At 39.0% G+C, this 71,056-nt stretch overlaps 6 protein-coding genes and 1 long non-coding RNA gene across 13 annotated transcripts; 1 reads left to right on the top strand and 6 right to left on the bottom strand.

The window, feature by feature from the left end:
- Nucleotides 1-1,229: 1,229 nt before the first annotated feature.
- On the bottom strand, nucleotides 1,230-6,320 carry LOC137886015 (uncharacterized). The gene is made up of 11 exons (XM_068728395.1): nucleotides 6,235-6,320; nucleotides 5,784-5,819; nucleotides 5,416-5,707; nucleotides 5,170-5,315; nucleotides 4,716-5,010; nucleotides 4,317-4,468; nucleotides 3,945-4,239; nucleotides 3,616-3,758; nucleotides 2,970-3,222; nucleotides 2,303-2,481; nucleotides 1,230-2,219 (listed from the first exon to the last, which is right to left on the bottom strand). The coding sequence occupies exons 1-11, from the start codon at nucleotides 6,269-6,271 to the stop codon at nucleotides 2,158-2,160; spliced, it is 1,890 nt and encodes a 629-aa protein (XP_068584496.1). The 5' UTR covers nucleotides 6,272-6,320; the 3' UTR covers nucleotides 1,230-2,157.
- Nucleotides 6,321-8,078: 1,758 nt separating this feature from the next.
- LOC137886016 (putative ferric-chelate reductase 1) lies at nucleotides 8,079-11,584 on the bottom strand. Of its 2 annotated transcripts, XM_068728398.1 has the most exons (8): nucleotides 11,420-11,584; nucleotides 10,382-10,732; nucleotides 10,248-10,345; nucleotides 9,919-10,119; nucleotides 9,695-9,790; nucleotides 9,461-9,593; nucleotides 9,130-9,294; nucleotides 8,079-9,037 (listed from the first exon to the last, which is right to left on the bottom strand). In XM_068728398.1, the coding sequence occupies exons 1-8, from the start codon at nucleotides 11,436-11,438 to the stop codon at nucleotides 8,994-8,996; spliced, it is 1,107 nt and encodes a 368-aa protein (XP_068584499.1). In that variant the 5' UTR covers nucleotides 11,439-11,584; the 3' UTR covers nucleotides 8,079-8,993. The 2 variants fall into 2 exon arrangements, with proteins under 2 accessions (XP_068584499.1, XP_068584498.1); XM_068728397.1 differs by having other exon boundaries at nucleotides 10,248-10,732.
- A 4,683-nt stretch (nucleotides 11,585-16,267) lies between these two features.
- On the bottom strand, nucleotides 16,268-33,962 carry LOC137886017 (uncharacterized). Of its 6 annotated transcripts, none has more exons than XM_068728399.1 (8): nucleotides 33,363-33,962; nucleotides 32,328-32,478; nucleotides 24,971-25,060; nucleotides 23,529-23,636; nucleotides 19,530-19,655; nucleotides 19,052-19,177; nucleotides 18,709-18,973; nucleotides 16,268-18,364 (listed from the first exon to the last, which is right to left on the bottom strand). In XM_068728399.1, the coding sequence occupies exons 2-8, from the start codon at nucleotides 32,442-32,444 to the stop codon at nucleotides 18,297-18,299; spliced, it is 900 nt and encodes a 299-aa protein (XP_068584500.1). In that variant the 5' UTR covers nucleotides 32,445-32,478; nucleotides 33,363-33,962; the 3' UTR covers nucleotides 16,268-18,296. The 6 variants fall into 6 exon arrangements, with proteins under 6 accessions (XP_068584500.1, XP_068584502.1, XP_068584504.1 ...); XM_068728401.1 differs by having other exon boundaries at nucleotides 19,052-19,093; nucleotides 33,363-33,960; XM_068728400.1 differs by having other exon boundaries at nucleotides 18,282-18,398; nucleotides 33,363-33,959.
- A 726-nt stretch (nucleotides 33,963-34,688) lies between these two features.
- LOC137885846 (fucolectin-like) lies at nucleotides 34,689-36,606 on the bottom strand. The gene is made up of 5 exons (XM_068728151.1): nucleotides 36,593-36,606; nucleotides 36,342-36,535; nucleotides 35,888-36,182; nucleotides 35,489-35,640; nucleotides 34,689-34,729 (listed from the first exon to the last, which is right to left on the bottom strand). The coding sequence occupies exons 1-5, from the start codon at nucleotides 36,604-36,606 to the stop codon at nucleotides 34,689-34,691; spliced, it is 696 nt and encodes a 231-aa protein (XP_068584252.1).
- A 28-nt stretch (nucleotides 36,607-36,634) lies between these two features.
- On the bottom strand, nucleotides 36,635-37,492 carry LOC137886018 (uncharacterized). The gene is made up of 3 exons (XR_011104935.1): nucleotides 37,407-37,492; nucleotides 36,956-36,991; nucleotides 36,635-36,879 (listed from the first exon to the last, which is right to left on the bottom strand). It is a non-coding gene; the product is annotated as an uncharacterized lncRNA (long non-coding RNA).
- Nucleotides 37,493-39,459: 1,967 nt separating this feature from the next.
- LOC137886003 (putative ferric-chelate reductase 1) lies at nucleotides 39,460-41,803 on the bottom strand. Its single transcript, XM_068728377.1, has 7 exons — nucleotides 41,764-41,803; nucleotides 41,630-41,727; nucleotides 41,301-41,501; nucleotides 41,077-41,172; nucleotides 40,843-40,975; nucleotides 40,506-40,670; nucleotides 39,460-40,413 (listed from the first exon to the last, which is right to left on the bottom strand). Exons 1-7 carry the CDS (start codon nucleotides 41,783-41,785, stop codon nucleotides 40,370-40,372), a joined length of 759 nt encoding a protein of 252 aa, XP_068584478.1. The 5' UTR covers nucleotides 41,786-41,803; the 3' UTR covers nucleotides 39,460-40,369.
- A 4,306-nt stretch (nucleotides 41,804-46,109) lies between these two features.
- LOC137885845 (apolipoprotein L4-like) lies at nucleotides 46,110-52,801 on the top strand. Its single transcript, XM_068728150.1, has 3 exons — nucleotides 46,110-46,150; nucleotides 51,590-51,848; nucleotides 52,151-52,801. Exons 1-3 carry the CDS (start codon nucleotides 46,110-46,112, stop codon nucleotides 52,628-52,630), a joined length of 780 nt encoding a protein of 259 aa, XP_068584251.1. The 3' UTR covers nucleotides 52,631-52,801.
- The last annotated feature ends 18,255 nt before the right edge of the window (nucleotides 52,802-71,056 follow it).

Below are 71,056 nucleotides of genomic sequence, written 5' to 3'. Positions count from 1 at the left end.
TTTATCGGTGGTGGAAGAGGAGTTCAATTTTATAAACTGATTATATGCGTTTCATGTTACATCTTAATATGAATAGTTCAATAACTATAGCTCTTGAAATGTAAGTCCTCAACACTAAAGTACTACAAGTATTTAACAATATTACTTAATGGAGTTAATGTACTTAGCGAGCGTTTTACAAAGTAACTTTCTGTTAAAAAATGTCTCCCAGCCAAAACCCAGATTAACCCAATGACGTCACCAGTCCCCCCCCCCCCCCCCTTTCAGAGCCACATGAGAAATCAAACCTCTGTTTTCACTTGACAGGGACAAATAAACTGTCTATTCGCTAAATACATGTTTGCCAGGCGCGGTGGGTTCATAAATCTGAGGTCAATCCCCAATAGTCTGACTTTAAAACTGGAAACACAGAACATTTTTCACGGGATTAAGAGCGTCTGAGGATGTGATTTACATCAAGCAGCATCCAAAATGAAAAGTTTTCGTTCCGTGTGAATCCTTCAGTAACAAAACCCCTTGACACAGTTATTGGACCTTTTTTTAAAACAACGTAATCACTCACTTGGAGCTGCTGTAACAGCTGTCATCGTTTTGTCATTAAGAACTTCTGTCACCAGACAGATCAAAACATACTGTTTTCAAATTTACACTGTTACTATGCAAACCATGTGCTGTTTGCCACCCAGTAGACACGCAGGCAGGGAAACGATGGTAATTCAGACTTAAAGATAAAGTCACATAAAGTCCATTACTCACTATTTATTATAACTTTTAGTGCTGTTTTTGCCGCCTTTTCCTGAGACGCACTGATTGTTATACCATTGCATAAATTTGTCCTCTCTGGGTTGTTTGGACTGAGAATAGAACATCCTCTACAAGAGGTCAGCAGCGCCCCCCTGTGTTTATTGTGGGATATTGTAATAATGGAAAACAAACTTACCATAGGCCTTTCTATCAGCAGACATTTTGATGGCTCTGTTCTATTCAAGCATGCACGATGCCAAGAACCTGAGGTCTAATCAGCCACTGTTCATTTCCTTATTTTTTATATATATATATATATATATATATATATATATATATATATATATATATATATGTTTCTGGGTCAGTTACATAAATAACAGAGCAGGTTTTTCTTTAAAGTCCAACAGGAGTGTCAACATTTATGTGTCAGAATTACAAGATATTTATTTATATATATATATATATATATTCTTTCAGGCCTAATACAATACACACAATACAAACAAGCAGTCGTTGCGGTTTCCGTGCTGGTGATGACTGAGCACACGTTGCAAAGACAACTAGCAAGAAGAACAAGACGAACCAGGTCCTCTCCGTGTTTGTCCACCCTGCATCTCGAGTCTCAGTTTATATAAGACACTCCTTAATGTTGCGGTTATCAAAACTCCCTGACACACTACAGGACTGTGCCACGCCTAATGCAAGGCACTCTGTAATTACAGACGTGTGAGTCCTGGTTGAGGTTTCAATAATGTCTCTGTTTTAATTGTGGCTTCCACTCTTTCCATTGTCTGTTACTGTAACTGGGAGGTTTGAGCCATCCACTTCAATATTCCTGAACGCCATAACTGGTTGAAAAATGTTTATTTCCATATTTATTCTTTTTTTTTTCTTCCTCTGTTTGATTACTTTACTCAATCAATCAGCTTTATTTACACCGCCAACAAAGAGACCACCTGCATATTTTACGATTTTAATTCCGTCCTACCTCAAGGGCAATCAGACAAATTACAGAATAAATATGCTCTTTCTCTTTTGTTCCCAACGCAAATCCAACTACGTTTGATGTGGTGAACATCGCTATTGATAGCTCAGCTCTGCGTCTCACATCTCCAAGGTCTTTCACACAGTATAACACCAGATGAAGTGGAAGAATAACACACATACATGTACTCTACATCTTTCATCTGAGGGAAGAAACATGTCCTACTGAAAACTATTTTATATGTAGATAGAATAGGTAATATTGTTAACAGCAATGCAATAACTGGTTACATGAGATTACAGTGACTCTAACGCACACGTGAGCATGGCAATGAATGCAGGAATCACTGCTTTGACAAGGCGGTTGAGACTTGCAAGAAGTAAATATCTATAAAATAAAACAGGTTACGATATTGTTGACCCTGACTAAGGACTTGTGGCTTTGTCGGTGCTGTCGTAGTACACCCTTTGTGCTCCCACCTCGGCACCTAAGGGACAGAAGAAGGTGGTTAGGGTATCGTGGCCGAGTGTGCGATGCGTTCACACGTTCAGGGTGTGAGGTACCCACTACCTGATTGGCAGATGAAGTTGAGGAGCTCGTCACAAGGCTGGTCCTCCCACTGGAAGCGCTCTCCTCTGGCCATTCCTCCACAGGGGTCGGAGTAACGGTGAGGGGCGGTATCTCGCGGCCATTTGGTGAACTTCATGGCGCCGCCAGACATCCAGAACCACGTGTCCTGCATTAGGTACCTGCCCAACAGATTTGTTCACAAGCTTACACTCAGACAATGAGCTAAGCATTGGTTTCCAGCTGCTATTTGTAATCCCCCGTCCCCCAACTTTATCTTCATGATGTTGTGTCAGGCTACAAATATTTTTTTTTTCAAATTATTAATAATTCTTTTTGATTAATCGATCTGTGGTTTCGGTAGGTTTGTCATCGGGTGTCTTCGGTGAGAGCTGTTAGCAAAGCATCCATGCACATCTGTTTTGGAATAGCAGCAATGCAAATGAGCACAAATACAAGGACACACAATATTTGACTTAAAGACCTGTGTCTTTTGCATATGTATACATTTGCAAAATTCAAATCCTTAAGAATTCGGACTGCAGGAAAGACAACAACACAGGGCACCTGCCCCCTCAGTCTATTCCAGGAGCTTTGACCTTCATCACAAGTATATAACTATATATATAGTTATATATATATCACTAAAGTGTCAATGTCAGTGTACTACCTGCGCAACCCCAGCCAGACATGGTCTGTGAGGGGGAAAGGACTGCTGCTCAGCAGCTGCTCCACCTCGCTCTGCTCTTCCTGGCTGCGAAGGCTAAGCAGGTCCCAGTGGTGACGTCTGCAGAAGAACAGAGCATCGGACCAGCAAAGCCTCTTTCCCACCACCGTCACATTCCTGCCATTCAGCAGCACGCTCACAGCGGGAGGAGGAGGAGGAGGAGAAGGAGTGGCAGAGGGTGTGATAACTTCTGGCACTGGAGAGAAAACATTTTTGTTAGGTTTCAGTTGGCACAGTTAATCTTTGATAAGCTTCAGGACAAGCCGGTTTAAAAAGAAAAAAGTTGGTGGGGTAGTTTTGGTTCCAAATGAAAAGTAAACATTGAAAGTCAGAGAGTCAATATCCAAAGAGCTGGAATCAATCTTATCAAGATATTATATTACCATTTTGTCTGATGTAGTACACTTTAAGTGAAAGAAAGAAAAGAAAAATTGCATTTCTTGCACATCAGATGAAGTTCCAGCAACAACATTATCATGTGTATATACAACTCAATACGTAAACAGCTTCAGACATTAAACAGTATTTCATAGTTCTATGTTTTTCTTTTTTGTTTGATTTCCATGCATCTGCTGCTCAAGGACCACACCTGCCAGAGAAGCAAACACCTCTACTTCGCACAGGGACAAAACAGCAAATCTTGGAATGATCACTGTGACGTAGCGACCTTCCATGCCTGCACACTGGAAGGTGAACGTTGACTTGCCAAATGTTGATGACAAAGCACCACATCTGATGGGGAGAGAGAGAAACATAATGGATGACCAGGGGTGCCCGTTTTAGCTTTACTAAGCACTGTCCGAGCATTCAAATTCAGAATTCTGAGCTTTAATATAACAGCAACCGACTATTTGTCATTACACACTTTTGTAATAGTTTACTGCACAAATACAGTCAACTGTAGATACCATGCCTCACCTTGGGTTTTTGGTACCATAGCTCGATAGCGAGTCGCCAATCCGGATCTCTGCGCCACCAAGCCATTCAGTACAACAGTCGCGTCTGTTGACGATGCTGACGGCAGCGACCTTGTGCACAGCTAACAAGTCTAATCTCCACCAGGGATTGACCCAAAGGGCAGTCTCGCTACAGCATCCTCCCCAATACTTTCCACTTCTACACCCACTGACAGCGTTAGAGGGCGCCCCGAAGATAGACAAACTCCACGACTGTGCTGTCGGTTTCTTTAAGGCCACGTTCGGCAGAGGTTCCACTAAAGAACGAAAAGAAATGCATCAATGTCAGACTCTTGTGTTTCAAGAAATCAAAGCCAGTCAGTTATAGTTGTACCTGCTGGGGTACCGTACACCTCCACTTCGCACAGGGTGAGAGTCTTTCTCTGTCCGGGGATGATCACGTTCACGAAGCGACCGTCCATGCTTCCTCCGTCACAGCGGTACGTGTTGGTTTTACCTGCTCTGATGTGGGAGATGGAAGCACACCTGACGGGGGAGGGAGTTGGAGGAATAGTTATCTTGGTTATCTGGTTGTCCTCATTAAAAGAGAACAACACAAAGTCTTGAAATCTGGAAATGAGTTCACGTTTTTAAAGCCCTGTAATAGATTTAACGTGTTTTTCTTTTTTGTCAGTTGATCATGAGTTAGATTAGAAAATGACTTTTGAGGAACTCATATATATTTTGCATTGGCCTACAGCTATCATGTTTTTTCTGAAGTTCTTGTTAGCACCTGGGGTTGTTGTTTCCGTTGTTCTCCAGCGAGTTCCCGATTCGGATCTCGGCTCCATCCAGTCTCTCAGCGCAGCAGTCTCCTCTATTGGTGACTTTGACGGACGTGACAACATGCGTCCGTCGCAGGTCCACCCTCCACCAGGGGTTGGCCTCGTCCTCGGCAGTATGGCTACAGAACCCGCTGCTGTAGAACGAGTTCCGTCTCCCATCGGTGGCTCTGGTGGCGGCAGCGGACGAGAGCGTCGACGACTGCGTGGCGTCTCCTTTCAGTGCCACGTTGGAAAAAGGATACACTAGAAGACATTTGATCAATCAGTGCTTTCAGGGGAAAGGGGGATTGTCGTGTTCCTGTGCCGAAGCAAGAGAAATATGGCTGCATACAAGAATAGCAGCGACAGAGGAATGGGCATAACAAATGCACACTTCACTAATCTGCTTTAATGCATCATTACCGTATTCTACAGGGAACACCTCAACCTCGCAGAGACTTAGAGTCCTCTGGCTTCCTGGGAGAAGCACAGTGACGTAGCGTCCCTCTATCGCGCTGAATGAAAAGTGGACCGTGAGATCACCGGGGATGTTTGTGATGACTGCGCACCTTTTTATGCGGAGAAGAAAAAGAGGAGGTGAGAAGAACAAAAGGTTGCTCGTCTCACAACGGGAGATGTATGACGCAGGTATGTCTCAAGCTGGGTCACCTGGCTATTTCGGTGTCATTGGCATCTGTTGAGTTTCCGATCCAGATTTCGCCACCAATCAGCAAGCTCTCGCTCAAATCTCGTTGGGTTATCGTTACAGCAGTGATTTTGTACATGGTCTCCAAGTCCACCCTCCACCAGGGATCGGACTCTTCTTCGGTGAGGGTACAGGATCCCTTTTCAAATCTCCCCTCTTTGATCCCATCGACTGCCTCGCCAGCAGCACCCGAGTTGCCGCTTTGTGAAGACTGGACAGCTTTTTGATTCAGTGCCACATTTAGGAGAAGGGTACCTTATTGGCAAATAAAATAAGTATAAGATAAGAAAACCACAGAACGTGTTGATGGGGAAAGAAAAAAAAAGTTTACCTGCCAGCGCTCCAGATGTCAGCATGAGGGAAATGCCTGTTAAGGGATTAGACAACATAGTTAGCGATGTCCTCGATTTCCTCTCAATTATAAAATTAAATGGGTAGGATAATGAGACCAAAATATAGCACAAAAAAAACGTGAATATTGGACTTTTGAGTGACACAATACCCCATTTAAATGGTAATGTTGGGTGACTAGTAATTACAAGTTTAAGTACTGGGAATTTGGGGGTGGAATTTGGGTATTTGTCACCTTATTTTAATATTTTTCTGGTATAGTTTACAGCTTTAAGTCATCTGACAAACTATATTTCTAAAGTATTTAGATTGACTTGATTTGATTTAATTTAATCAATTTTTTTAATTAAAAAAACAGGTAAGATAATAATAATGGTAATATTAATAACAATAAATAAATAAACTTTATAGCTTAACTTATTGTGACTTACCATTGAGGATCCAGATGTGCTGACTCCTCACATTCATGGCTTTGGAGGTAATCCGAGGAAGAAGGTTATAAAAATCTTAATGAAAAAACAATTAAGACTGAATGTAGGCAGATCTACTTGCAGTCTTTGGAGTTTTCCTCTGTGTGTTACCAATCACGTACTGTACTGGGTGATTTGTTCTGGTACATGAGAACATGTAAATTTTCAGTCAGCGATGTTTGCATGAAGGACAACACACCCAGATAGACGTCAGCTTACTGCGATCTGTATTGATGATTAATGTTGATGATTAAATAGTTTCCCCCCATTTTAAAGCAATCATCATTTTGACATTTATTGTTTATAAAAAAAAAAATTCATGCATTTATATCATTGTCAACAAATTCTAATTATTAAAAAACTTTGTTTTTAGTGTTTAAAATAGGTACACTGGTTTGATTAATGCCACAGTATGTTTACATACATTTCAGAATCAGAATCAGCTTTGTTGGCCATGTATATATACATATACATGGAATTTGACTCCGGTTTACACATTGCTCTCAACGTACATACATGGAATATACAAATAAACAAGAAAAATATAAAAACAAGGACATTAAAGACAACAAAGTAGAACAGAGAAACTAGGCATACACATTTAACATTTAACTATTATCTACAGTATAAATGTATCATATAATATTTCACAACATCTTCAACTAATTTCTAGTATGAAAACTATAATGCATGAAAAAATAAAATCAGTAGAAAAAGGACTGATGATAACAACATTTCGATGCACCATGGAAGATGAGCGAGAAGACGTGTCGTCACGTCACTTCCGGCGACCATCTTTGTTTTTGTTGAAATAGTAGCAATTTCGGGGCGCTCTGTAATTGCGTCAGAGAGGACGTTCCCTCGCGGTTGGATAGTCATTGAGCCGCGTTAACGGATGACTGGCTTGGTTTGTAAGAAACACATTTGTGTAAACATGTGAAATCGCGCACATCTAAATAGAGATAAGGTACGTGGCTAACGTTACAACACAACACTTAGCTAACGTTACAACACGTGGCTAACGTTAGCTGCGATGTGTAACACTTAGTGTTCACTTAAACGTTGTAATTTTTCGACCAGATTTAGCCTGGTTGTTACACCTGAATGACCAACATTGTGCATAACATTACTTGGTTTTGATAACGTTACCTGTTAGCTAGCTGCTTGTGCAGCTGAGTTAGCTCCAAAGTAGCTTAACTAAGCTAGCTGGTTTCATTGTATGATCAGTTAAGTGTTTGCTAGGCTATGCTGTGGCTACCTTTAGCTATATCAGTGATACCAGCTAACTGCTATATCATTTATTCTACGTATTCTTCCACATTTAAAAAACAAATCCCCAGAATATTTGAGCACAACAATATCATCTTAAAAAGGTAGTTAGCTGTGATACTCTTGTCAACTAATTAACATTTCTACTTAACTGAAATTTAGACGAAACGTTGATTGAATTCACCCTCCCATATCTTGACATATTTTGTAATTTAATCTCTTAATTTCACTTTTGTATTCATGTGTCAATGGATTTTTAAATACACTATGTTCTATTTTAATCAAATGTCTCTTACACTGTAACAGGAATTGTATTTGTGTTACTACCACCATTGATGCTTTTGCTATACTACTGCATCTTGTATGATACTTGTATATGTGACTGTAATTATTGTAAATACATTACATACGATTATTACCTGTGCTGATGCTGAAAATAAATTTCATGGGAATTTAAATCAGCAAAGTTTCACTTTTTGATAGTAAAGGTTCCGATTTAGATCTTCGTCTCGGGTGCATTAAAGCCACAGAGGTAATCAGTTTACATAAAATATTTATTCAAAAAATACGCAATCAAAAATCAACTGTTACATAATGCAATGGGCAAAGTCAGTTTCACCAATATTTGGTATCATATATAGCATTCCTTAAAAGCAACTGCTCATTTACATGTGTACATACTCACATGTGTACTCATACATTAAAATATCAGCCAATGAAGGCTTCATTGGGAAAGTTTTGTTGAGTCAACAATATGTACATTCACACAAAAGAGAATAACCATTGTAATGATAACATAATGTAAACACACATTCCTGCCATTTTCTACTATCATTCTTAAAGGAGGGGAAATAAATGAGTTTCTTTGTCTTGTGTGTCAATAGAAACACAAACCATGAATGTTAATACGTTGTGACACACAAAGCAAAACAATGACATTCCTTAATAATGCCAGATAATAATAAACAGGATGATATAATGGGTTCATGGCATTCTTGCCATGACTGTGGCAGTGTAACCAGACCCCAAACACAATTCTTTTTTTAAAAAAGCATAATATCTACTGGTGAACGCCAGGCAGTGGTTAAACAGATTTTGTGTTTGATTACTCTGAGTAGCTGTAATTGTCACATTTGTATCCCATTCTAACCACACAATGATTGATTTTGACCGAAGGAAGGAAGTCAACATATTTGGCTGCAATCAAGTAACTTGTAGGACAGAAATCCAGCAGGCCTATGGTTACAAAACTAATCAAATGGATTACATCTTAAATTAAAAGCAGTCTCAAGGCTGTAGAGCGATCGCCCCCCATCACTGCTACTTTCAGTAAGTTGATACACAATTAATCATACTCCTAATAATGTGGGATGCATTGCATACGGTGAACGTCCTTTTGAGATGTTGGATAGGAATGTTATGGTTTTCTTCTCTCAGGGGTTTCAGTTTCCTCAAAGTGTGGCCAGACTGAGCACACCCACAGTCATCAGCACAGCTATAGGGGAGGACAGAAAAAAAAGAAGATTTATTAGGCATTCTTCTAACACACTTTTAGGACAACTTTTGAGGAAAACAACCTTGTCTTACCTTGCGTCAGAGATTGCCGGAGTGTAATGCCGTGATTAGTGGTGTTGGGGGACATTGTGGTGGTGTTGCCGGCGGCAAGGATATTGGTGGCGGTGGCGTTAGGATTTGTCAAGTCTACAACATTACTCCGAAATGTAGGGGTGGGGCTTCCCAGATCACCATTAGCTGAAAAAGCAAGCAAAATACAAAACCATTTTCTACCACATGAGAACGTATTAATATTTGATCTGTGATAGTCTCTGTGAAAGTGGGTCTTTGTTGGCTGTAAAGTGCATATGATGTGTGTGTGTGTGTGTGTGTGTGTGTGTGTGTCTCCACTATGTTGACTTACAGTTGTTGAAAGATCCACTACTGATTGCGAATGAGAAAAGTTCTGCTCTAGTGTTTGAGGATGGTGCAGTGGCAGCAAATGTACACTGGATTCTTCTTCCAGTGACACTGCCCCTCACAGAGTTCACGTTCAACTGCAGTGCAAAGACAAATGTGAAAGATGACAAATGAGTTTTGGGTGTATTAATATAAAAAACATAATGTTGCTGAATGGAACCACTGTAGACTCTCTCACCGTTCTCCTAGTCAGCTGGCCGTTGTTCAGGACAGCGCCAATGAATTCAATTGTACCGTTGTTATTTGCACAGACATAGGTTTCGTCATTTCCTCCCTGTTGTTGCAAACCAGAAATGATTAATAACCTGTTCACACAGATGACTTCAAACAAACTATATGATTGGCTTTGGGTTAGCCGTCATGCTACTTTTATCTGTGAGTGAGTGACAAAACTTGACATACCAGTGTGCTGTCAGGTGACAGGGTACAAGCGATGTAGCCATCTGACTCTCCTGAGATCGAGATATCTAAATCTCTTGGATTGTTCCTCTGCCTGAAACTAGCGAAGGAACACGAGTCGGAGTCGGAGGTGGAGGGGTCGCAGTCTTCGGGCGTAGAGCCACACAGCCTCTGGCTCCCACACCCTGTCCTAGAAACAGGTGTCTGCAAGGGAGATGAGAAACTTCTGATTGGGTCCGAAATGTGCACTTTGATGATGTTAAACACCATCAATGAACATAAATTCAGTTCTATTCTATTCCACTAGGCTACATTATTTTGACATCACTCACATCAAGAGGTTCCACTGTGCTGTTAGGCGTCAGTGCGGGAGCTGCGATTGGTGCTGCCGTTGTGTTGTTTTCTGTTGCTGTTGTCATGTTTGTTGCAGCGACGTTTTCCATTGGTGTTGTCATGTTTGTTGCAGTGACGTTTGCCGGTGTTGTCATGTTTGTTGCAACGACGTTTGCCGGTGTTGTCATGTTTGTTGCAGCGACGTTTGCCGGTGTTGTCATGTTTGTTGCAGCGACGTTTGCTGCCGGTGTTGTCATGTTTGTTGCAGCAATGTTTGCCACCGGTGTTGTCATGTTTGTTGCAGTGACGTTTTCCATCGGTGTTGTCATGTTTGTTGCAGTGACGTTTTCCATCGGTGTTGTCATGTTTGTTGCAGCGACGTTTTCCATCGGTGTTGTCATGTTTGTTGTTTGGGCGTAGGTTCCCGCAGACATCCAGGACAGCATCACAAATAGGACAGTGAGGACCAGTCTGTTGTCCATGCCTGGATTGGGTGGGGTAAGATTATTCACTTAAGTAATATAATACTTATTCTACGGCTAATAATAATAAAAGGAGAAATATTTAACTAAACATACGCTTTTACAGCACTGCATTTGAGAACATTTTACAAACATGGAATGTTAAGCTACGCTCTTTGGGGGATTGTAAAGGAAACATATAGCTGTTACTAAAGAAGAACCATTTTTAATGATAGTATCCTTAATAATGAAAATCAAAAAGATTTACTATAACAGAAATGTTGATCAATATGTTAACCAATGATTTATTCTATTCAACATGGATGTATTTCCATTAACACAGGTCCACGTCGAACATTAATTTAGCTTACCGTGTTTTTTTAATACATTTTATTAACTTAAGAACAATTTAAACTATAATTTAGGATATAAATGTATGAGATTAATAACAATATACTTTGCTATACATTGCTAAAATGCTCATAACACTTATCAATTACGTATAATATTCTTAGTAATTCTAAGCATTGATTGCCCTTTATAGTTACTCTTGATAATTCAAATAACCAAAATAGATAATTAACGTTATATATATGATGTTATTTTTGACTTTGCAAAAGAAACCCACATTAATTAACTGATTACAAGTATTTCATATGACATTACTTCAAAAGTTATAAATATCAATGTATTGCATTGTTCAAGCCTACCTGTAGATATTGTCTTCATCTCCAACGATGGGTGAAATTGGGTTAAGAAGCAAAACAAGTCCCTTGAAACGAAGATCTTGTGTAGTTTTAGTCTCCGGTGTGGCTTATAGATGGGCTGCTTGCTCCTCCGATGTTGTTAGCTGGATCCCAGGTAAAGATGTGACACTAATAAATCCCAGTGTCACTATTTAAACAATGTGGTGTGGGAAGAATCAGCCCAAACCCCCCCCTTCTCTGACATCGTGGATGATGTTTCTAGAGGGCGGGGCTTGGAATACAGGCTTAAAGGTGTGCTTTATGGAAGCCAGACGGGAATTTTGCCATGTCACTCCACATTTTAACCCTCTTTGTCCTTTCTAAATGTTTGACACGATGAGGACAAGGAAACAAACACTATGTACCGTGTCTTCCTCAATGTTTTATTAAACAACATCTTTTTATAATAAAATATATATGTACAATATGAAATCAGACTGTGGTCGGTGCTGGCTAATTTTACGCTATGAGTCTGCGTTTGTGGGTCGGAACTCAGCGAAGGGTTAATTGTAATTCAAATCTAGTCAATTCAAAATGATTAGAAATTAAGTCGCTGAGTGTCTCAGTATTAGACGTGCCTTCTAGTTATTTAAGTAATGTTACGTAGCTGACCACTACTACAGCAACCTTTTAATTAGCTTTCTCCACCAGTTTCAGACAGCACAAGATTGTTTGTGTGTGTGTGTGTGTGTGTGTGTGTGTGTGTGTGTGTAGAGGTGCATGATTATAGTGACACTTGTGAAACCAGTCATGAGGCTGGTGACACAATGTCCCAGAACCGGTTTGTCAGAAGAAGCGCAACCAATTGTGTTAACTTCAATATGGCCTTTGTGTTCTGTAGTTTCTTGTATGCATTTACCCTCCCTGCCTTTTGATCGGACATGCACAGAAAACTCTGAACTGCTATAATCTCCGAATGGGAGTAGACTTTTAAAATGCATTTCTCCCTTAATTAATCAGAAGTAGACTAGCTCAAGTAGCTGTTGGGTATGCATCGAACCGGCAGGGTTAATGAACCAAATATGTTTAAGTTTAGGACCTAAGACAATCCGGTAATGTTGAAAATAGAGCTCCTACTGTAATAAACAAATGTATAGTGAATAAATGAAATACTTCATTGATAAATTCTCGGCAATGTCCTCGATGTGTTAAACCTGTTTGCCTGGCTTGGTAGAAAAGTATTTCTGCTGTGAAAGTAGTCTTTGTGTTGTTCCCGTAAGTTCATTGTTGCACTCAAAACTTCCGTGTGTCACATCACAAAATCTACAACCGCGTGACATGAAGATGCTGTAAACGCCACAATGACGTCTTCAGAAAGCATTGATTGCTTCTGCCGCACAGTGTAAGAATAACAAAAATAAACATCTTTACACACTGATTTGACAGAGGTAGACATTTATGGTAATGATATGTTAATTGGTTTTCCCAAAGCCTTTAAAACTGTTTTTGTGTCCCACCAGACTTGAAAGAGCATTTCTATGAATTATTTCAAAACAGTGACATAGGAGAGGGTTTGCTATTTGAAGTTGTCAATTGAACTTTTAAAGCCATCCTATGTAGAGGTGAGGTGGGGTAAAGGTATGTGGACCAGAAGGTGTGCCAGGTGATAACCGTCTCTCACTATGAGTCACTCTTCTGTAGTTTCCCGGATAGACCAGGCCTGTCAAAATTGGTCAGTTATGGCAATGACACCGTGTCCAAACTGACGGGGAAACAGTTGATTGGTGAAGTTGAAATGAGGATTAATATTTACATGATACCTCCTCACTTCACCACAAACTTGCGGTTGGCTATTTCGTTTGTCATTTCCAGTAAATACATAAAACGAGTTTTAGCATTTCATCATGTGTGTCTATCGGAAGATAGCGAGTGCTACTCACTCATCTCGTAAGTGGTTATAAGTACAGCTGATAAGGAAGTGGTTTGTTTAAATGAAAACACGTAGCGCTTACTGTACAGGACACGGTGCGGAAGGGATGATGTGAATTATATGACTTCTCTAAAGCTTCTGAGGGAAGCTGACACTCGCGGTCTGTTTACAATGCGCTTATGTGCTTACAAAAGGCTATAGCCTTTACAAATATTGTATACCAAATATTTGTCTACGCCTTTCTTCAAGCAACACTGCTGCAGTGTGTGACGGATGGTAGTTGAATTAGGCACAGTCCTTTTTATATATATATATATATATATATATATATATATATATATATATATATATATATATATATATATATATATATATATAATGAGAGAGAGAGGGAGGCTCCATACTGCAACCACAATGTTCCCAATGTTTTAATTACTTTGCTGGGCGTGCGAGTTAATAATTCACGTGTTGGTATTAATGCGAGTGCATGATGATCCTTGGCATTGGTGTTTGTGCCAAAGCAGAGAGATCTCAGCCAAATTCTCAAACGTGTTTGAACAAAAGGGCGTGACCACAGCAAATAGTGGTGCTACCGGTGGAAAAGTTTTTTTTTTAAAATCTTTATATATTTAAAATAAAATATTCACACTCGTTTATAAATGTCTATTGCTGTAACTTTAACTGCATTGATTGCGAAAAAGAAGCTGAAAGGTTCTTTAGGGTCAAAGCTATTCGGACAGCCCAACCCTGTTCCTAAACACGCAGAAATGTGATGTTAGTGTTGTCTTGTTTGCTAATGGCTGGTTGAAAGTTAAGTCGCAAATCCAGCTCTGCTTGTTGTCTGCATCACTGCCACATTGTGTTCAGAGATTGTGATGATTAGAAGATGGCAGATTGATGGTGTCTCCTAACGTCTTGGCCACACGTCAACGTCTATCTAATCTAGCCGGTTAGGGTTAGACACATCGAAATGGAATTCATGCATCAACGCAAAAACAAATCTGTGTTTCTGTTTCCAGTAAACTGTTAAGAAGGAATTTGTCACTGCAGAAAAACAGCATGCGTGCCTAAATTCCAAAGCCCACGTCACACAGCACCTGTTTGACTTTTCAAGTTCCGCGTAAATAAATTACTTCACCGCATCCGTGTTGTCGGGGACAAGAGAGGTTGTTGCTTATGCACAGCGAGATATTTATGGTAGTCCTTTATTTTATCAAAGCGTGATACTCAAAGATCATTTGGTTGACGCCATTCATTCCAATGTTCACAAGGCCGGGGGGGGGGGCTTTAGGCTTGTAGTTTGTTATCTGTCTGAAACCTCTCCAGAGTCACTTGCTGAGAGCTGGTGTTGGGTACTGTCGTTTAGCGCCTCTCACTGTCTCACTAAACCTGTATTTTGCCACTTTAAACAAGTCCTTGTCCCCGCTCCTAAATGCCTGATCCTTGTGCAACCATAGAAGTCTAAGAAGTAGGAACACGAGTGAATTTAATGATCATTTTCTCTGAATAGCAAGTTGCTTTACCTTAGTAAAGATTTCAACATTGCTTTCAATTAGGGATGTTGGGATTGACCGGCTTTACTGTAGCCGTGGTTATATAAGTCATACTTATACCCACCCCTATGTTACACACAAAACAACAAATTGAAAACAATTTTTCCAGCCTGTGTATCAATAATTAAGTGTCTCTACTCTTTATTATTCTCTAGATCAGGGGTCGGCAACCTTTGTGACATGGAGTGCCAGTTTGAAATTTTCTTCTCATCTAGTGTGCCATTATCAACAATAACGCAAGGTTAAATTATGACACAAAATACAAAAACATTTCCAATATACCTGGAATTTTATTCTATCCATAGAGCACATCTCAAAACAATAACAGTAAATCTGTATTCTTAACAAAATAGCCACATCAACATTTCAAAGACATGAACAAACAGCTACACATTTAAACTAAAACTAAGTGTAGGCTGAGGCAACATCAAATGATCAGATGCCTAGCAGACAGTCAGTGTGATCCCTGGCCCTGCTTTGCTTGACTGAGCTCTGTGATCTGGGGCTTGTAGTTAGTTACTTTGAGATGCAAACATGCCTCAGAGTGCTCCGTTGTTAACCGACTGCGGGTGGGGCTGAGCACATGTTTCATGTGTGAGAACACCTGCTGACTTCTAGCTGACGTGGGAATGTCCTTTATTCGTGACTTGATCGTTTCTTTATTTGGCAAGCTTTCAAAAAGAGCATCTGACTAACTGAAAACGGAGTAATGTGGATGTACTCTCAGAGTACATCCACATTACTCCGTTTTCGTTTGGAAACGCATATGTTTTGCTACGGTTACACTGAGCGTCCACACTACGCCGGCGTTTTGGAGCACCGTAAACGGAGGAGTTTAGAAACGATCCCGAAGCCGGATAACTTTGAAAACTCCGGGTAGCGTATTCGTGTGGACGGACGGAAACACATAAGTTTAGAAACGATGACGTAGACACCCGCGATCGACTGCCAGGTTAATTTAACGTGGACAACTGATTACAGGCGTTGCTGACCTTGTTGTCTTTACTAGCAGCTGTTGTCCAGTTAAAGTCTGCATGTCTGCGGAGGAAACAGCTGTTATTGTAGCGATCAGTGAGCAGAGAGAGAGAGAGAGAGAGAGATCAGTGAGCGGAGAGAGGGAGAGAGAGATCAGTGAGCGGAGAGAGAGAGAGAGAGAGAGAGAGAGAGAGAGAGAGAGAGAGAGAGAGAGAGAGAGAGAGAGAGACCCGCAGAGCTGTACGAAGACAGCGGACAGAAGCGCTTGGTCACTCACTTTGATTTGAAATTTGCGCGCCTGCAACCTAACTGACCAATGGCCACACTCCAACATCAAATGCACGCAGTGGTGTCCTCCGGGTCCTAGTGCCGAACACTAAAAAAGCAGGACACAGTCACACATACAGGCAGTCAAACGCTCACAGACACAGAGGCAGATACTTTTATTTTGAAAACGGGACAGATAAAGTGAGGATCGTATTAACACTGAGGTGCCAGTGTTTATGCCGCGGCGTGCCACCCGTGGCACGTGTGCCAAAGGTTGCCGACCCCTGCTCTAGATGGACAGAGATACAACTCCAATGTGTGCCGTGGTTCTGCTGGATGTGGAAGTAGACAGTTGCTTATTTCATTTACGCAATATGGAAACTTCAAAGGAGCCGTGGTTGTCTCTCAATTGTGCTGTAGAAAGTAACCACAAGTATTCAATCATCAATTGAACAATTGGCCGTTAAGGCGTGGTCCTTAATTTCAACAAGGCGAGGCAAGTTTATTTGTATAGCACATTTCAACACCAAGGCAATTCAAAGTGCTTCACATAAAACCATTCAAAGCATCAAAACAATTAAGAACATTAAAATGCTAAAAATAGAACAAAAGTTGCAAAAATGCAGGAAATTGATTAATATCCTTGAATGTGGTTCAATCAAAGGCAGCAGCAAACAGAAAAGTCTTCAATCGTGATTTAAAAGAGCTGAGGGTCTCAGCAGACCTGCAGCTTTCTGGGACTTTGTTCCAGATATGTGGAGCAGAAGAACTGAACGCTGCTTCTCCATGTTTAGTAGACCGGTCCCAGACGACCTAAGGGGTCGGGATGGTTCATAAGGTAGGAGGAGATCAGAGATGTATTTTGGCCCTAAACCATTCAGTGCTTTATAAACCAACAGCAGGATTTTAAAGTCAATTCTTTGTTGGACAGGAAGCCAGTGCAAAGACCTCAGAACTGGAGTGATGTGATCCACTTTCTTGGTCTTAGTGAGGACTCGAGCTGCAGCGTTCTGAATCAGCTGCAGCTTTCTGGTTGACTTTTTACAGAGACCTGTGAACACACCGTTACAGTAGTCCAGTCTACTGAAGATAAATGCATGGACAAGTTTTTCCAAGTCCTGTTGAGACATAAGTCCTCTAATCCTTGAGATGTTCTTCAGGTGATAGTAGGCTGATTTTGTGATTGTCTTGATATGGCTGTTCAGGTTGAGGTCTGAATCCATAACTACACCTAGATTTCTGGCTTGGTTTGTGGTTTTTAACGTCAGTGATTGAAGCTGAGCGCTGACTTTCAATCGTTCTTCCTTGGAACCCAAACAATTACTTCTGTTTTATCTTTGTTTATACAGACAACAATAAAGCATGCATTTTGTTCTGTGTTGTATTCATTGTTCGTATTTGTGTAGGTTCGTATCAGATCATGTGTTTACATATTGGCTCTATAAGCTGCTCTCAGCAGGTGTCTGACTCAGACAAAATTCTCTAAGAGGATAAGGAAGTACTCTATACATTGTTCAAGTTCATCTTACAATACCCATGTGCACATTTAAAGGGTTATTGCTCAATTCAATTGTTCTTCCTGTTCATGAATACAAAGAGATTCCTTCTTAAATTAATCTTCCTAGTCGTGACTAGGAATATCAGCTGTTTACGCATATAGGTCTATAGGTTAATTTATGGTCTATATATTAATTTAACAAAAAAAAGTGTGTATTGCCAAACGTTTTAATTCAGAATCAATGAGTCATCTAATGGACCCTTTCTGATCAGCCTTTATAGAGTTCACCAATCAAACGGAGCACCTGTGACATAATCAAAATGCGGCAATAAACTTCAGCATAGAAAATAGAATTATGATATGACTTTTTTCGACATACTATACTATGACTTTTTTTGACATGCTATACAATGACTTTTTTCGACATACTATACTATGACTTTTTTCGACATGCTATTCTATGACTTTTTTCGACATACTATACTATGACTTTTTCGACATGCTATACTGTGACATTTTTCGACATGCTATACTAGCGTTGGCGGCGGGGTTGCCAGTGTCGCGGGGTCCATCACTACCATCACCGGCCTCATTTTGGCGCCCTTCACTGCGGGAGCGTCGCTCATCGTCACAACTGTAGGCATTGGTGTAGCAACTGCAGGCGGGGTGGCTTCCGCCTCAGCCAACATCACCGACATGGTCCATTCGAAGACGGACCGCAAGAAGGTGGAGAAGATCATCCAAGACTACGAGGAGGAGATGAAGGACATCAAGGAGTGCCTGGAGTTTTTGAAGGTGAGAAGTTACATGCTGCAAATATACTGTTAAAACATAACTTCTTGATCATTTTACCCATGTTCTTTTTGCTTTCAGTGTGAAAATCGTGCATAGATAACTATGATAGAGTTACAATAACATCGGGAAATAAAAGGTCTATTTTTTAATTTTAGTAATTTAATTGGGCGCCTACTTTTTCCACCCTGCCATTAAGTGGATTGGTTGGCAGTTGTCTGCAGTTTTTTATAAACAAACAAATAGGATTGGATTGAACACATGGTGTTTAAATTTTGATGGAAAATCTCTTATGTACCCGACAGGAAGGGATGGAGATGCTTGATGAGTGGAACTTTGAAGCGTACGTTGAGAACATCTCCAAGAAGCACCTCAACCAGAACGTCAAACATGTAATGAAGGAGGGCGGCCGGGCCGGCAAGGCTTTGGTGATCAACACGGAGAGCCTGATCAGCACCGTTCAGGTCCTCAGTGTTGCGGGGGACGCTGCTAGAGCCGTCCAGGTGATGAGCCTCACCACCGGAGTGATGTCCGGTCTCTTCCTGGCTCTCGATGTCTTCTTCCTGGCAAAAGATACCAAGGAGCTCAAAAAGGGAGCCAAGACAGAGTTTGCGGCCAAGATTCGAGAAGTTTGCAAAGACCTGCAGGACGGGCTGCTGGAACTGAACCGCATCAAGGAACAGCTGCAGAAAACCATAGACGGGATAGAGGTGGAGGTAGACGAGGGGGAAGAGGACGAAGAGCTGTTGAAGTCTGAGCTGAAAAAACTTGTTGAGTTTGAATAATAAAAGTACAGTGGTTAGAAAATAAACACTCAATTATTAATGTAACTTTCTTAAAAATAGTATATATTATACATATTTATATTAGTAGTAATTAAATTATGAGTATGTACATTGCGTTTGTGCCATGTTGAATTAATGTCACTTTCTTTGCAATAAAAATGGTTTCCTGCTTATTTGTCTAGCTCTTTTTTATCACCTTACTTGGCTCAGTTGTGACAGGTAAGAGCTCAACCCCTAATAGTAGTAGTAGAGGGAGGATTTTTTTTTTTTAAAAAAACAACAGGAGTCAGCTCTGGGTGAGACATGACCACTTTGTGCTCAGAGTGTGACTCACTGATGCATGAAGGTCAGAAAGAATGTAGACGATCCTGACTGGCCTGCTTTCAAAGCCACTTCCTATATCGATGAAATCTTGACCAACTTTCATGACGTAAATCATGATGTAAACCGTGGCAGTTAGCTGAAAAACAAACAAACATCAGCTGCCTTTATGAAAGGGTATTGGTAAAACAAAAAATCTATCGTTATGAGGAAATATCTCGTTCCACGTCAAGCATACGTGCTTTCAAAAGAAAATCCCATGATCTGTTTTCTGGCTGAGTCACAACTTGGGACACACTATACTATGACTTTTTAATGACTTTTTTCAACATGCTATACTATGACCGTTTTTCACTTTTTCCTACAGGTTATACTATGACTGTTTTTCATTTTTTTCGACAGGCTATACTATGACTGCTTTCGACAGGCTATACTATAAATGTTTTCGGCATGCTATACTATGACTGTTTTTTTACTTTTTTTCGACATGCTATACTATGACCGTTTTTCACTTTTTTCGACAGGCTATACAATGACTTTTTTCGACATGCCAGTGGTTTTCAAGTGGTGTCCGTGGCTAAGTGGAGAGCAGGGCTGCCTTTCAATCAGAGGGTCATCGGTTCAATCCCTGGCTCCTCCTCTGCAAGTCTAATGTCAATGTGTCCTTCAGCAAGACACTTAACCCCAAAATACTGTGACTATGACTGTTTTCGACATAATATACTATGACTGTTTTTTTACTTTTTCCGACAGGCTATACTATGACTGTTTTTAACTTTTTTTGACATGCTATACTATGACTTTTTTTTTACTTTTTTCGACAGGCTATACTATGACTGTTTTTGACGGGCTATACTATGACTGTTTTCGACATAATATACTATGACTGTTTTTAACTTTTTTTGACATGCTATACTATGACTTTTTTTTAAACTTTTTTCGACAGGCTATACTATGACTGTTTTCGACGGGCTATACTATGACTGTTTTCGACATAATATACTATGACTGTTTTTACATTTTTTCGACATGCTATACAATGACTGTTTTTCACTTTTTTCGACAGGCTATACTATGACTGTTTTCAAATTAATATACTAAGACTGTTTTTTGACTTTTTTCGACAGGCAATACTATGACTGTTTTCAACATAATATACTATGACTGTTTTCAACATAATATACTATGACTGTTTTTTGACTTTTTTCGACATGCTATACTATGACCGTTTTTCACTTTTTCCTACAGGTTATACTATGAATGTTTTAGACATAATATACTATGACCGTTTTTCGCTTTTTTCGACAGGCTATACTTTGACTGTTTTTGACAGGCTATACTATGACTGTTTTCGACATAATATACTATGACTGTTTTTTGACTTTTTTCGACATGCTATACTATGACCGTTTTTCAATTTTTTCGACAGGCTATACTATGACTGTTTTAGAGAGGCTATACTATGACTGTTTTTGACTTTTTTCGACATGCTTTATACTATGACCGTTTTTCACTTTTTTCGACATAATATACTATGACTGTTTTTTAACTTTTTTCGACAGGCAATACTATGACTATTTTCAACATAATATACTATGACTGTTTTTTTACTTTTTTTGACAGGCTACACTATGACTGTTTTCGACATAATATACTATGACTGTTTTTTGACTTTTTCGACATGCTATACTATGACTGTTTTAGACAGGCAATACTATGACTGTTTTCAACATGATATACTATGACCGTTTTTCACTTTTTCCTACAGGTTATACTATGAATGTTTTAGACATAATATACTATGACTGTTTTTAACTTTTTTTGACATGCTATACTATGACTTTTTTTTAAACTTTTTTCGACAGGCTATACTATGACTGTTTTCGACGGGCTATACTATGACTGTTTTCGACATAATATACTATGACTGTTTTTACATTTTTTCGACATGCTATACTATGACCGTTTTTCAATTTTTTCAACATGCTATACAATGACTGTTTTTCACTTTTTTTGACAGGCTATACTATGACTGTTTTTTTACTTTTTTGACATGCTATACTGTCACCGTTTTTCACTTTTTTCGACAGGCTATACTATGACTGTTTTCAAATTAATATACTAAGACTGTTTTTTGACTTTTTTCGACATGCTGTACTATGACTGTTTTAGACAGGCAATACTATGACTGTTTTCAACATAATATACTATGACTGTTTTCAACATAATACACTATGACTGTTTTTTGACTTTTTTCGACATGCTATACTATGACCGTTTTTCACTTTTTCCTACAGGTTATACTATGAATGTTTTAGACATAATATACTATGACCATTTTTCGCTTTTTTCGACAGGCTATACTTTGACTGTTTTTGACAGGCTATACTATGACTGTTTTCGACATAATATACTATGACTGTTTTTTGACTTTTTTCGACATGCTATACTATGACCGTTTTTCAATTTTTTCGACAGGCTATACTATGACTGTTTTAGAGAGGCTATACTATGACTGTTTTTGACTTTTTTCGACATGCTTTATACTATGACCGTTTTTCACTTTTTTCGACATAATATACTATGACTGTTTTTTAACTTTTTTCGACAGGCAATACTATGACTATTTTCAACATAATATACTATGACTGTTTTTTGACTTTTTCGACATGCTATACTATGACTGTTTTAGACAGGCAATACTATGACTGTTTTCAACATGATATACTATGACCGTTTTTCACTTTTTCCTACAGGTTATACTATGAATGTTTTAGACATAATATACTATGACCGTTTTTCGCTTTTTTCGACAGGCTATACTTTGACTGTTTTTGACAGGCTATACTATGACTGTTTTCTACATAATATACTATGACTGTTTTTTGACCTTTTTTGACATGGTATACTATGGCTGTTTTAGACAGGCTATACTATGACTGTTTTCGACATAATATACTATGACTGTTTTTTGACATTTTTCGACATGCTATACTATGACCGTTTTTCACTTTTTTCGACAGGCTATACTATGACCGTTTTTCACTTTTTTCGACAGGCTATACTATGACTGTTTTCGACAGGCTATATTGTGACTGTTTTCAACATAATATAATATGACTGTTTTTTTACTTTTTTCGACATGCTATACTATGACCATTTTTCACTTTTTTCGACAGGCTACACTATGACTGTTTTCAACAGGCTATACTATGACTGTTTTCGACATAATATACTATGACTGATCACTTTAGGGCACGAACACGAGGACACTGACACCGACACGGACTCGGCTGCTGTGAGTCCTAACTCACTTAAGACTTAACTCGACACTTGTGAGCAAAGTCATTCAAGTCAAGTTTTTACCTGCTGAATTCCCACCAGTGATCCCAATAGCAGAGACCCGTGACTTGCCTTGGATTTGCACTTAAAGAAACTAGTCTAGAAAAGACTAGTCTAGACTAGACTTGAGACTTGACCCCCAAAATGTTCTGAAAACTTGTGGCCTCACTTGGACTTTCACTGTTGAGACCTGGAACTGACCTGAAAGTCTTAAAAACAAGCTAAACCTTTTAAAGTTACCACAAGAAACTTTTATTTTTTTTAGAAAACCACTCATTTTACTGCAGCAGGGTCTGACAGGTCTGCTCCGCTCGGTCCTGGTTCTGGTTCTGTCTCCCTAACCCTCCAGAATCCGACCCGGTGGCACAGATAACATAGAAGAATAACTTTAGAAATATACAATCTTCTCACTGATGTTCTTGTGTACTTATGTAGTCCATTTCGAGGCGTCAGTATTGCATTGAGACTGTTTCATGAACGTTTCATGAACGTTAAGAACATGTGGGACTTTGATTTAGGGCTTTCAACTTGACTCGACTGCCAATACACACATCAAAAAGCTAACGGTTGACAGATTTCTCACACTATACTTTCATTGTGACAGCTGATTCTGCTTCTGATTATACTATGCGTGTGTTCTCATCTGCAGTGTTTGCAGTTTGGAACTCACGCAGGCGTGCTGCTGGAGTTTGTGGAGGAGGTGCTTGGCAGGAACGAAGTAGTCCAGGAGGTAGCGAAGACTGTCGTGTTGATAGGTCGACTCCAGGACTGAAAAGACCTGAATGAATGTAGGGGGGGGGGGGGGGGGAACACTCTAGTGAACGCAGGAGTATTCAGTGCATTTGGTAAATAGATCCACAAAACAAAATGCTGTAGACTTTATACGTCGTTCATGTCTGAGGAGAACCTTCTCATGAACTGAGAGTAGCCTTTTTGAGTGTATCAAAAGGGTTACATTTGCTCAAGAGCGGAGGAATTCCCTCAACCCAGACAGCATGTAATCAGAAAAGGCTGTTTCACTTTATCCATTTTTATTTCATCAAGTCATCAAGCAGCTTTTTCCATCGTAGCAAAGACGTTTTGATTTGAAGCTACAGGCCACCAATTATCAAAATTCCCATTAAATGCAAACAGAGAACGGCCCAAAAAGCATATAGCTCAAAGGCCCCTTTGGTCTTTGAGCTATACGCAGTACTTTAGCGCTCTGTAATGTTAAGTTGGAGACATTGGAGCGGGGTTAGCCAACACGGTGGCTACCCCAATGAGCCACCGCCAATGAGTCTCCCGCTCTGAGAGGTTTTTTTTTTTTTTTTAACAAGCACTAGCGTCTTCTTTAAATGGCTCCCAACAAGGAGAGTTTATTGGCGGCCTAGAGGAGCTGCTCAGCGTCACGGACACACGCGCCCTGTGATGACTTTCAAATAGCCCAATTGTTGGGATTAATAGCCGAAACCATTCAACTTGCACGGTTAATTATAAATATCTGTGTTTTCCTATGATGACTCGGTTGTTAATAATGATCGTGAGGAATCGTTAACAGTAATCAGTGAACATAAACATAATATGAAGCCTGTTAAATGCATAAAATTCATTATTCAAAGCAGATTTGTATTATTTGGAGCAGTTTTATCAATCAAGTAGCCCTCCATATTACTCTGTAGTCTACAGGCAGCTCTCAGTCTAAAAAAATAGAGTTCCCATAATGCACCTGCAAGAGAATGCCAGTTCTGCCCAGCTGAGACTGCTCTGTCAATGCTTTTGACTTAAAAAGTAGAAACAGTGCGCGGCTTTTGGTTGAAACGAGTCATGTGAAGCTCCTGTTTGGAGGAAGAGGGTTTCGGCAGTAATTGGCCAGCTGGCTGGATTTTTGTTTGTGTTGGCTTCTAGCAGCGGTTTATATCCAGAGAAAGCACCGTTATCTGCACATAACATCCCTTTGACCGCATACTCCGACACCGCCCTATCAGTTAATTAAATCTGCATTATTTTTCATCCCCTGTTTATTGCTCTAAAGATGTGAGACTGCAATAAAGGTGTGTGTGTGTGTGTGTGTGTGTGTGTGTGTGTGTGTGTGTGTGTGTGTGTGTGTGTGTGTGTGTGTGAGATGTATACCTGGGAGAGGAGGGGTGGTGCCGTGCTCTCAAAAGGAGGGTAAAGCGATGAGAGCGCCCCCTGCACACAGTCCTCCATCGCCTCCGAACCCTGAGAGAGAGACACACGGAGGTGGTGAGAAAGAGTTAATCCATAACCGGACGCTGAATCGACTGTAATGTCTGTGTTTGTGTTTAACAGCCGGGTTGTCTCGCTTTTTTTGCTGACACACACACACACACAGAGACAAATATACACCCACACTCTACTTTCAACTTCCTGTTGTATGGCCTGGGGAGTGTCAAACATTTCCTCCAAGGCCCAGTTAATGTAAGAACGGACCAGAACAAAAGAGTCAAATCACTGCAACATGTTAACTCCTACACACACACACACACACACACACACACACACACACACACACACACACATCATAACACTGGGCCGGCCTGTGAGGTGGAGGGTGACGGAGCAGAGCATGCAACACATACAGTGTTTATTTTTCTACATGGAACCGTTTGCATGGCAACCTGCAACTCTTTCCTCTCTTTTCCAACTTCTCTCTTTCACTCTCCCTCTGCGAAATCTCCCATCTGCTTCTCTTCCTCAATTTGCTGCCTGTTCTTTAAATATCTCCTCTTTGTTTCACCTCCATCTGACTGATCTGAATGTCGTCTGACAACAATTAATGTTGGGATTCTCCTCAACAGACGGCATATTGTCCCGGGTAACTACAACAACCGGGGGATGGAAAGCAGCAACTGAGAGACAACAACTCTGAGAGCAACCCAGAATGTGACGAGACAGAGTGTACGGAAAAAAAGAAAAGTGCGGAGAGAGAGAGAGAGAGAGAGAGAGAGAGAGAGAGAGAGAGAGAGAGAGAGAGAGAGAGAGAGAGAGCTGGTGCGGAAGGTTTATGGAAGAAGATCGAGCTTCAACCGTATTGAAAATGATTTTTTTCGGGCAGCTTTTTTTTTTGTGTACACGGAGGGTTTGCAGTTAGCCTCAGAAGAGGACAGAGTGAGCTTTACAAGAAAGTACTGTCTCCAATTTACGCAACAAAAATAAATTCAACATGTCAAAATGCGCAAAGTAAGGTTGAAACAAATGTCAAGACTTATTTGAAATTTGTGTTTTTGACCCAAATTCAGAAGGGAGGGGGGTCAAATGGACATTTGATCACAGAAGACAGCAAGCTGTTGTAGAGTGGAACACTGGGGGGGGGGACTGAAAACTAAGGACACTTATAACCAAAGCGAGACACTTTAAAAACAAGTCGCATCAGATCTACAAATGTAGTTTGAGACCCGCGCCGCTGAGGTCGCTCTGGGTCGCTCGCGTCAGATGTTCGCCTCTGTTTCCTATCCGCTCTCTTGGCTGCCAAGCAAAATTTTTCAACTGTGACTTCAGCCCTCATGGCACCAACAAACAAGAGTGGCACCGACGGGCTCGGATTCATCCGGCTTTATTTTTTCCTTAGTAACGGAGACATTTTTTTGTTGGTTTACATGGAGACAAATACAGACAAAACTTGCATTTATGTCGCTGAACGTTGCTCACTTTTCCAGAAGCGGAGCTGCAGCTCTTGGGTCATGTAAGTCCAGTGCCATTTTTTTTGGTAAACGGAACCCTTCTTTTGGAAGCGACCCATAAAATGTGTCCAAATCCTTCTTAATTATCTTAAAACAAGCGAAAAGTTTCTAAGTAATCAACCTTTTTTTTAATAGTCGCATTAAAACAAGGCAGAAAAACCTCACGGCACCATTCCACATTTGTTAAATTGTACCACTACACTGAAAGATGTTCTTTAATTTACTAAAAGAAAACAAATTTATAGAAATGTTAAGCATTGAAGTGTCGTGAAAAGACGCTCTATGCTCTCGAACTACTACAACACAAACGTTGCATTATTTTAAGGTCGCTCATATCACAGTAGATGTAAAGATGGTTGCGTCACAGGAGGAGGTGTCTCGGCGCGTACAGACTGTAGTAAACAACAGCCTGTCAGGGGAGCATGTTGTAAGAGGTGTAGCGGTCGTAAAAGAGGTTTAAACGGCCTCCTGGCTCACTGACGGAACATATTGGGTCCAGTAAAAGCACAGCAGGGGGTTCAGAGGATTGCAAAGCAAGGAACTTCCTCTTCAAGACTAAAGCGTCCCTCAAGACTTGAGCTAATTCAACACACTATATTAAAGCAAAGGAAGAAACAGTGGACACTCTCTTATGTCTTTGGAGAGCCATCCTCTAAACCCTTTTTAATATTCATTAGCCTCCTATCATTTAAAAGTTGTGCTCGTATCGAGACCGGCAGATAAGCTAAACTCAATGTAGTTCACTTAGCGACGAGCTAGCTCGCCGGCAACAATATTTGATTTGGACGTGACGTGCATTTGCCCCCCCCCTGTTTTATTTCCTCAGCGTTGACTCTGTGTTTGCATGCCAGTACAACAGGATATTCCACTGCTGAAATCCAGTCACTCAAACACACAAGAGATGATGTCAAACAGAGGGAGGAAAAGAGCAATGCTGCTTTTCCAACAAAAACCGCATAATCCTTGAACAAATGTGAAAATTCCTCATTATTCCACAAAAGAAATTGTGTAGAAAACATCTGTGCTCTGTCTAGTTGGAAAGGTCAAGTTCGTTCAACGTCTGTGTCAGTCCTGTCTAACCTGTAGCTTTCGGTTCAATGCATCTAGTCGCTCTTCTTTCCCATCACAGACCTGCGCATGAAACAAGGCAGCCCTGATGAAATTTGTAAATTAGATTTCCTGCTCCAAGACATAAGGAGCCTCTCGCGTTAAAAAACAAACAAACCGGTGCCTCTCCTTTTAAGGGACTATAGGTCTAATGAAATTACTCTTCAATCGGACACAAAATGCTAATGCACTCAGGTGTCTCGCTTTTTAAAAGTCTCTTTGGACAAATCTTTGAGTGTGTGGTATAACGTACTGTAGTGCGATGTATCCGGATATAGAGGCTTTGTTCCAGAGATTTTTCCAGCGCAGACAGCCAGCGTCCTTTGGAGAACAAGCTGTACGCACATTATCACCAAATGAAACCAAACTGAGATGATGAGGAACAGGTCTTGGGTTCGACCAGGAACACGGCAGGTCAATTTCGAAGGCATGCCATGAATAGATTTCACCAGAGAAGTGCGTCAGTATTCTGATTTCATTCTTCTGATTGGCTAAAAGAGTGAAAGTATTACATCTGACCCCAGATGCAGAGTAACATGGCACAGTTTTTATTAAGACATTTTATATAATACATAGTCCAGGATGCATCTTTAAATATTTGCAGACTATCAAATGAAAACCATGTATCTCCAAATTCTGTGATTTTCAGAAGATTTGAAGCATTAAGTGCTTCAAATTTGCTGAAAACAACTTTTTCCTCAGCTCATAACAAGTTGATGTTTTGGAGACGCGTGTTTTTTTTTTTTCACAGGATATGAGGCTGTATGATATTTATAGAAGTATTGAAATTCAGGGAGATTCCAAGAACTTATCACGTGACCAAAGTTCCATATCTAGGCTGCGTGAGGTGATATTCAGTTTTGTGATACTGTATCCATTTTTAAAAACATTGCGTCAATTTTGATGTGATGAATGCAAATTTCACTGTTTCAATTGCAAGAATGTACAAAAAAAATACTCTTCTTTATTAGTTCTTCATACTGTGACAGTTTTACTAAAATGAGATTTTACAAATCGCAATATATATCTCCTTACTTATGGTATTCCTATGTTCTCCGGGTCCTAAGTTGGGAACATCACAAAGGGTCCCACAGTCCCACAACCTGTTCCCATACCCAATTCTAAACATGTTAACACTTGGTCGGGACACGTTGTCGTCGTCGTCACTTAGGTTCAGGCAACAAAACTACTTGTTTAGGGTTAAAATAAGTACGTTTTTGACAACCTGGGAATGAGAACGGGCTGGTTCCCCAGCTCTATGTAGCACGTGATGGGAACCAAACAAAAAAAAGATGTTCCCAAGCTCTTTTTAATTATTATGAGATGGTCTATTGTGGGCACTCGTCTCAGGGAACGTTGAACATTAGGTCCTGGGAAAGTGAGTCCCTGACAACATAAACACTTTTGGAAACTTAACTTAATGTGAGTTCACAGAACGTTGAACTTGGGGAACATAGATAGGCTCCCTCGCGATATATTGAATCGTAACCCCTGTATCATGATACCCGGTCACAATCCGGCAGATGACATCTTACTGACCGGAAAACAAGTGTGTGTGTGTGTTTGTGTGTCATACGGCACGTGGAGTGTAGGCGAGGACAATCGGCACGGTGTGAATGTACTTGTATCCTCCGGTGTGTGTCAAATATGGACACACGGTACAGAATCGGGGTATTCCTGCGTCAGACTTACTGTCTTTCTCTATCGTGTACGCAGACTGAAACGGAAGAGGCAGAAGCAATCTTCCATACAGATGGCACGGGGGGGGGGGGGGGGTGCCAGAAAAAGAAAGAGGATGGACCAAATGGTTGCATAAATGAGAAGACAAGGTGGACTTACTGCCCTTCATGTCAGTTCAGCTCATTGAAGTGTGAGCGACTTAAGACAGGAGACAGAGTAACAGATGAGACACTGAGAGAACCAGACAGCTCAACAGAGATCAAGAAAAAGGGAAAAGAGAAGAGAAAAGAGGAGGAGGCTGACCGGTGGGAGCAATCGATGGGAAACAAGAGCAGCAGCGAGCGTGATAGAAACCAGATGTAGAGCCATACAGTACACGAAGGACAGAGCAAGAGAAGGGAAGGGAGCTAGAGCAGAAAGGGGGGGCCCGGGAGAAGATGACATGATTAGGAGCAAAAATGAGAAAGGTGCTGACAGTGAAAGAGGGAACAGAAAAGAAGAGGGGAGACAGGAAAAAGAAAGAGGCGGACAGACAAAGGGAGAGGAGGATGAAGAGGAAGCGAGAGGGAGAGGCCTTAGAGTGATTTCCTGTCCTAAATCTTCCCGCATAATCTAACCTGACCTACAGAGGGTCAAACAGCTTCTTTTACAGATTGTTTTAGACTACTTAAGTGCTACAGTCTGTTGGTGAACTGGGCAAAGGCAAGTTGCACAGCAGACGAGATTTCACACTTGGCCTCCGTTCGTTGTCTATTTGCGGTCTGTTACAAACGAGCCTGGTATTTTTGCCACATTTATTAGCGTTATTGGGCTTCCTCGTGTGACATTTCCCGGAGTCAAGCTGGCTTAAGCTTTGCTAGCCTGAGCAGAATGTTAGCCTGCTAGCATGACTGTCCCCATCACGTCAATATAGATGTAGCAACACTAAGACTTATTCATTTTGTAGCGTCGACAATCATTTCTAACCGTTGTAGCCAAAACAAGGTTGTAAACAAGCCAACAATAATGAAAAACACTTTATTAATCCCTCATTGCAGGCGCTTGGTCCGTAAACTGTGCTGCACGGCTAATGACTGTTCGAAAAATGCTGTTGACTAATGTTTTAAGTTTGTTTTGTGGTTTGTTTAGAACCTGTGTGATCGTGTTTCTTGCCCTGCCACGTTTTTGGAGATGTTGGCCGGCTAAAGCCGAACTTAAAAGAGCTAATAATACGAACATGCTAGCAAAGAGTTGCATATTTACACATCCAGCTGACACGTAGCAACATTAGCATTCATTTGGAGTCGTGTTTTCTGGCTACCTGCCGGTCACACTTTGTTTTCAAACAGCTAGTTGCTAACTTTGTCTCTCTGCTAGCATCTCGGTTAGCATACGGCGGGATTATCGGAGCGTTTCTTCTTCTGCTGCGGCCAAAAGCAAAGCCAATGAGAGCCGGGGGAGTGAAACCAATACAGGCAAAGTTTAAACTTCGATTAGCAGTGTTCACGTCTGTCACGCGGCTGCAAGTGTCGGGCGTCAGTTTGGAGCTCAGCGTCATCGGTATTGCGTCTTGCAGCCTGTTGGTGTAGCATAAAAGACGCTAAAGGACTCCGTAGAGCCTCAGAAGATAGTTCTTTGACGCCATTTGATTTTAATAATTTCATGATTTTAAGATTATGTTTACCCTACAGCTATTGTGGCCGTCCATCATTCTTCGGAGCTTGCTGTCATTTCCCTTATCCAAATTCATTTTTAGCTGAATGTCACAATTATCCGGAGTTGATTGGAGGGTTATTCGGATCAGGGTCAGCGTGGGTAATTGCTCCTGATTATGAATTGAGAAAAGCTTGGTGCGTTTCCGCTCTTGGCCAATCAGGGAGTGACGACGCCATTTCGTTAGGGCTTAAGAGAGGAGGGGAACCGCACAGCCACAGGGCAATGCAGACCACATTTCAGCCGGTATTGTCAGCCAGAAACTCTGCTCTGAAAGTCCATTCTGGGACTTCTTTGCTGTCTTAACTTTTGTGATTGAGGGTGATTTTATTCATTTTGAATCCTAGCTGGAGTGAATATTCAAGAACACCTGCATCAGGGCAGAACCTAAGTGCTATTCATGCCTAACACCCGCAGGCTTTATTTCATTTATTTTCATTGATACCCTCTTCATCCACATTTTCCTTATTATAGGAGAGGCTTTTTTTTTTTATTATTAAAGAGGCATTTTTATTCATTATTATTAAGAAAGCATTTTTTTCATCGTAAAGGCACTTGTGAGATTTGTTCCTCTGAGCAAACACTTCTGTGTTATTCGGTTGAGATCAGGTGAAATCTGAGGAATTGTTATTGCCACACTATATCCCGGATCACGGGGACAAAAAGTAAGGCATATTAAAAACAAACAAAACACGATAAAGATGCCAATGAAGCGTGAAAAGCGCCCCGTCCTCGGCCTGCATGCCCCGCGGTTTATCCTGACAATCGCAGGAAACTCGGTTAAAGAAAAGATTCCTGATGATTTACAACATCGCTCACCCTTTCTGGATTGTTCTGCTACACGCTTTGGTGCTCCCAAGCAGGTCAAAAACAAACACAGAGAATCGTTTGCAATAACTTTTAGATCCCATTAGAGTTTCAAAATCTGAGCTCACCAGACCAGGGAATGGAAATAACCTCTGCCACATATATTCTTGGCAAATGTTCCGCAGTGCGTGTGTCCCCGTGTGCCCGCTTGTATGTGATGCATTTTAACACCTATGTGCATGCGAGAGCTGCCATGTTTATGCCTTAGCGAGTAGCACACATTCCTCATGCGTTAAGCGTTTTAAACTTTATGGGACACATGTCCGTTTAGGTGTTACTCGCTCTTTTGAACCGGCTGTGTTCCATTTCTCTACTTTGCTGCATGTGACCATATATATATATATATATATATATATATATATATACTGTTGTGCGTACATCTGTGACTGTTTTCCACCCCTAACTTTCCCAACTGGTTCAACAGGAAGATGAAACCGTACTGCACATGTTCTTCCTTCCCTGAAGTCCATGCCATCCCTTGTTCCCCCCTTTTCTTCTTTTTTTTTTTCTTCTTCTCTCCCCTTCTTCTCCCAGGTCCAATGTGGAAAATGTGGCATCACCGAAACCACCGTTGCTGCCGTTCCAAGTCTCCTAAAATAAAAAATAAAAAAGTAACCCTACCCTCCTCTTTTATTCCGCTCTCTCTCTCTCTCTCTCTCTCGCTCTCTCCCCCCCTTTTCTTTTTTCTCTCTCGCTCTCTCTGCCAAGCATGCTCCACCCTGCACCAGCACACAGAAGCGGGGGAACAATCCCAAATCTTTCTTTGTTCATCTCTTTCTTTCTTTCTTAACATTCAGTTTAAATGTTCTCATGTGTGCGCATGTGTCTGCCTGAATCATCTCCCCTGTCTCTCTGCGTGTGTGTGTGTGTGTGTGTGTGTGTGTGTGTGTGTGTGTGTGTGTGTGTGTGTGTGTGTGTGTGTGTGTGTCACTGATCAGACCAGGAGCAGGCGGGGATGGTAAACAAAATCCCAGGAGACCCAACAGAGAGCCCTTGATTCAATCCACCAACGTCACACATGCTTAAATCATGTCATTACAATTTTCTGCCATTTGGGATTTGACAGCTTTGTAAACCGGGTGTTATAAGGGCTGACTTGAGCTTCTTCCCAAATCAAACGCATATGCCTTCATGAGAATGATTAAAGTAAAATATAGATATATTTAAAACAAGTGTTTTTAAAGCACATGCGGAAGTCTGGGTGCACAAGTCAGTATGCACATGTTTAAAAAAAAGTAGTCTAAAGTAGATGTAGGGTTGACAAAACTTTCAAAAGTCATGTTGCCATGGATCAAAAACAGAAAACAACAATGACAACAGATGTAATGGGACTGCAGAATACAGTTAAGAACACAAGAACTTTTAAGTCCCTGATTTTTTTTGGGGGGAAATGTTTACAAGAAAAGCTAGATTAACTTTAAGCATTTCCTAGAACACCTTGAGTTCTCCATATATAAAGAAAGAGGGGGACTTACCATGACTTCAGTCAGGAATTCCTACATAGTCCTCAGCTCCTTCCCTGCATTTGCTTCCTCTTCGCATTCTCCGCAACAACAAAAAAAAGAAAACGCTCTTATCAAACAGCCTCCATTACCTCCCTTTTCACCCTTCTTCAAGTAGGACTTCAGCGCGTGCAAACAGTCCTCCTCTCGCGCTCTCCGCTATGTTTCCCAGCCTGGGAATGTCCAAGCATGTTTTTTTTTTTTTTTTTTTTCTTTTTTTTCCTCTCTCCCCTCTCTCCGTCTGGCCGGCAGTCCCACGCACTCCCCTCCTTCCCTCCCCTCCTCCCCTCCTCTCACCTAACAAGAGCACTACAGTCCCCCTCTGCACTCAAACTTTCCATCTACCCCCCCAGAGTAACTTAAATGAATAGACAATGAAAAAAGCCGTTACTCCACCCAGGCGTAGTTGCAACAAAAAAAGAACTCAAATGTTTTATTGCTGAAGTCGCACGTTCTTTATTCTCATTGGGAGATAATTAATTCGTAATTTTAGTTTTAATGAAAAGACGTTGGTGCAAATACTGCAAATAATAGCTTGCTAAAAAAATTGGCCCGTCTCTGCACGTGTATTCGTGCGCGTGCTCCGCTCGTTTGCACGCGCCACATTGCATTTAGGAATAGCTTCTTTTTTGGATGGAATGGATTGTCCTCCAAGCAGGGAAGGTTGTAAAAAAGCCCACGATGAAGTGCATTCCTTTCATTAGGGTCGTGGCCCTTTTGCCACCCATCCGACGTCCCGGGAGGGGTTACAGGGCTGCCGCAGTGATATAGTGTTGCACTTCCTCAATGTTGGTGGACATGCAGGGGGACACATTTAGAAAAGAGTGGTCAAAATTCGGCCCAGACACAACGACTTTTAGTCTCCTGTTTGGGTCAAGCTTTAAAAAGCACCTACGATCCTACATTTCCCATGATGCAACTTATTACCATCTTTTATCGGTGGTGGAAGAGGAGTTCAATTTTATAAACTGATTATATGCGTTTCATGTTACATCTTAATATGAATAGTTCAATAACTATAGCTCTTGAAATGTAAGTCCTCAACACTAAAGTACTACAAGTATTTAACAATATTACTTAATGGAGTTAATGTACTTAGCGAGCGTTTTACAAAGTAACTTTCTGTTAAAAAATGTCTCCCAGCCAAAACCCAGATTAACCCAATGACGTCACCAGTCGTCGTCCCCCCCCCCCCCCCCCCTTTACAGAGCCACATGAGAAATCAAACCTCTGTTTTCACTTGACAGGGACAAATAAACTGTCTATTCGCTAAATACATGTTTGCCAGGCGCGGTGGGTTCATAAATCTGAGGTCAATCCCCAATAGTCTGACTTTAAAACTGGAAACACAGAACATTTTTCACGGGATTAAGAGCGTCTGAGGATGTGATTTACATCAAGCAGCATCCAAAATGAAAAGTTTTCGTTCCGTGTGAATCCTTCAGTAACAAAACCCCTTGACACAGTTATTGGACCTTTTTTTAAAACAACGTAATCACTCACTTGGAGCTGCTGTAACAGCTGTCATCGTTTTGTCATTAAGAACTTCTGTCACCAGACAGATCAAAACATACTGTTTTCAAATTTACACTGTTACTATGCAAACCATGTGCTGTTTGCCATCCAGTAGACACGCAGGCAGGGAAACGATGGTAATTCAGACTTAAACATAAAGTCACATAAAGTCCATTACTCACTATTTATTATAACTTTTAGTGCTGTTTTTGCCGCCTTTTCCTGTGACGCACTGATTGTTATACCATTGCATAAATTTGTCCTCTCTGGGTTGTTTGGACTGAGAATAGAACATCCTCTACAAGAGGTCAGCAGCGCCCCCCTGTGTTTATTGTGGGATATTGTAATAATGGAAAACAAACTTACCATAGGCCTTTCTATCAGCAGACATTTTGATGGCTCTGTTCTATTCAAGCATGCACGATGCCAAGAACCTGAGGTCTAATCAGCCACTGTTCATTTCCTTATTTTATATATATATATATATATATATATATATATATATATATAAAGAACGAAAAGAAATGCATCAATGTCAGACTCTTGTGTTTCAAGAAATCAAAGCCAGTCAGTTATAGTTGTACCTGCTGGGGTACCGTACACCTCCACTTCGCACAGGGTGAGAGTCTTTCTCTGTCCGGGGATGATCACGTTCACGAAGCGACCGTCCATGCTTCCTCCGTCACAGCGGTACGTGTTGGTTTTACCTGCTCTGATGTGGGAGATGGAAGCACACCTGACGGGGGAGGGAGTTGGAGGAATAGTTATCTTGGTTATCTGGTTGTCCTCATTAAAAGAGAACAACACAAAGTCTTGAAATCTGGAAATGAGTTCACGTTTTTAAAGCCCTGTAATAGATTTAACGTGTTTTTCTTTTTTGTCAGTTGATCATGAGTTAGATTAGAAAATGACTTTTGAGGAACTCATATATATTTTGCATTGGCCTACAGCTATCATGTTTTTTCTGAAGTTCTTGTTAGCACCTGGGGTTGTTGTTTCCGTTGTTCTCCAGCGAGTTCCCGATTCGGATCTCGGCTCCATCCAGTCTCTCAGCGCAGCAGTCTCCTCTATTGGTGACTTTGACGGACGTGACAACATGCGTCCGTCGCAGGTCCACCCTCCACCAGGGGTTGGCCTCGTCCTCGGCAGTATGGCTACAGAACCCGCTGCTGTAGAACGAGTTCCGTCTCCCATCGGTGGCTCTGGTGGCGGCAGCGGACGAGAGCGTCGACGACTGCGTGGCGTCTCCTTTCAGTGCCACGTTGGAAAAAGGATACACTAGAAGACATTTGATCAATCAGTGCTTTCAGGGGAAAGGGGGATTGTCGTGTTCCTGTGCCGAAGCAAGAGAAATATGGCTGCATACAAGAATAGCAGCGACAGAGGAATGGGCATAACAAATGCACACTTCACTAATCTGCTTTAATGCATCATTACCGTATTCTACAGGGAACACCTCAACCTCGCAGAGACTTAGAGTCCTCTGGCTTCCTGGGAGAAGCACAGTGACGTAGCGTCCCTCTATCGCGCTGAATGAAAAGTGGACCGTGAGATCACCGGGGATGTTTGTGATGACTGCGCACCTTTTTATGCGGAGAAGAAAAAGAGGAGGTGAGAAGAACAAAAGGTTGCTCGTATCACAACGGGAGATGTATGACGCAGGTATGTCTCAAGCTGGGTCACCTGGCTATTTCGGTGTCATTGGTATCTGTTGAGTTTCCGATCCAGATTTCGCCACCAATCAGCAAGCTCTCGCTCAAATCTCGTTGGGTTATCGTTACAGCAGTGATTTTGTACATGGTCTCCAAGTCCACCCTCCACCAGGGATCGGACTCTTCTTCGGTGAGGGTACAGGATCCCTTTTCAAATCTCCCCTCTTTGATCCCATCGACTGCCTCGCCAGCAGCACCCGAGTTGCCGCTTTGTGAAGACTGGACAGCTTTTTGATTCAGTGCCACATTTAGGAGAAGGGTACCTTATTGGCAAATAAAATAAGTATAAGATAAGAAAACCACAGAACGTGTTGATGGGGAAAGAAAAAAAAAGTTTACCTGCCAGCGCTCCAGATGTCAGCATGAGGGAAATGCCTGTTAAGGGATTAGACAACATAGTTAGCGATGTCCTCGATTTCCTCTCAATTATAAAATTAAATGGGTAGGATAATGAGACCAAAATATAGCACAAAAAAAACGTGAATATTGGACTTTTGAGTGACACAATACCCCATTTAAATGGTAATGTTGGGTGACTAGTAATTACAAGTTTAAGTACTGGGAATTTGGGGGTGGAATTTGGGTATTTGTCACCTTATTTTAATATTTTTCTGGTATAGTTTACAGCTTTAAGTCATCTGACAAACTATATTTCTAAAGTATTTAGATTGATTTGATTTAATTTAATTTAATCAATTTTTTTAATTAAAAAAACAGGTAAGATAATAATAATGGTAATATTAATAACAATAAATAAATAAACTTTATAGCTTAACTTATTGTGACTTACCATTGAGGATCCAGATGTGCTGACTCCTCACATTCATGGCTTTGGAGGTAATCCGAGGAAGAAGGTTATAAAAATCTTAATGAAAAAACAATTAAGACTGAATGTAGGCAGATCTACTTGCAGTCTTTGGCGTTTTCCTCTGTGTGTTACCAATCACGTACTGTACTGGGTGATTTGTTCTGGTACATGAGAACATGTAAATTTTCAGTCAGCGATGTTTGCATGAAGGACAACACACCCAGATAGACGTCAGCTTACTGCGATTTGCATTGATGATTAATGTTGATGATTAAATAGTTTCCCCCCATTTTAAAGCAATCATCATTTTGACATTTATTGTTTATAAATATTTTTTTTCATGCATTTATATCATTGTCAACAAATTCTAATTATCTTGGACAAATGTCTCCCAAAAGTTACTTTATTCGCCCAAAATGAAAAATGAGCTGCATGGAGGCAGTCACCTAAGTGTAGCATTTATCAGCTTAACAATATTAGTTTAAGATTTGGGTGTGAAGGGAAAGGCTGAACATGTCACTGTTCAAAAACTTATTTTGTGTAAGTCTGACGGACAGAAGTTAATACAATTATCAACTCTTGTAAAAAAAATATAATCTGTTTTTAGTGTTTAAAATAGGTACACTGGTTTGATTAATGCCACAGTATGTTTACATACATTTCAGAATCAGAATCAGCTTTGTTGGCCATGTATATATACATATACATGGAATTTGACTCCGGTTTACACATTGCTCTCAACGTACATACATGGAATATACAAATAAACAAGAAAAATATAAAAACAAGGACATTAAAGACAACCAAGTAGAACAGAGAAACTAGGCATACACATTTAACATTTAACTATTATCTACAGTATAAATGTATCATATAATATTTCACAACATCTTCAACTAATTTCTAGTATGAAAACTATAATGCATGAAAAAATAAAATAAGTAGAAAAAGGACTGATGATAACAACATTTCGATGCGCCATGGAAGATGAGCGAGAAGACGTGTCGTCACGTCACTTCGGGCGACCATCTTTGTTTTTGTTGAAATAGTAGCAATTTCGGGGCGCTCTGTAATTGCGTCAGAGAGGACGTTCCCTCGCGGTTGGATAGTCATTGAGCCGCGTTAACGGATGACTGGCTTGGTTTGTAAGAAACACATTTGTGTAAACATGTGAAATCGCGCACATCTAAATAGAGATAAGGCACGTGGCTAACGTTACAACACAACACTTAGCTAACGTTACAACACGTGGCTAACGTTAGCTGCGATGTGTAACACTTAGTGTTCACTTAAACGTTGTAATTTTTCGACCAGATTTAGCCTGGTTGTTACACCTGAATGACCAACATTGTGCATAACATTACTTGGTTTTGATAACGTTACCTGTTAGCTAGCTGCTTGTGCAGCTGAGTTAGCTCCAAAGTAGCTTAACTAAGCTAGCTGGTTTCATTGTATGATCAGTTAAGTGTTTGCTAGGCTATGCTGTGGCTACCTTTAGCTATATCAGTGATACCAGCTAACTGCTATATCATTTATTCTACGTATTCTTCCACATTTAAAAAACAAATCCCCAGAATATTTGAGCACAACAATATCATCTTAAAAAGGTAGTTAGCTGTGATACTCTGTCAACTAAATAACATTTCTACTTAACTGAAATTTAGACGAAACGTTGATTGAATTCACCCTCCCATATCTTGACATATCTTGTAATTTAATCTCTTAATTTCACTTTTGTATTCATGTGTCAATGGATTTTTAAATACACTATGTTCTATTTTAATCAAATGTCTCTTACACTGTAACAGGAATTGTATTTGTGTTACTACCACCATTGATGCTTTTGCTATACTACTGCATCTTGTATGATACTTGTATATCTGACTGTAATTATTGTAAATACATTACATACGATTATTACCTGTGCTGATGCTGAAAATAAATTTAATGGGAATTTAAATCAGCAAAGTTTCACTTTTTGATAGTAAAGGTTCCGATTTAGATCTTCGTCTCGGGTGCATTAAAACAGAGGTAATCAGTTTACATAAAATATTTATTAAAAAAATACGTAATCAACTGTTACATAATGCAATGTGCAAAGTCTGTTTCACCAATATTTGGTATCATATATAGCATTCCTTAAAAGCAACTGCTCATTTACATGTGTACATACTCACATGTGTACTCATACATTAAAATATCAGCCAATGAAGGCTTCATTGGGAAAGTTTTGTTGAGTCAACAATATGTACATTCACACAAAAGAGAATAAACATTGTAATGATAACATAATGTAAACACACATTCCTGCCATTTTCTACTATCATTCTTAAAGGAGGGGAAATAAATGAGTTTCTTTGTCTTGTGTGTCAATAGAAACACAAACCATGAATGTTAATACGTTGTGACACACAAAGCAAAACATAATGACATTCCTTAATAATGCCAGATAATAATAAACAGGATGATATAATGGGTTCATGGCATTCTTGCCATGACTGTGGCAGTGTAACCAGACCCCAAACACAATTCTTTTTTTAAAAAAGCATAATATCTACTGGTGAACGCCAGGCAGTGGTTAAACAGATTTTGTGTTTGATTACTCTGAGTAGCTGAAATTGTCACATTTGTATCCCATTCTAACCACACAATGATTGATTTTGACCGAAGGAAGGAAGTCAACATATTTGGCTGCAATCAAGTAACTTGTAGGACAGAAATCCAGCAGGCCTATGGTTACAAAACTAATCAAATGGATTACATCTTAAATTAAAAGCAGTCTCAAGGCTGTAGAGCGATCGCCCCCCATCACTGCTACTTTCAGTAAGTTGATACACAATTAATCATACTCCTAATAATGTGGGATGCATTGCATACGGTGAACGTCCTTTTGAGATGTTGGATAGGAATGTTATGGTTTTCTTCTCTCGGGGGTTTCAGTTTCCTCAAAGTGTGGCCAGACTGAGCACACCCACAGTCATCAGCACAGCTATAGGGGAGGACAGAAAAAAAAGAAGATTTATTAGGCATTCTTCTAACACACTTTTAGGACAACTTTTGAGGAAAACAACCTTGTCTTACCTTGCGTCAGAGATTGCCGGAGTGTAATGCCGTGATTAGTGGTGTTGGGGGACATTGTGGTGGTGTTGCCGGCGGCAAGGATATTGGTGGCGGTGGCGTTAGGATTTGTCAAGTCTACAACATTACTCCGAAATGTAGGGGTGGGGCTTCCCAGATCACCATTAGCTGAAAAAGCAAGCAAAATACAAAACCATTTTCTACCACATGAGAACGTATTAATATTTGATCTGTGATAGTCTCTGTGAAAGTGGGTCTTTGTTGGCTGTAAAGTGCATATGATGTGTGTGTGTGTGTGTGTGTGTGTGTGTGTGTGTGTGTCTCCACTATGTTGACTTACAGTTGTTGAAAGATCCACTACTGATTGCGAATGAGAAAAGTTCTGCTCTAGTGTTTGAGGATGGTGCAGTGGCAGCAAATGTACACTGGATTCTTCTTCCAGTGACACTGCCCCTCACAGAGTTCACGTTCAACTGCAGTGCAAAGACAAATGTGAAAGATGACAAATGAGTTTTGGGTGTATTAATATAAAAAACATAATGTTGCTGAATGGAACCACTGTAGACTCTCTCACCGTTCTCCTAGTCAGCTGGCCGTTGTTCAGGACAGCGCCAATGAATTCAATTGTACCGTTGTTATTTGCACAGACATAGGTTTCGTCATTTCCTCCCTGTTGTTGCAAACCAGAAATGATTAATAACCTGTTCACACAGATGACTTCAAACAAACTATATGATTGGCTTTGGGTTAGCCGTCATGCTACTTTTATCTGTGAGTGAGTGACAAAACTTGACATACCAGTGTGCTGTCAGGTGACAGGGTACAAGCGATGTAGCCATCTGACTCTCCTGAGATCGAGATATCTAAATCTCTTGGATTGTTCCTCTGCCTGAAACTAGCGAAGGAACACGAGTCGGAGTCGGAGGTGGAGGGGTCGCAGTCTTCGGGCGTAGAGCCACACAGCCTCTGGCTCCCACACCCTGTCCTAGAAACAGGTGTCTGCAAGGGAGATGAGAAACTTCTGATTGGGTCCGAAATGTGCACTTTGATGATGTTAAACACCATCAATGAACATAAATTCAGTTCTATTCTATTCCACTAGGCTACATTATTTTGACATCACTCACATCAAGAGGTTCCACTGTGCTGTTAGGCGTCAGTGCGGGAGCTGCGATTGGTGCTGCCGTTGTGTTGTTTTCTGTTGCTGTTGTCATGTTTGTTGCAGCGACGTTTTCCATTGGTGTTGTCATGTTTGTTGCAGTGACGTTTGCCGGTGTTGTCATGTTTGTTGCAACGACGTTTGCCGGTGTTGTCATGTTTGTTGCAGCGACGTTTGCCGGTGTTGTCATGTTTGTTGCAGCGACGTTTGCTGCCGGTGTTGTCATGTTTGTTGCAGCAATGTTTGCCACCGGTGTTGTCATGTTTGTTGCAGCGACGTTTGCCGGTGTTGTCATGTTTGTTGCAGCGACGTTTCCCATCGGTGTTGTCATGTTTGTTGCAGCGACGTTTCCCATCGGTGTTGTCATGTTTGTTGCAGCGACGTTTGCTGCCGGTGTTGTCATGTTTGTTGCAGCGACGTTTCCCATCGGTGTTGTCATGTTTGTTGCAGCGACGTTTGCTGCCGGTGTTGTCATGTTTGTTGCAGCAATGTTTGCCGCCGGTGTTGTCATGTTTGTTGCAGCGACGTTTCCCATCGGTGTTGTCATGTTTGTTGCAGCGACGTTTCCCATCGGTGTTGTCATGTTTGTTGCAGCGACGTTTGCTGCCGGTGTTGTCATGTTTGTTGCAGCAATGTTTGCCGCCGGTGTTGTCATATTTGTTGCAGCGACGTTTCCCATCGGTGTTGTCATGTTTGTTGCAGCGACGTTTCCCATCGGTGTTGTCATGTTTGTTGCAGCGACGTTTCCCATCGGTGTTGTCATGTTTGTTGCGGCGTCATTTGCCGGTGTTGTCATGTTTGTTGCAGCGACGTTTGCCGCCGGTGTTGTCATGTTTGTTGCAGCGACGTTTCCCATCGGTGTTGTCATGTTTGTTGCAGCGACGTTTCCCATCGGTGTTGTCATGTTTGTTGCAGCGACGTTTGCTGCCGGTGTTGTCATGTTTGTTGCAGCAACGTTTCCCATCGGTGTTGTCATGTTTGTTGCAGCGACGTTTCCCATCGGTGTTGTCATGTTTGTTGCAGCGACGTTTGCCGCCGGTGTTGTCATGTTTGTTGCAGCGACGTTTCCCATCGGTGTTGTCATGTTTGTTGCAGCGACGTTTCCCATCGGTGTTGTCATGTTTGTTGCAGCGACGTTTGCCGCCGGTGTTGTCATGTTTGTTGCAGCGACGTTTGCTGCCGGTGTTGTCATGTTTGTTGCAGCAATGTTTGCCACCGGTGTTGTCATGTTTGTTGCAGCGACGTTTGCCGGTGTTGTCATGTTTGTTGCAGCGACGTTTCCCATCGGTGTTGTCATGTTTGTTGCAGCGACGTTTCCCATCGGTGTTGTCATGTTTGTTGCAGCGACGTTTCCCATCGGTGTTGTCATGTTTGTTGCAGCGACGTTTGCTGCCGGTGTTGTCATGTTTGTTGCAGCGACGTTTCCCATCGGTGTTGTCATGTTTGTTGCAGCGACGTTTCCCATCGGTGTTGTCATGTTTGTTGCAGCGACGTTTGCTGCCGGTGTTGTCATGTTTGTTGCAGCAATGTTTGCCGCCGGTGTTGTCATATTTGTTGCAGCGACGTTTCCCATCGGTGTTGTCATGTTTGTTGCAGCGACGTTTCCCATCGGTGTTGTCATGTTTGTTGCAGCGACGTTTCCCATCGGTGTTGTCATGTTTGTTGCAGCGATGTTTCCCATCGGTGTTGTCATGTTTGTTGCAGCGACATTTGCCGGTGTTGTCATGTTTGTTGCAGCGACGTTTGCCGCCGGTGTTGTCATGTTTGTTGCAGCGACGTTTCCCATCGGTGTTGTCATGTTTGTTGCAGCGACGTTTCCCATCGGTGTTGTCATGTTTGTTGCAGCGACGTTTCCCATCGGTGTTGTCATGTTTGTTGCAGCGACGTTTGCTGCCGGTGTTGTCATGTTTGTTGCAGCGACGTTTCCCATCGGTGTTGTCATGTTTGTTGCAGCGATGTTTGCCGCCGGTGTTGTCATGTTTGTTGCAGCGACGTTTCCCATCGGTGTTGTCATGTTTGTTGCAGCCACGTTTCCCATCGGTGTTGTCATGTTTGTTGCAGCGACGTTTGCTGCCGGTGTTGTCATGTTTGTTGCAGCGACGTTTCCCATCGGTGTTGTCATGTTTGTTGCAGCGACGTTTCCCATCGGTGTTGTCATGTTTGTTGCAGCGACGTTTGCTGCCGGTGTTGTCATGTTTGTTGCAGCAATGTTTGCCGCCGGTGTTGTCATGTTTGTTGCAGCAATGTTTGCCGCCGGTGTTGTCATGTTTGTTGCAGCGACGTTTGCTGCCGGTGTTGTCATGTTTGTTGCAGCGATGTTTGCCGCCGGTGTTGTCATGTTTGTTGTTTGGGCGTAGGTTCCCGCAGACATCCAGGACAGCATCACAAATAGGACAATGAGGACCAGTCTGTTGTCCATGCCTGGATTGGGTGGGGTAAGATTATTCACTTAAGTAATATAATACTTATTCTACGGCTAATAATAATAAAAGGAGAAATATTTAACTAAACATACGCTTTTACAGCACTGCATTTGATAACATTTTACAAACATGGAATGTTAAGCTACGCTCTTTGGGGGATTGTAAAGGAAACATATAGCTGTTACTAAAGAAGAACCATTTTTAATGATAGTATCCTTAATAATGAAAATCAAAAAGATTTACTATAACAGAAATGTTGATCAATATGTTAACCAATGATTTACTGTATTCAACATGGATGTATTTCCATTAACACAGGTCCACGTCGAACATTAATTTAGCTTACCGTGTTTTTTTAATACATTTTATTAACTTAAGAACAATTTAAACTATAATTTAGGATATAAATGTATGAGATTAATAACAATATACTTTGCTATACATTGCTAAAATGCTCATAACACTTATCAATTACGTATAATATTCTTAGTAATTCTAAGCATTGATTGCCCTTTATAGTTACTCTTGATAATTCAAATAACCAAAATAGATAATTAACGTTATATATATGATGTTATTTTTGACTTTGCAAAAGAAACCCACATTAATTAACTGATTACAAGTATTTCATATGACATTACTTCAAAAGTTATAAATATCAATGTATTGCATTGTTCAAGCCTACCTGTAGATATTGTCTTCATCTCCAACAATGGGTGAAATTGGGTTAAGAAGCAAAACAAGTCCCTTGAAACGAAGATCTTGTGTAGTTTTAGTCTCCGGTGTGGCTTATAGATGGGCTGCTTGCTCCTCCGATGTTGTTAGCTGGATCCCAGGTAAAGATGTGACACTAATAAATCCCAGTGTCACTATTTAAACAATGTGGTGTGGGAAGAGTCAGCCCAAAAAAAAAAACCCCCTTCTCTGACATCGTGGATGATGTTTCTAGAGGGCGGGGCTTGGAATACAGGCTTAAAGGTGTGCTTTATGGAAGCCAGACGGGAATTTTGCCATGTCACTCCACATTTTAACCCTCTTTGTCCTTTCTAAATGTTTGACACGATGAGGACAAGGAAACAAACACTATGTACCGTGTCTTCCTCAATGTTTTATTAAACAACATCTTTTTATAATAAAATATATATATACAATATGAAATCAGACTGTGGTCGGTGCTGGCTAATTTTACGCTATGAGTCTGCGTTTGTGGGTCGGAACTCAGCGAAGGGTTAATTGTAATTCAAATCTAGTCAATTCAAAATGATTAGAAATTAAGTCACTGAGTGTCTCAGTATTAGACGTGCCTTCTAGTTATTTAAGTAATGTTACGTAGCTGACTACTACTACAGCAACCTTTTAATTAGCTTTCTCCACCAGTTTCAGACAGCACAAGATTGTTTGTGTGTGTGTGTGTGTGTGTGTGTGTGTGTGTGTGTAGAGGTGCATGATTATAGTGACACTTGTGAAACCAGTCATGAGGCTGGTGACACAATGTCCCAGAACCGGTTTGTCAGAAGAAGCGCAACCAATTGTGTTAACTTCAATATGGCCTTTGTGTTCTGTAGTTTCTTGTATGCATTTACCCTCCCTGCCTTTTGATCGGACATGCACAGAAAACTCTGAACTGCTATAATCTCCGAATGGGAGTAGACTTTTAAAATGCATTTCTCCCTTAATTAATCAGAAGTAGACTAGCTCAAGTAGCTGTTGGGTATGCATCGAACCGGCAGGGTTAATGAACCAAATATGTTTAAGTTTAGGACCTAAGACAATCCGGTAATGTTGAAAATAGAGCTCCTACTGTAATAAACAAATGTATAGTGAATAAATGAAATACTTCATTGATAAATTCTCGGCAATGTCCTCGATGTGTTAAACCTGTTTGCCTGGCTTGGTAGAAAAGTAGTTCTGCTGTGAAAGTAGTCTTTGTGTTGTTCCCGTAAGTTCATTGTTGCACTCAAAACTTCCGTGTGTCACATCACAAAATCTACAACCGCGTGACATGAAGATGCTGTAAACGCCACAATGACGTCTTCAGAAAGCATTGATCGCTTCTGCCGCACAGTGTAAGAATAACAAAAATAAACATCTTTACACACTGATTTGACAGAGGTAGACATTTATGGTAATGATATGTTAATTGGTTTTCCCAAAGCCTTTAAAACTGTTTTTGTGTCCCACCAGACTTGAAAGAGCATTTCTATGAATTATTTCAAAACAGTGACATAGGAGAGGGTTTGCTATTTGAAGTTGTCAATTGAACTTTTAAAGCCATCCTATGTAGAGGTGAGGTGGGGTAAAGGTATGTGGACCAGAAGGTGTGCCAGGTGATAACCGTCTCTCACTATGAGTCACTCTTCTGTAGTTTCCCGGATAGACCAGGCCTGTCAAAATTGGTCAGTTATGGCAATGACACCGTGTCCAAACTGACGGGGAAACAGTTGATTGGTGAAGTTGAAATGAGGATTAATATTTACATGATACCTCCTCACTTCACCACAAACTTGCGGTTGGCTATTTCGTTTGTCATTTCCAGTAAATACATAAAACGAGTTTTATCATTTCATCATGTGTGTCTATCGGAAGATAGTGAGTGCTACTCACTCATCTCATAAGTGGTTATAAGTACAGCTGATAAGGAAGTGGTTTGTTTAAATGAAAACACGTAGCGCTTACTGTACAGGACACGGTGCGGAAGGGATGATGTGAATTATATGACTTCTCTAAAGCTTCTGAGGGAAGCTGACACTCGCGGTCTGTTTACAATGCGCTTATGTGCTTACAAAAGGCTATAGCCTTTACAAATATTGTATACCAAATATTTGTCTACGCCTTTCTTCAAGCAACACTGCTGCAGTGTGTGACGGATGGTAGCTGAATTAGGCACAGTCCTTTTTATATATATATATATATATATATATATATATATATATATATATATATAATGAGAGAGAGAGGGAGGCTCCGTACTGCAACCACAATGTTCCCAATGTTTTAATTACTTTGCTAGGCGTGCGAGTTAATAATTCACATGTTGGTATTAATGCGAGTGCATGATGATCCTTGGCATTGGTGTTTGTGCCAAAGCAGAGAGATCTCAGCCAAATTCTCAAACGTGTTTGAACAAAAGGGCGTGACCACAGCAAATAGTGGTGCTACCGGTGGAAAAGTTGTTTTTTTAAAATCTTTATATATTTAAAATAAAATATTCACACTCGTTTATAAATGTCTATTGCTGTAACTTTAACTGCATTGATTGCGAAAAAGAAGCTGAAAGGTTCTTTAGGGTCAAAGCTATTCGGACAGCCCAACCCTGTTCCTAAACACGCAGAAATGTGATGTTAGTGTTGTCTCGTTTGCTAATGGCTGGTTGAAAGTTAAGTCGCAAATCCAGCTCTGCTTGTTGTCTGCATCACTGCCACATTGTGTTCAGAGATTGTGATGATTAGAAGATGGCAGATTGATGGTGTCTCCTAACGTCTTGGCCACACGTCAACGTCTATCTAATCTAGCCGGTTAGGGTTAGACACATCGAAATGGAATTCATGCATCAACACAAAAACAAATCTGTGTTTCTGTTTCCAGTATACTGTTAAGAAGGAATTTGTCACTGCAGAAAAACAGCATGCGTGCCTAAATTCCAAAGCCCACGTCACACAGCACCTGTTTGACTTTTCAAGTTCCGCGTAAATAAATTACTTCACCGCATCCGTGTTGTCGGGGACAAGAGAGGTTGTTACTTATGCACAGCGAGATATTTATGGTAGTCCTTTATTTTATCAAAGCGTGATACTCAAAGATCATTTGGTTGACGCCATTCATTCCAATGTTCACAAGGCCTATTGTTATCAATATTCTTGAGGATCAGAATCAGGACCGTTTATTTGCCAAAATATGTTGCACATACAAGGAATTGAACAATCAACACAGTGCAAAGAAATAGAAACATATACACATTTACAATTAAATATAGTGCACAAACAAACAGATAACAGTACTTTAAACAAGAATAATGTAAACGTGTCAAGTGTATTCTTCTTCAGCTGCCTCGGGAAGTACATCCTCTGCTGAGCTCTCTTGGTGATGGAGCTGATGTTTTTGCCACTTTAAACAAGTCCTTGTCCCCGCTCCTAAATGCCTGATCCTTGTGCAACCATAGGAGTCTAAGAAGTAGGAACACGAGTGAATTTAATGATTATTTTCTCTGAATAGCAAGTTGCTTTACCTTAGTAAAGATTTCAACATTGCTTTCAATTAGGGATGTTGGGATTGACCGGCTTTACTGTAGCCGTGGTTATATAAGTCATACTTATACCCACCCCTATGTTACACACAAAACAACAAATTGAAAACAATTTTTCCAGCCTGTGTATCAATAATTAAGTGTCTCTACTCTTTATTATTCTCTAGATCAGGGGTCGGCAACCTTTGTGACATGGAGTGCCAGTTTGAAATTTTCTTCTCATCTAGTGTGCCATTATCAACAATAACGCAAGGTTAAATTATGACACAAAATACAAAAACATTTCCAATATACCTGGAATTTTATTCTATCCATAGAGCACATCTCAAAACAATAACAGTAAATCTGTATTCTTAACAAAATAGCCACATCAACATTTCAAAGACATGAACAAACAGCTACACATTTAAACTAAAACTAAGTGTAGGCTGAGGCAACATCAAATGATCAGATGCCTAGCAGACAGTCAGTGTGATCCCTGGCCCTGCTTTGCTTGACTGAGCTCTGTGATCTGGGGCTTGTAGTTAGTTACTTTGAGATGCAAACATGCCTCAGAGTGCTCCGTTGTTAACCGACTGCGGGTGGGGCTGAGCACATGTTTCATGTGTGAGAACACCTGCTGACTTCTAGCTGACGTGGGAATGTCCTTTATTCGTGACTTGATCGTTTCTTTATTTGGCAAGCTTTCAAAAAGAGCATCTGACTAACTGAAAACGGAGTAATGTGGATGTACTCTCAGAGTACATCCACATTACTCCGTTTTCGTTTGGAAACGCATATGTTTTGCTACGGTTACACTGAGCGTCCACACTACGCCGGCGTTTTGGAGCACCGTAAACGGAGGAGTTTAGAAACGATCCCGAAGCCGGATAACTTTGAAAACTCCGGGTAGCGTATTCGTGTGGACGGACGGAAACACATAAGTTTAGAAACGATGACGTAGACACCCGCGATCGACTGCCAGGTTAATTTAACGTGGACAACTGATTACAGGCATTGCTGACCTTGTTGTCTTTACTAGCAGCTGTTGTCCAGTTAAAGTCTGCATGTCTGCGGAGGAAACAGCTGTTATTGTAGCAATCAGTGAGCGGAGAGAGAGAGAGAGAGAGAGATCAGTGAGCGGAGAGAGGGAGAGAGAGATCAGTGAGCGGAGAGAGAGAGAGAGAGAGAGAGAGAGAGAGACCCGCAGCGCTGTACGAAGACAGCGGACAGCGCGCTTGGTCACTCACTTTGATTTGAAATTTGCGCGCCTGCAACCTAACTGACCAATGGCCACACTCCAACATCAAATGCACGCAGTGGTGTCCTCCGGGTCCTAGTGCCGAACACTAAAAAAGCAGGACACAGTCACACATACAGGCAGTCAAACGCTCACAGACACAGAGGCAGATACTTTTATTTTGAAAACGGGACAGATAAAGTGAGGATCGTATTAACACTGAGGTGCCAGTGTTTATGCCGCGGCGTGCCACCCGTGGCACGTGTGCCAAAGGTTGCCGACCCCTGCTCTAGATGGACAGAGATACAACTCCAATGTGTGCCGTGGTTCTGCTGGATGTGGAAGTAGACAGTTGCTTATTTCATTTACGCAATATGGAAACTTCAAAGGAGCCGTGGTTGTCTCTCAATTGTGCTGTAGAAAGTAACCACAAGTATTCAATCATCAATTGAACAATTGGCCGTTAAGGCGTGGCCCTTAATTTCAACAAGGCGAGGCAAGTTTATTTGTATAGCACATTTCAACACCAAGGCAATTCAAAGTGCTTCACATAAAACCATTCAAAGCATCAAAACAATTAAGAACATTAAAATGCTAAAAATAGAACAAAAGTTGCAGAAATGCAAAAATGCAGGAAATTGATTAATATCCTTTAATGTGGTTCAATCAAAGGCAGCAGCAAACAGAAAAGTCTTCAATCGTGATTTAAAAGAGCTGAGGGTCTCAGCAGACCTGCAGCTTTCTGGGACTTTGTTCCAGATATGTGGAGCAGAAGAACTGAACGCTGCTTCTCCATGTTTAGTAGACCGGTCCCAGACGACCTAAGGGGTCGGGATGGTTCATAAGGTAGGAGGAGATCAGAGATGTATTTTGGCCCTAAACCATTCAGTGCTTTATAAACCAACAGCAGGATTTTAAAGTCAATTCTTTGTTGGACAGGAAGCCAGTGCAAAGACCTCAGAACTGGAGTGATGTGATCCACTTTCTTGGTCTTAGTGAGGACTCGAGCTGCAGCGTTCTGAATCAGCTGCAGCTTTCTGGTTGACTTTTTACAGAGACCTGTGAACACACCGTTACAGTAGTCCAGTCTACTGAAGATAAATGCATGGACAAGTTTTTCCAAGTCCTGTTGAGACATAAGTCCTCTAATCCTTGAGATGTTCTTCAGGTGATAGTAGGCTGATTTTGTGATTGTCTTGATATGGCTGTTCAGGTTGAGGTCTGAATCCATAACTACACCTAGATTTCTGGCTTGGTTTGTGGTTTTTAACGTCAGTGATTGAAGCTGAGCGCTGACTTTCAATCGTTCTTCCTTGGAACCCAAACAATTACTTCTGTTTTATCTTTGTTTATACAGACAACAATAAAGCATGCATTTTGTTCTGTGTTGTATTCATTGTTCGTATTTGTGTAGGTTCGTATCAGATCATGTGTTTACATATTGGCTCTATAAGCTGCTCTCAGCAGGTGTCTGACTCAGACAAAATTCTCTAAGAGGATAAGGAAGTACTCTATACATTGTTCAAGTTCATCTTACAATACCCATGTGCACATTTAAAGGGTTATTGCTCAATTCAATTGTTCTTCCTGTTCATGAATACAAAGAGATTCCTTCTTAAATTAATCTTCCTAGTCGTGACTAGGAATATCAGCTGTTTACGCATATAGGTCTATAGGTTAATTTATGGTCTATATATTAATTTAACAAAAAAAAGTGTGTATTGCCAAACGTTTTAATTCAGAATCAATGAGTCATCTAATGGACCCTTTCTGATTAGCCTTTATAGAGTTCACCAATCAAACGGAGCACCTGTGACATAATCAAAATGCGGCAATAAACTTCAGCATAGAAAATAGAATTATGATATGACTTTTTTCGACATACTATACTATGACTTTTTTTGACATGCTATACAATGACTTTTTTCGACATACTATACTATGACTTTTTTCGACATGCTATTCTATGACTTTTTTCGACATACTATACTATGACTTTTTTCGACATGCTATACTGTGACATTTTTCGACATGCTATACTAGCGTTGGCGGCGGGGTTGCCAGTGTCGCGGGGTCCATCACTACCATCACCGGCCTCATTTTGGCGCCCTTCACTGCGGGAGCGTCGCTCATCGTCACAACTGTAGGCATTGGTGTAGCAACTGCAGGCGGGGTGGCTTCCGCCTCAGCCAACATCACCGACATGGTCCATTCGAAGACGGACCGCAAGAAGGTGGAGAAGATCATCCAAGACTACGAGGAGGAGATGAAGGACATCAAGGAGTGCCTGGAGTTTTTGAAGGTGAGAAGTTACATGTTGCAAATATACTGTTAAAACATAACTTCTTGATCATTTTACCCATGTTCTTTTTGCTTTCAGTGTGAAAATCGTGCATAGATAACTATGATAGAGTTACAATAACATCGGGAAATAAAAGGTCTATTTTTTAATTTTAGTAATTTAATTGGGCGCCTACTTTTTCCACCCTGCCATTAAGTGGATTGGTTGGCAGTTGTCTGCAGTTTTTTATAAACAAACAAATAGGATTGGATTGAACACATGGTGTTTAAATTTTGATGGAAAATCTCTTATGTACCCGACAGGAAGGGATGGAGATGCTTGATGAGTGGAACTTTGAAGCGTACGTTGAGAACATCTCCAAGAAGCACCTCAACCAGAACGTCAAACATGTAATGAAGGAGGGCGGCCTGGCCGGCAAGGCTTTGGTGATCAACACGGAGAGCCTGATCAACACCGTTCAGGTCCTCAGTGTTGCGGGGGACGCTGCTAGAGCCGTCCAGGTGATGAGCCTCACCACCGGAGTGATGTCCGGTCTCTTCCTGGCTCTCGATGTCTTCTTCCTGGCAAAAGATGCCAAGGAGCTCAAAAAGGGAGCCAAGACGGAGTTTGCGGCCAAGATTCGAGAAGTTTGCAAAGACCTGCAGGACGGGCTGCTGGAACTGAACCGCATCAAGGAACAGCTGCAGAAAACCATAGACGGGATAGAGGTGGAGGTAGACGAGGGGGAAGAGGACGAAGAGCTGTTGAAGTCTGAGCTGAAAAAACTTGTTGAGTTTGAATAATAAAAGTACAGTGGTTAGAAAATAAACACTCAATTATTAATGTAACTTTCTTAAAAATAGTATATATTATACATATTTATATTAGTAGTAATTAAATTATGAGTATGTACATTGCGTTTGTGCCATGTTGAATTAATGTCACTTTCTTTGCAATAAAAATGGTTTCCTGCTTATTTGTCTAGCTCTTTTGTATCACCTTACTTGGCTCAGTTGTGACAGGTAAGAGCTCAACCCCTAGTAGTAGTAGTAGAGGGAGGATTTTTTTTTTTTAAAAACAACAGGAGTCAGGTCTGGGTGAGGCATGACCACTTTGTGCTCAGAGTGTGACTCACTAATGCATGAAGGTCAGAAAGAATGTAGACGATCCTGCCTGGCCTGCTTTCAAAACCACTTCCTATATCGATGAAATCTTGACCAACTTTCATGACGTAAATCATGACGTAAACCATGGGAGTTAGATGAAAAACAAACAAACATCAGCTGCCTTTATGAAAGGGTTTGTAAAACAAAAAATCTATCGTTATGAGGAAATATCTCGTTCCACGTCAAGCATACGTGCTTTCAAAAGAAAATCCCATGATCTGTTTTCTGGCTGAGTCACAATTTGGGACACATTATACTATGACTTTTTAATGACTTTTTTCAACATGCTATACTATGACTTTTTTCGACATGCTATACTATAACTGTTTTTGATAGGCTATACTATGACTGTTTTAGACATAATATACTATTGACTGTTTTTTATTTTTTTCGACAGGCTATACTATGACTGCTTTCGACAGGCTATACTATAAATGTTTTCGGCATGCTATACTATGACTGTTTTTTCACTTTTTTCGACATGCTATACTATGACTGTTTTTTCCTTTTTCCGACATGCTATACTATGACCGTTTTTCACTTTTTTCGACAGGCTATACTGTGACTGTTTTTGACATGCTATACTATAACTGTTTTTTGACTTTTTTTGGAATGCTATACTATGACTTTTTTCACTTTTTTCAGCAGGCTATACTATGACTGTTTTCGACATGCCATACTATGACTGTTTTTTGACTTTTTTTGACATGCTTTATACTATGACCGTTTTTCACTTTTTTCGACATGCTGTACTATGACTGTTTTTGACAGGTTATACTATGACTGTTTTCGACATAATATACTATTACTGTTTTTTGACTTTTTCCGACATGCTATACTATGACCGTTTTTAAATTTTTTCGACATGCTATACTATGACCGTTTTCTACATAATATACTATTACTGTTTTTTGACCTTTTTCGACATGCTATACTATGACCGTTTTTCAATTTTTTCAACATGCTATACCATGACCGTTTTTCACTTTTTTCGACAGGCTATACTATGACTGTTTTCAACATAATATACTAAGACTTTTTTTTTTCTTTTATCGACAGGCTATACTATGACTGTTTTCGACGGGCTATACTATGACTGTTTTCGACATAATATACTATGACTGTTTTTACATTTTTTCGACATGCTATACTATGACCATTTTTACATTTTTTCAACATGCTATACAATGACCGTTTTTCACTTTTTTTGGCAGGCTATACTATGACTGTTTTCAACAGGCTATAATATGACTGTTTTCGACATAATATACTATGACTGTTTTTACATTTTTTCGACATGCTATACTATGACCATTTTTACATTTTTTCAACATGCTATACAATGACCGTTTTTCACTTTTTTCGACAGGCTATACTATGACTGTTTTCGACATAATATACTATGACTGTTTTTTGACTTTTTTCAACATGCTATACTATGACCGTTTTTCACTTTTTTCGACAGGCTACACTATGACTGTTTTCGACAGACTATACTATGACTGTTTTTGACATAATATCCTATGACTGTTTTTTGACTTTTTTCGACATGCTATACTATGACCGTTTTTCACTTTTTTCGACAGGCTATACTATGACTGTTTTCAACATAATATACTATGACCGTTGTTCACTTTTTTTGACAGGCTATACTATGACTGTTTTCAACATAATATACTATGACTGTTTTTTTAATCTTTTTTCGACATGCTATACTATGACCGTTTTTCAATTTTTTCGACATGCAATACTGTGACCGTTTTTCATTTTTTTCGACTTGCTATACTATGACCGTTTTTCACTTTTTTCGACAGGCTACACTATGACTGTTTTTGACAGACTATCCTCTGACTGTTTTTTGACTTATTTTGACATGCCATACTATGACCGTTTTTCACTTTTTTCGACAGGCTATACTATGACTGTTTTTGACATAATATCCTCTGACTGTTTTTTGACTTATTTTGACATGCTATACTATGACCGTTTTTCACTTTTTTCGAAAGGCTACACTATGACTGTTTTCGACAGACTATACTATGACTGTTTTTGACATAATATCCTATGACTGTTTTTTGACTTTTTTCGACATACTATACTATGACCGTTTTTCACTTTTTTCGACAGGCTATACTATGACCGTTTTTCACTTTTTTCGAAAGGCTATACTGTGACTGTTTTCAACATAATATACAATGACTGTTTTTTGACTTTTTTTGACATGCTATACTATGACCGTTTTTCACTTTTTTCGACAGGCTATACTAAGACCGTTTTTAAATTTTTTTGTATAGAGAGACTGGGGGGTTCAATCCTTATAAGGGCTGAAAAGTTTAAAGGATGGACGCGCAATCACACAGTCAAGTACGACAAACAACAACTGAAGTGTCTGTTATGGAATAGCTCAGGTGGATGGCAGAAGGTCTGCAACCGGAGAGACTCGGAGTTCAAATCCTTATAAGGGCTGAAATGTTTTAAGGATCGACACGCAATCGCAGAGTCAAGTACGATAAACAACAACAAAAGCGTGGAGGGTTGAATAGCTCAGTATATCCTATGACTGTTTTTTGACTTTTTTCGACATGCTATACTATGACCATTTTTCACTTTTTTCGACAGGCTATACTATGACTGTTTTCGACAGGCTATACTATGACTGTTTTCAACATAACATACTATGACTGTTTTTTGACCTTTTTCGACAAGGTATACTATGACCGTTTTTCAATTTTTTCGACTTGCTATACAATGACCGTTTTTCCCTTTTTTCGACAGACTATACTATGACTGTTTTCGACAGGCTATACTATGACTGTTTTCGACATAATATACTTTGACTGTTTTTTGACTTATTTTGACATGCTATACTATGACCATTTTTCCCTTTTTTCGACAGGCTACACTATGACTGTTTTCGACAGACTATACTATGACTGTTTTTGACATAATATCCTATGACTGTTTTTTGACTTTTTTCGACATGCTATACTATGACCGTTTTTCACTTTTTTTGACAGGCTACACTATGACCGTTTTTTACTTTTTTCGACAGGCTACACTATGACCGTTTTTCACTTTTTTCGACAGGTTATACTATGACTGTTTTCGACATAATATACTATGACTGTTTTTTGACTTTTTTCGACATGCTATACTGTGACCGTTTTTCACTTTTTTCGACAGGCTATACTAAGACCGTTTTTAAATTTTTTTGAAGAGAGAGACTGGGGGGTTCGATCCGTATAAGGGGCGAAGGGTTTTAAGGATGTACGCTCAATCGCAGAGTCAAATACGACAAACAACAATAAGAATGCGTGGTGAGGAATAGCTCAGGGGGATGGCAGAAGGTCTGCAACCTGAGAATTGGGGATCAATCCTTATAAGGGCCGAAAAGTTTTAAGGATGGACGCGCAATCGCACAGTCAAGTACGACAAACAACAACTGAAGTGTCTGGTGTGGAATAGCTCAGGTGGATGGCAGAAGGTCTGCAACCGGAGAGACTCGGAGTTCAAATCCTTATAAGGGCTTAAATGTTTTAAGGATCGACACGCAATCGCAGAGTCAAGTACGACAAACAACAACAAAAGCGTGGAGAGTTGAATAGCTCAGGAGTATGGCGGAGTTACTGTAACCCGAGAGATAGCAATTTCCATCCCTATAAGGGGCGACCTGTTATACTGTGAATTTTTTCAACAGGCTATACTATGACTGTTTTCGACATGCTATACTATGACCATTTTTCACTTTTTTCGACAGGCTATACTATGACTGTTTTCGACAGGCTATACTATGACTGTTTTCAACATAACATACTATGACTGTTTTTTGACCTTTTTCGACATGGTATACTATGACCGTTTTTCAATTTTTTCGACTTGCTATACAATGACCGTTTTTCACTTTTTTTGACAGGCTATACTATGACTGTTTTCGACATAATATACTATGACTGTTTTTTGACTTTTTTCGACAGGCTATACTATGACTGTTTTCAACAGGCTATACTATGACAGTTTTCGACATAATATACTATGACTGTTTTTTGACTTTTTTCAACACGCTATACTATGACCGTTTTTCACTTTTTTTGACATGCTATACTATGACCGTTTTTCACTTTTTTCGAAAGGCTATACTATGACTGTTTTCGACATAATATACTATGACTGTTTTTTGACTTTTTTTGACATGCTATACTATGACCGTTTTTCACTTTTTTCGACTTGCTATACAATGACCGTTTTTCACTTTTTTCGACAGGCTATACTATGACTGTTTTCGACAGGCTATACTATGACTGTTTTCGACAGGCTATACTATGACTGTTTTCGACATAATATACTATGACTGTTTTTTGACTTATTTTGACATGCTATACTATGACCGTTTTTCACTTTTTTCGACAAGCTATACTATGACTGTTTTCGACAGGCTATACTATGACAGTTTTTGACATAATATACTATGACTGTTTTTTTACTTTTTTCAACATGCTATACTATGACCGTTTTTCACTTTTTTTGACAGGCTACACGATGACTATTTTCGACAGACTATACTATGACTGTTTTTCAACATGCTATACTATGACCGTTTTTCAAGTTTTTCGACAGGCTATACTATGACCGTTTTTCACTTTTTTCGAAAGGCTACACTATGACTGTTTTCGACATGCTATACTATGACCATTTTTCACTTTTTTTGACAGGCTATACTGTGACTGTTTTCGACAGGCTAAACTGTGACTGTTTTCGACATAATATAATATGACTGTTTTTTTACTTTTTTTGTCATTCTATACTATGACCGTTTTTCACTTTTTTCGACAGGCTACACTATGACTGTTTTCGACGGACTATACTATGACTGTTTTTGACATAATATCTTATGAATGTTTTTTGACTTTTTTCGACATGTAATACTATGACCGTTTTTCACTATTTTCGACAGGCTATACTATGACTTTTTTCGACAGGCTACATTATGACTGTTTTTCACTTTTTTTGACAGGCTATACTATGACCGTTTTTCACTTTTTTGAACAGGCTATACTATGACTGTTTTTGACAGGCTATACTATGATTGTTTTCAACATAATATACTATGACCGTTTTTTTACTTTTTTTGACATGCTATACTATGACCGTTTTTCACTTTTTTCGACAAGCTACACTATGACTGTTTTCGACGGACTATACTATGACTGTTTTTGACATAATATCCTATGACTGTTTTTTGACTTTTTTCGACATGCTATACTATGACCGTTTTTCACTATTTTCGACAGGCTATACTATGACTTTTTTCGACAGGCTACATTATGACTGTTTTTCACTTTTTTTGACAGGCTATACTATGACCGTTTTTCACTTTTTTGAACAGGCTATACTATGACTGTTTTTGACAGGCTATACTATGATAGTTTTCAACATAATATACTATGACCGTTTTTTTACTTTTTTTGACATGCTATACTATGACCGTTTTTCACTTTTTTCGACAGGCTATACTATGACCGTTTTTCACTTTTTTCTACAGGCTATACTATGACCGTTTTTCACTTTTTTCGACAGGCGATACTATGACTGTTTTCGACAGGCTATACTGTGACTGTTTTCAACATAATATAATATTACTTTTTTTTTACTTTTTTCAACATGCTATACTACGATCGTTTTTCAATTTTTTCAACATGCTATACTATGACCGTTTTTCACTTTTTTCCACTGGCTACACTATGACTGTTTTCGACAGGCTATACTTTGACTGTTTTTGACATAATATAATATGACTGTTTTTTGACTTTTTTCGACATGCTATACTATGACCGTTTTACATTTTTTTTGACAGGCTATACTATGACCGTTTTTGACAAGCTATACTATGACTGTTTTTGACATAATATACTGTGACTGTTTTTTGACTTTTTCCGACAGGCTACACTATGACTGTTTTCGACATGCTATACTATTACCATTTTTCACTTTTTTCGACAGGCTACACTATGACTGTTTTCGACATAATATACTATGACTGTTTTTTGACTCTTTTCGACATGCTATACTATGACCGTTTCACATTTTTTTCGACATGCTATACTATGATCGTTTTTCAATTCTTTCGACATGCTATACTATGACCGTTTTTCACTTTTTTCGACAGGCTACACTATGACTGTTTTCGACAGGCTATACTATGACTGTTTTCGACATAATATACTATGACTGTTTTTTGACATTTTTCGACATGCTATACTATGACCGTTTTTCACTTTTTTCGACAGGCTATACTATGACTGTTTTTGACAGGCTATACTATGACCGTTTTTGACAGGCTATACTATGACTGTTTTTGACATAATATACTTTGACTGTTTTTTGACTTTTTCCGACAGGCTACACTATGACTGTTTTCGACATGCTATACTATTACCATTTTTCACTTTTTTCGACAGTCTACACTATGACTGTTTTCGACATGCTATACTATGACTGTTTTCGACATAATATATTATGACTGTTTTTTGACTCTTTTCGACATGCTATACTATGACCGTTTCACATTTTTTTCGACATGCTATACTATGATTGTTTTTCAATTCTTTCGACATGCTATACTATGACCCTTTTTCACTTTTTTCGACAGGCTACACTATGACTGTTTTCGACAGGCTATACTATGACTGTTTTCGACATAATATCTTATGAATGTTTTTTGACTTTTTTCGACATGTAATACTATGACCGTTTTTCACTATTTTCGACAGGCTATACTATGACTTTTTTCGACAGGCTACATTATGACTGTTTTTCACTTTTTTTGACAGGCTATACTATGACCGTTTTTCACTTTTTTGAACAGGCTATACTATGACTGTTTTTGACAGGCTATACTATGATTGTTTTCAACATAATATACTATGACCGTTTTTTTACTTTTTTTGACATGCTATACTATGACCGTTTTTCACTTTTTTCGACAAGCTACACTATGACTGTTTTCGACGGACTATACTATGACTGTTTTTGACATAATATCCTATGACTGTTTTTTGACTTTTTTCGACATGCTATACTATGACCGTTTTTCACTATTTTCGACAGGCTATACTATGACTTTTTTCGACAGGCTACATTATGACTGTTTTTCACTTTTTTTGACAGGCTATACTATGACCGTTTTTCACTTTTTTGAACAGGCTATACTATGACTGTTTTTGACAGGCTATACTATGATAGTTTTCAACATAATATACTATGACCGTTTTTTTACTTTTTTTGACATGCTATACTATGACCGTTTTTCACTTTTTTCGACAGGCTATACTATGACCGTTTTTCACTTTTTTCTACAGGCTATACTATGACCGTTTTTCACTTTTTTCGACAGGCGATACTATGACTGTTTTCGACAGGCTATACTGTGACTGTTTTCAACATAATATAATATTACTTTTTTTTTACTTTTTTCAACATGCTATACTACGATCGTTTTTCAATTTTTTCAACATGCTATACTATGACCGTTTTTCACTTTTTTCCACTGGCTACACTATGACTGTTTTCGACAGGCTATACTTTGACTGTTTTTGACATAATATAATATGACTGTTTTTTGACTTTTTTCGACATGCTATACTATGACCGTTTTACATTTTTTTTGACAGGCTATACTATGACCGTTTTTGACAAGCTATACTATGACTGTTTTTGACATAATATACTGTGACTGTTTTTTGACTTTTTCCGACAGGCTACACTATGACTGTTTTCGACATGCTATACTATTACCATTTTTCACTTTTTTCGACAGGCTACACTATGACTGTTTTCGACATAATATACTATGACTGTTTTTTGACTCTTTTCGACATGCTATACTATGACCGTTTCACATTTTTTTCGACATGCTATACTATGATCGTTTTTCAATTCTTTCGACATGCTATACTATGACCGTTTTTCACTTTTTTCGACAGGCTACACTATGACTGTTTTCGACAGGCTATACTATGACTGTTTTCGACATAATATACTATGACTGTTTTTTGACATTTTTCGACATGCTATACTATGACCGTTTTTCACTTTTTTCGACAGGCTATACTATGACTGTTTTTGACAGGCTATACTATGACCGTTTTTGACAGGCTATACTATGACTGTTTTTGACATAATATACTTTGACTGTTTTTTGACTTTTTCCGACAGGCTACACTATGACTGTTTTCGACATGCTATACTATTACCATTTTTCACTTTTTTCGACAGGCTACACTATGACTGTTTTCGACATGCTATACTATGACTGTTTTCGACATAATATATTATGACTGTTTTTTGACTCTTTTCGACATGCTATACTATGACCGTTTCACATTTTTTTCGACATGCTATACTATGATTGTTTTTCAATTCTTTCGACATGCTATACTATGACCCTTTTTCACTTTTTTCGACAGGCTACACTATGACTGTTTTCGACAGGCTATACTATGACTGTTTTCGACATAATATACTATGACTGTTTTTTGACATTTTTCGACATGCTATACTATGACCGTTTTTCACTTTTTTCGACAGGCTATACTATGACTGTTTTTGACAGGCTATACTATGACTGTTTTTGACATAATATACTATGACTGTTTTTTTTTCGACAAAAAAGTGAAAAACGGTCATTGTATACTATGACCTTTTTTCACTTTTTTTGACATGCTATACTATGACCGTTTTTCACTTTTTTCGACAGGCAATACTATGACTGTTTTCAACAGGCTATACTGTGAGTGTTTTCAACATAATATAATATGACTTTTTTTTTACTTTTTTCGACAAGCTATACTACGACCTTTTTTCAATTTTTTCAACATGCTATACTATGGCCGTTTTTCACTTTTTTCCACTGGCTACACTATGACTGTTTTCGACAAGCTATACTTTGACTGTTTTTGACAAAATATAATATGACTGTTTTTTGACTTTTTTCGACATGCTCTACTATGACCGTTTTTCACCTTTTTCGACAGGCTACACTATGACTGTTTTCGACAGGCTATACTGTGACTGTTTTTGACATAATATACTATGACTGTTTTTTTACTTTTTTCGACATGCTATACTATGACTGTTTTTCACTTTTTTCGACAGGCTATACTATGACCGTTTTTGACTTTTTTCGACAGGCTAAACTATGACTTTTTTCGACAAGCTATACTATGACTGTTTTCAACATAATATACTATGACTGTTTTTTTGACTTTTTTCGACATGCTATACTATGACCGTTTTTCACTTTTTTCGACAGGCGATACTATGACTGTTTTCAACAGGCTATACTGTGACTGTTTTCAACATAATATAATATGACTTTTTTTTTACTTTTTTGGACAAGCTATACTACGACCTTTTTTCAATTTTTTCAACATGCTATACTATGACCGTTTTTCACTTTTTTCCACTGGCTACACTATGACTGTTTTCGACAGGCTATACTTTGACTGTTTTTGACATAATATAATATGACTTTTTTTTTACTTTTTTCGACATGCTCTACTATGACCTTTTTTCTCTTTTTTCGACAGGCTACACTATGACTGTTTTCGACAGGCTATACTATGACCGTTTTTCAATTTTTCCGACAGGCTACACTATGACTGTTTTCGACATGCTATACTATTACCATTTTTCATTTTTTTCGACATGCTATACTATTACCGTTTTTCACTTTTTTCGAAAGGCTATACTATGACTGTTTTCGACAGGCTATACTATGACATTTTTTGACATAATATACTATGACTGTTTTTTGACTTTTTTCGACATGCTATACTATGACCGTTTTTCACTTTTTTCGACATGCTATACTATTACCGTTTTTCAATTTTTTCGACAGGCTATACTATTACCGTTTTTCAATTTTTTCGACAGGCTACACTATGACTGTTTTCGACAGGCTATACTATGACTGTTTTCGACATAATATACGATGACTGTTTTTTCACTTTTTTCGACAGGCTATACTATGACTGTTTTCGACAGGCTATACTATGACTGTTTTTGACATAATATACTATGACTGTTTTTGACTTTTTTCGACATGCTACACTATGACCGTTTTTCACTTTTTTTGACATGCTATACTATGACCGTTTTTCACTTTTTTTGACAGGCTATACTATGACCTTTTTTCACTTTTTTCTACAGGCTATACTATGACCGTTTTTCACTTTTTTCGACAGGCGATACTATGACTGTTTTTGACAGGCTATACTGTGACTGTTTTCAACATAATATAATATTACTTTTTTTTTACTTTTTTCGACATGCTATACTACGATCGTTTTTCAATTTTTTCAACATGCTATACTATGACCGTTTTTCACTTTTTTCCACTGGCTACAGTATGACCGTTTTTGACAGGCTTTACTATGACTGTTTTTGACATAATATACTGTGACCGTTTTTCACTTTTTTCGACAGGCGATACTATGACTGTTTTCAACAGGCTATACTGTGACTGTTTTCAACATAATATAATATGACTTTTTTTTTACTTTTTTGGACAAGCTATACTACGACCTTTTTTCAATTTTTTCAACATGCTATACTATGACCGTTTTTCACTTTTTTCCACTGGCTACACTATGACTGTTTTCGACAGGCTATACTTTGACTGTTTTTGACATAATATAATATGACTTTTTTTTTACTTTTTTCGACATGCTCTACTATGACCTTTTTTCTCTTTTTTCGACAGGCTACACTATGACTGTTTTCGACAGGCTATACTATGACCGTTTTTCAATTTTTCCGACAGGCTACACTATGACTGTTTTCGACATGCTATACTATTACCATTTTTCATTTTTTTCGACATGCTATACTATTACCGTTTTTCACTTTTTTCGAAAGGCTATACTATGACTGTTTTCGACAGGCTATACTATGACATTTTTTGACATAATATACTATGACTGTTTTTTGACTTTTTTCGACATGCTATACTATGACCGTTTTTCACTTTTTTCGACATGCTATACTATTACCGTTTTTCAATTTTTTCGACAGGCTATACTATTACCGTTTTTCAATTTTTTCGACAGGCTACACTATGACTGTTTTCGACAGGCTATACTATGACTGTTTTCGACATAATATACGATGACTGTTTTTTCACTTTTTTCGACAGGCTATACTATGACTGTTTTCGACAGGCTATACTATGACTGTTTTTGACATAATATACTATGACTGTTTTTGACTTTTTTCGACATGCTACACTATGACCGTTTTTCACTTTTTTTGACATGCTATACTATGACCGTTTTTCACTTTTTTTGACAGGCTATACTATGACCTTTTTTCACTTTTTTCTACAGGCTATACTATGACCGTTTTTCACTTTTTTCGACAGGCGATACTATGACTGTTTTTGACAGGCTATACTGTGACTGTTTTCAACATAATATAATATTACTTTTTTTTTACTTTTTTCGACATGCTATACTACGATCGTTTTTCAATTTTTTCAACATGCTATACTATGACCGTTTTTCACTTTTTTCCACTGGCTACAGTATGACCGTTTTTGACAGGCTTTACTATGACTGTTTTTGACATAATATACTGTGACTGTTTTTTGACTTTTTCCGACAGGCTACACTATGACTGTTTTCGACATGCTATACTATTACCATTTTTCACTTTTTTCGACAGGCTACACTATGACTGTTTTCGACATGCTATACTATGACTGTTTTCGACATAATATACTATGACTGTTTTTTGACTCTTTTCGACATGCTATACTGTGACCGTTTCTCATTTTTTTCGACATGCTATACTATGACCGTTTTTCAATTCTTTCGACATGCTATACTACGACCTTTTTTCAATTTTTTCAACATGCTATACTATGACCGTTTTTCACTTTTTTCCACTGGCTACACTATGACTGTTTTCGACAGGCTATACTTTGACTGTTTTTGACATAATATAATATGACTTTTTTTTGACTTTTTTCGACATGCTCTACTATGACCTTTTTTCACTTTTTTCGACAGGCTACACTATGACTGTTTTCGACAGGCTATACTATGACTGTTTTTGACATAATATACTATGACTGTTTTTTGACTTTTTTCGACATGCAATACTATGACCGTTTTTCACTTTTTTCGACAGGCTATACTATGACTGTTTTTGACTTTTTTCGACATGCTACACTATGACCGTTTTTCACTTTTTTTGACATGCTATACTATGACCGTTTTTCACTTTTTTTGACAGGCTATACTATGATTTTTTTTCACTTTTTTCTACAGGCTATACTATGACCGTTTTTCACTTTTTTCGACAGGCGATACTATGACTGTTTTCAACAGGCTATACTGTGACTGTTTTCAACATAATATAATATGACTTTTTTTTTACTTTTTTGGACAAGCTATACTACGACCTTTTTTCAATTTTTTCAACATGCTATACTATGACCGTTTTTCACTTTTTTCCACTGGCTACACTATGACTGTTTTCGACAGGCTATACTTTGACTGTTTTTGACATAATATAATATGACTTTTTTTTTACTTTTTTCGACATGCTCTACTATGACCTTTTTTCTCTTTTTTCGACAGGCTACACTATGACTGTTTTCGACAGGCTATACTATGACCGTTTTTCAATTTTTCCGACAGGCTACACTATGACTGTTTTCGACATGCTATACTATTACCATTTTTCATTTTTTTCGACATGCTATACTATTACCGTTTTTCACTTTTTTCGAAAGGCTATACTATGACTGTTTTCGACAGGCTATACTATGACATTTTTTGACATAATATACTATGACTGTTTTTTGACTTTTTTCGACATGCTATACTATGACCGTTTTTCACTTTTTTCGACATGCTATACTATTACCGTTTTTCAATTTTTTCGACAGGCTATACTATTACCGTTTTTCAATTTTTTCGACAGGCTACACTATGACTGTTTTCGACAGGCTATACTATGACTGTTTTCGACATAATATACGATGACTGTTTTTTCACTTTTTTCGACAGGCTATACTATGACTGTTTTCGACAGGCTATACTATGACTGTTTTTGACATAATATACTATGACTGTTTTTGACTTTTTTCGACATGCTACACTATGACCGTTTTTCACTTTTTTTGACATGCTATACTATGACCGTTTTTCACTTTTTTTGACAGGCTATACTATGACCTTTTTTCACTTTTTTCTACAGGCTATACTATGACCGTTTTTCACTTTTTTCGACAGGCGATACTATGACTGTTTTTGACAGGCTATACTGTGACTGTTTTCAACATAATATAATATTACTTTTTTTTTACTTTTTTCGACATGCTATACTACGATCGTTTTTCAATTTTTTCAACATGCTATACTATGACCGTTTTTCACTTTTTTCCACTGGCTACAGTATGACCGTTTTTGACAGGCTTTACTATGACTGTTTTTGACATAATATACTGTGACTGTTTTTTGACTTTTTCCGACAGGCTACACTATGACTGTTTTCGACATGCTATACTATTACCATTTTTCACTTTTTTCGACAGGCTACACTATGACTGTTTTCGACATGCTATACTGTGACTGTTTTCGACATAATATACTATGACTGTTTTTTGACTCTTTTCGACATGCTATACTGTGACCGTTTCTCATTTTTTTCGACATGCTATACTATGACCGTTTTTCAATTCTTTCGACATGCTATACTACGACCTTTTTTCAATTTTTTCAACATGCTATACTATGACCGTTTTTCACTTTTTTCCACTGGCTACACTATGACTGTTTTCGACAGGCTATACTTTGACTGTTTTTGACATAATATAATATGACTTTTTTTTGACTTTTTTCGACATGCTCTACTATGACCTTTTTTCACTTTTTTCGACAGGCTACACTATGACTGTTTTCGACAGGCTATACTATGACTGTTTTTGACATAATATACTATGACTGTTTTTTGACTTTTTTCGACATGCAATACTATGACCGTTTTTCACTTTTTTCGACAGGCTATACTATGACTGTTTTTGACTTTTTTCGACAGGCTAAACGATGACTGTTTTCGACAGGCTATACTATGACTGTTTTCAACATAATATACTATGACTGTTTTTTGACTTTTTTCGACATGCTATACTATGACCGTTTTTCACTTTTTTCGACAGGCTATACTATGACTGTTTTCGACAGGCTATACTATGACCGTTTTTCAATTTTTTCGACAGGTTACACTATGACTGTTTTCGACATGCTATACCATTACCATTTTTCACTTTTTTCGACATGCTATACTATTACCTTTTTTCAATTTTTTCGACAGGCTATACTATGACTGTTTTTGACATAATATACTTTGACTGTTTTTTGACTGTTTTTGACATGCGACACTATGACCGTTTTTCACTTTTTTCGAAAGGCTATACTATGACTGTTTTCGACAGGCTATACTGTGACATTTTTTGACATAATATACTATGACTGTTTTTTTACTTTTTTCGACATGCTATACTATGACCGTTTTTCACTTTTTTCGACAAGCTATACTATGACCTTTTTTCACTTTTTTCGACAGGCTATACTATGACTGTTTTCGACAAGCTATACTATGACAGTTTTCGACATAATATACTATTACCATTTTTCACTTTTTTCGACATGCTATACTATTACCGTTTTTGACAGGCTATACTGTGACTGTTTTCAACATAATATAATATGACTGTTTTTTGACTTTTTTCGACATGCTATACTATGACCGTTTTTCAATTTTTTCGACATGCTACACTATGACTGTTTTTTCACTCTTTTCGACATGCTATACTATGACCGTTTTTCACTTTTTTCGACAGGCTACACTATGACTGTTTTCGACAGGCTATACTATGACTGTTTTCGACATAGTATACGATGACTGTTTTTTTAGTTTTTTCGACATGCTATACTATGACCGTTTTTCACTTTTTTCGACAGGCTATACTATGACTGTTTTCGACAAGCTATACTATGACTGTTTTTGACATAATATACTGTGACTGTTTTTGACTTTTTTCGACATGCTATACTATGACCGTTTTTCACTTTTTTGACAGGCTATACTATGACCGTTTTTCACTTTTTTTGACAGGCTATACTATGACCGTTTTTCACTTTTTTCTACAGGCTATACTATGACCGTTTTTCACTTTTTTCGACAGGCGATACTATGACTGTTTTCGGCAGGCTATACTATGACTGTTTTCATCATAATATAATATTACTTTTTTTTTACATTTTTCGACATGCTATACTACGACCATTTTTCAATTTTTTCAACATGCTATACTATGACCGTTTTTCACTTTTTTCCACTGGCTACACTATGACTGTTTTTCACTTTTTTCCACTGGCTACACTATGACTGTTTTCGACAGGCTACACTATGACTGTTTTCGACAGGCTATACTATGACTGTTTTCGACATAGTATACGATGACTGTTTTTTCACTTTTTTCGACATGCTATACTATGACCGTTTTTCACTTTTTTCGACATGCTATACTATGACCGTTTTTCACTTTTTTTGACAGGCTATACTATGACCGTTTTTCACTTTTTTCTACAGGCTATACTATGACCGTTTTTCACTTTTTTCGACAGGCGATACTATGACTGTTTTCGGCAGGCTATACTATGACTGTTTTCATCATAATATAATATTACTTTTTTTTTACATTTTTCGACATGCTATACTACGACCATTTTTCAATTTTTTCAACATGCTATACTATGACCGTTTTTCACTTTTTTCCACTGGCTACACTATGACTGTTTTTCACTTTTTTCCACTGGCTACACTATGACTGTTTTCGACAGGCTACACTATGACTGTTTTCGACAGGCTATACTATGACTGTTTTCGACATAGTATACGATGACTGTTTTTTCACTTTTTTCGACATGCTATACTATGACCGTTTTTCACTTTTTTCGACATGCTATACTATGACCGTTTTTCACTTTTTTCGACAGGCTATACTATGACCGTTTTTGACTTTTTTCGACAGGCTAAACTATGACTGTTTTCGACAGGCTATACTATGACTGTTTTTAACATAATATACTATGACTGTTTTTTGACTTTTTTCAACATGCTATACTATGACCGTTTTTCACTTTTTTCGACAGGCTATACTATGACTGTTTTCGACAGGCTATACTATGACCGTTTTTCCCTTTTTTCGACAGGCTATACTATGTCTGTTTTCGACAGGCTATACTATGACCGTTTTTCAATATTTTCGACATGCTATACTATGACCGTTTTTCACTTTTTCGACAGGCTACACTATGACTGTTTTTGACAGGCTATACTATGACTGTTTTCGACATAATATACTATGACTGTTTTTTGACTTTTTTCGACATGCTATACTATGAACCTTTTTCACTTTGTTCAACAGGCTATACTATGACTGTTTTTGACATAATATACTATGACTGTTTTTTGACTTTTTTCGACATGCTATACTATGACCTTTTTTCACTTTTTTCGACAGGCTACACTATGACTGTTTTCGACAGGCTATACTATGACCGTTTTTCAATTTTTCCGACAGGCTACACTATGACTGTTTTCGACATGCTATACTATTACCATTTTTCACTTTTTTCGACATGCTATACTATTACCGTTTTTCAATTTTTTCGATAGGCTATACTATGACTATTTTGACAGGCTATACTATGACTGTTTTTGACATAATATACTTTGACTGTCTTTTGACTTTTTTCGACATGCTATACTATGACCGTTTTTCACTTTTTTCGAAAGGCTATACTATGACTGTTTTCGACAGGCTATACTATGACATTTTTTGACATAATATACTATGACTGTTTTTTGACTTTTTTCGACATGCTACACTATGACCGTTTTTCACTTTTTTTGACATGCTATACTATGACCGTTTTTCACTTTTTTCGACAGGCTATACTATGACCTTTTTTCACTTTTTTCTACAGGCTATACTATGACCGTTTTTCACTTTTTTCGACAGGCGATACTATGACTGTTTTTGACAGGCTATACTGTGACTGTTTTCAACATAATATAATATTACTTTTTTTTAACTTTTTTCGACATGCTATACTACGATCGTTTTTCAATTTTTTCAACATGCTATACTATGACCGTTTTTCACTTTTTTCCACTGGCTACAGTATGACTGTTTTCGACAGGCTATACTTTTACTGTTTTTGACATAATATAATATGACTGTTTTTTGACTTTTTTCGACATGCTATACTATGACCGTTTTTCACTTTTTTCGACAGGCTATACTATGACCGTTTTTGACAGGCTATACTATGACTGTTTTTGACATAATATACTGTGACTGTTTTTTGACTTTTTCCGACAGGCTACACTATGACTGTTTTCGACATGCTATACTATTACCATTTTTCACTTTTTTCGACAGGCTACACTATGACTGTTTTCGACATGCTATACTATGACTGTTTTCGACATAATATACTATGACTGTTTTTTGACTCTTTTCGACATGCTATACTGTGACCGTTTCTCATTTTTTTCGACATGCTATACTATGACCGTTTTTCAATTCTTTCGACATGCTATACTATGACCGTTTTTCACTTTTTTCGACAGGCTACACTATGACTGTTTTCGACAGGCTATACTATGACTGTTTTCGACATAATATACTATGACTGTTTTTTGACTTTTTTCGACATGCTATACTATGACCGTTTTTCACTTTTTTCGACAGGCTATACTATGACTGTTTTTGACAGGCTATACTATGACTGTTTTTGACATAATATACTATGACTGTTTTTTTTTCGACAAAAAACTGAAAAACGGTCATAGTATACTATGACCGTTTTTCACTTTTTTCGACAGGCGATACTATGACTGTTTTCAACAGGCTATACTGTGACTGTTTTCAACATAATATAATATGACTTTTTTTTTACTTTTTTGGACAAGCTATACTACGACCTT

The sequence above is a fragment of the Cebidichthys violaceus genome, unplaced genomic scaffold, assembly GCF_023349555.1.
Source record: "Cebidichthys violaceus isolate CVI_PGR_0920_01 unplaced genomic scaffold, fCebVio1.0.p SCAF_41, whole genome shotgun sequence".
In the NCBI taxonomy this organism is placed as follows: domain Eukaryota; kingdom Metazoa; phylum Chordata; class Actinopteri; order Perciformes; family Stichaeidae; genus Cebidichthys; species Cebidichthys violaceus.
This window is presented reverse-complemented; position numbering and strand designations above follow the sequence as displayed.

Bases quoted from the DNA above. Each gene is read 5' to 3' on its own strand.
- LOC137886016 (XM_068728397.1), bottom strand. The intron at 9,594-9,694 runs GTGAGAGAGTCT...TTTGCACTGCAG, and splicing joins GCCAGCTGACTAGGAGAACG to TTGAACGTGAACTCTGTGAG. The intron at 9,038-9,129 runs GTAAGACAAGGT...CCTCCCCTATAG, and splicing joins CCGGCAATCTCTGACGCAAG to CTGTGCTGATGACTGTGGGT.
- LOC137886003 (XM_068728377.1), bottom strand. From the start codon at position 41,785: ATGACAACACCGGCAAACGTCA. The intron at 40,976-41,076 runs GTGAGAGAGTCT...TTTGCACTGCAG, and splicing joins GCCAGCTGACTAGGAGAACG to TTGAACGTGAACTCTGTGAG. The intron at 40,414-40,505 runs GTAAGACAAGGT...CCTCCCCTATAG, and splicing joins CCGGCAATCTCTGACGCAAG to CTGTGCTGATGACTGTGGGT.
- LOC137886015 (XM_068728395.1), bottom strand. From the start codon at position 6,271: ATGAATGTGAGGAGTCAGCACATCTGGATCCTCAATG. The intron at 4,240-4,316 runs GTACAACTATAA...TTCGTTCTTTAG, and splicing joins GGTGTACGGTACCCCAGCAG to TGGAACCTCTGCCGAACGTG. The intron at 3,223-3,615 runs GTGTGGTCCTTG...TTTTCTCTCCAG, and splicing joins GGTGTTTGCTTCTCTGGCAG to TGCCAGAAGTTATCACACCC.
- LOC137885845 (XM_068728150.1), top strand. From the start codon at position 46,110: ATGACGTCTTCAGAAAGCATTGATCGCTTCTGCCGCACAGT. The intron at 46,151-51,589 runs GTAAGAATAACA...ATGCTATACTAG, and splicing joins GATCGCTTCTGCCGCACAGT to CGTTGGCGGCGGGGTTGCCA. The intron at 51,849-52,150 runs GTGAGAAGTTAC...TGTACCCGACAG, and splicing joins AGTGCCTGGAGTTTTTGAAG to GAAGGGATGGAGATGCTTGA.
- LOC137885846 (XM_068728151.1), bottom strand. The intron at 35,641-35,887 runs GTGCTAACAAGA...CTCCCCCGTCAG, and splicing joins AACGGAAACAACAACCCCAG to GTGTGCTTCCATCTCCCACA. The intron at 34,730-35,488 runs GTACAACTATAA...CTGTGTTTCCAG, and splicing joins GGTGTACGGTACCCCAGCAG to TTTTAAAGTCAGACTATTGG.
- LOC137886017 (XM_068728399.1), bottom strand. From the start codon at position 32,444: ATGCCACATTTTCCACATTGGACCTGGGAGAAGAAGGGGAGAGAAGAA. The intron at 23,637-24,970 runs GTATACATCTCA...ACATTCATTCAG, and splicing joins CACCACCCCTCCTCTCCCAG to GTCTTTTCAGTCCTGGAGTC. The intron at 18,974-19,051 runs GTCTTTGCAAAC...ATCTTTTGCCAG, and splicing joins TCCAGCAGCCCGTCCTGCAG to GAAGAAGACATCGAGAGCCA.